At 51.2% G+C, this 69,641-nt stretch overlaps 3 protein-coding genes across 5 annotated transcripts in view; 1 reads left to right on the forward strand and 2 right to left on the reverse strand.

The window, feature by feature from the left end:
• The first annotated feature begins 13,240 nt into the window (after nt 1–13,240).
• ZNF362 (zinc finger protein 362) lies at nt 13,241–41,017 on the forward strand. Its single transcript, XM_025368676.1, has 8 exons — nt 13,241–13,368; nt 18,951–19,014; nt 19,198–19,444; nt 22,963–23,296; nt 24,430–24,654; nt 35,224–35,302; nt 35,431–35,589; nt 39,219–41,017. The coding sequence occupies exons 1-8, from the start codon at nt 13,331–13,333 to the stop codon at nt 39,333–39,335; spliced, it is 1,263 nt and encodes a 420-aa protein (XP_025224461.1). The 5' UTR covers nt 13,241–13,330; the 3' UTR covers nt 39,336–41,017.
• Nucleotides 41,018–47,286: 6,269 nt separating this feature from the next.
• A3GALT2 (alpha 1,3-galactosyltransferase 2) lies at nt 47,287–59,217 on the reverse strand. The gene is made up of 6 exons (XM_025386380.1): nt 59,195–59,217; nt 50,974–51,057; nt 50,673–50,762; nt 50,230–50,367; nt 49,071–49,195; nt 47,287–47,702 (listed from the first exon to the last, which is right to left on the reverse strand). Exons 1-6 carry the CDS (start codon nt 59,215–59,217, stop codon nt 47,287–47,289), a joined length of 876 nt encoding a protein of 291 aa, XP_025242165.1.
• A 2,525-nt stretch (nt 59,218–61,742) lies between these two features.
• Nucleotides 61,743–69,641, reverse strand: part of PHC2 (polyhomeotic homolog 2) — a 115,662-nt gene continuing 107,763 nt past the window's right edge. For 2 of the 3 annotated variants that reach the window (XM_025382939.1, XM_025382959.1), the window contains 3 exons: nt 68,523–68,664; nt 67,326–67,602; nt 61,743–63,142 (listed from right to left, as the gene is read on the reverse strand). In XM_025382939.1, the coding sequence (XP_025238724.1) occupies nt 62,988–63,142; nt 67,326–67,602; nt 68,523–68,664 (574 nt within the window). In that variant the 3' untranslated portion in view covers nt 61,743–62,987. The remainder of the gene's footprint in view (nt 63,143–67,325; nt 67,603–68,522; nt 68,665–69,641) is intronic. The other variant, XM_025382949.1, reaches the window with a different exon arrangement.

Here is a 69,641-nt window from a genome sequence, read left to right on the forward strand (position 1 = left end):
GAATGTGGGAGAGGCGGCTGGAAGCAGAGGGGGCACCCGAAGGGTTGGCTTTTTTCCTTTTCTTTGGAGAGAGCCGCGAGCCTTTCGGGGAGGTGAGACACAATGCAATTGCACTTTAAAGAAAAAAAAAAAGGGAAGCTGCCGGGCGATTTGGGCGGGGGGAGGGCTGGGAATTTAAAGTTAACTCCGAAAGTTTGCTTTGCTTTGCTTCTCTTTCTTTCTTTCTTTTTTTTTGGAAGGCGGTGAAATGCCGCGAAAGGATCTCGAGGCCCATTTCTCCCCCAGCCAGCTGCCTTTGCAGGATTTTTGGGAAAAGTTAACTGCCGGTTTCCTCAGAGCTGCGCGGGATGGGGGGCCGAAGGGGGGGCAGATGTGGAGGGTTGGGGATGGGAGTTTTGGGGGAACTGGGAAACATTTTTTGGAAGGGGCTCTATAAACATGGCATTGTAAGGAGCTAGATCCTCAGATCTGGGGGAGAGGACCGGCAAGAGGGGCTCAGAGTGGGCCCAGGATTTCCAGCAAAGACCCCTAGCATGAGGAAATAATCCTGCTGTCCCACCACCCTGTCCTCGAGCAGTGTGGAACCTTTGGGAGCTGTGTGTGTGGCAGTGGGCCTGTCTCCTTCATGGGTGGCCAGGACCCCCCATGTAGGCTGGAATCCTGCCTAGGCCCTGGGGTGACCCTTGGACCCTGAGGCAAGTGAGCTTGGCCCTTTGCAGTTGGAGAGCCCCCTCCCCAACCTGGTGGTCCTCCTGCCCCCAGAGGTGGCAGCTGGTGGTAATGCTTCCCTAACCCCACCCTATGATGAACTTTTGGTTGGGTGCAGGCCTGCAGCCCAGTGGGTCCTGTCTGAGGGGAGGGGCAGGAAAGGTAATCTGGTTTGCTAGTCCCCCTCGGTGTGAGCCTCACTCCTGTGGTATGCTCTTATTCCTTTCTGCCACTCCTGCCCTACGCCCTGGAGGTAGAAGCACTTTGGACTTCGGTTAAGTTCCTGAAGTATCTTGCTGGACAGGTCAGGGCCTGCTGGCTCCGCAGGCTGCCGAGGGGGATCTGAAGGCCAGGCCCACAAGGTCTGGGGTGAATGACTGGCGCTGTCCAAGGCACTGGGGGCAGTGTTGGGCCTGGCCTCTCATCTGTCCCCTACTCCAGCATTTCTTGGAGGGGAGACCCTTCTAGTCTCACTCCTGGTTTGTGTGCTGGATCCACTAGACAGAGTGAGCTCCCAGAAGACAGAGTTGGGGGTTGAAAGCTGGGGTTAGGGGTTCAGGGCTGTGGAACTTGGCATGCCTTGGCCAGAGGGTACCAAGTCAGGTGATTTTTAGATGGAGGAACTGAGGTCCAGAGAGAGGAAGTGACTTGCCCGAAGTCACGCTACCAGGTAGAAGGAGACTGAACCGGGACCTGGGTGTTAAGGCTTCCACTGCTAGGCTCCCTCCACTGTTCTCCATGGGGGGCCTGGACCCCTGGAAGATCCGTTTTGAACAGAACTGGACTAAAATGGGACAGCATGATCCTTTCACGCCCTCCTACCCCCTGCCATAATAATCCTCCCTGAGAGAATTGAACTTTACAGTTTGCACAGTATGGTGTGGTGGTTATCACATCAGGTTCTCCCAGAAACTCAGTTGGGGTTAAATTGTCCTAGTGGGGATTATGAACCTCATTATAAGGAAAACAAGACTCAGAGAGGTTGAACAGTGGCAGAGGAGGCTTAAACTCAGGCCTGCAGGCTCCTCGTCTGGTCTTTCCCCAGGTGGACTTTGGTGCTTGTGGGAAGGACTCTTCTAGGTTTTGGGCTAATTCTTCTGCTGAATCCAGTGACTGTGTAAAAATCCAGAGGCCCACCCCACCCAAAGAATGTCAGAGCTGAAAAGGCTTAGATGTCAGGAGGTCACCTGGGCCCAGAGAGGGGAAGCTGCTGGCTGGAAGTCAGTGATTTGGGTCTCAGAACCGGACCTTGATCTCCTGCCTCCCTTCCTCTGTGACACTCAGAGGGACAATGAGCCTCTCTTCCCATTCCCAGGCTGCATGGGCTCCGGGATGGCAGGAATTGCTAGTGGGTGGTGGTGCTGGTGATGGTGTCATGGAATAACAGCCAGTGCTCCATGGAGACATGAACTTGTCCCAGGGACTAAGGAATAGGCTATCTGCAGGCTTGGGGACGGAGGCAAGCTGGTCCCACATGGAAAGGAGGAAGCAGATGTGTGGGTGAGGTGGGGACTGGGTCTGAAGCCAGGCTGGCCCTAGCCCTTCCCTGGGCAGACACTTTTCTGCCTTGTCCCTCTGTAAAATGAGGAGCCATTCGTTCCTTCTTCTGCCACGGGCTATTTTATTCATTCATTTGTTGCCAGATCATTCCTTTATTTTTTCATTATCCATTAATTAGTTTATTGGTTAGTCATCTCAGTAATCTACCCATCTGGTCTTCTATGCAGTCCTTAGCTCACCCAGCCCACACTGCACAGACATGTGAGATACAAGTGTAGTCCTCCAGGGCTCTAAAGCCAACAAGGAAGAAGGGGTGAGACTGCAGGTGCATGAAGCCCTAGCCAGGGCAGTGTTCGCTGGGCACCTCCATGAGTCCCCAGGGGAGGGCTCTCAGAGAATGGAAGTCTTGAAAACACCAAAGGAGTCCCATAAACCTTCATAGTGGTAGACCTGGGTCCTGAGATTAGGTCCCATTGTGTCACATGGCTTCTGTGACTTTGAGCACATTCTTTCCCTTTCTGAGCCTCAGTTTCCTCAACCCTAAAATGGGGTACTTTCTGTGAATCTCTCATGGGTTGTTGGGATATCAAGACAGTGTATGACATGTCTCCCCGTCTTGGCCAGGCATGTGGTGGGAGCTCAGTATGTACCCACTGAGTTATAAGGATTGCTGATTACTGTCCTAGGCCCTGCCATGATTTTGAGAATGGCGATGGTGGTTTCAGAATGAGGCACATGACCTGGGCACCCTGCAAGCCCTGGTCTGCTTTGTCATTCCCCTGCTGAAACTCTTCTAATGTTTCCTAGACATTTAGAAGACAAAATATCCAAAGTACTTTCTGGACCTACAAGGCCCTTAATAGTCCAGGCTCTGCCCACCTCTCAACCTTGGCTCCCCGCATCCCATCGCCACCTCCAGCCACACACTAGTTTCGTTCCGCACCTTGAATTCACAAAGCCTGGTGGCAGGGCCTTTGCACATTTCCCCACCAGGACAGCTTTTCCCTGAGTGTTTACATGACTGGCACCTTCTTGTTTCACAGGTTTCTACTTGAATGTTACCTCCTCAGAGGGTCTGCTTGGATCACTTGCTCTAAAATAGCTTCCTACTCTCACTCTCTCACATCAGCCGCTTTTTCTTTTCTCTTGTGGCTCTCACCAGTATCTGAAACCCTCTCATGTATTTATTCACACTTCTTGCCTGTCTACACCACTAGAACATGCTGAAGTGCCATGCGTGTGAGTGAGCAGGTGGTTCTGGTGTGGCGTGGCTGGGGCTTTTGTAGAGGTGAGGAAATGCTAGGAAGTCCAGGTGTGGCAGTGCATTGCCTGGGAGATAAAGTTACACCGAGGGCTGTCTTCTCCTTCTCCCTCCGGGAGACTCAGGGCTGTTGTTAGGAAATAATGAGATGATTAAATCATGGAATCTAAGAATCCAAGTCTCTTCCAATCTCAGAGCTTTAGCATCTGAGAAGCTTTCCAGCTCAGAACCTTTGACACTTGGAATCTTAGCATGATAGCATGATCCAGTCTTAGGTTTAGAATCTTACAAAGTGGACTTTCACTGCCTTATTTAGCATCACAGAGTGCTCAATTTGTGCCACGCCATGTTCTAAAAGCCTTTATAAATATTAACATAGTTACAGGTGAGGAAGCTGAGGCACAGAGATACTTAGGTATCATGGAGCAGTTGCTAGGATTTGAACCTAGCACTCTGGGACTCCTTAGAATCCCTCAACTGTTGAGGGGAAGCCCAACCTCACTTGACCCTTGCACAGAGCAGGAATCCCTTTCCCACACCCTTGTCAAAAGGGCCTCTGGTCTGTGCCTAAACCCCCCTCCAGTGAGCTCCCTCCTAACCAGCCACCTAGCTTCCTGTTGTCAGAAAGTTCTCATCGCTAGTAAGATTTTCTTCTTTACAATGTGTAAAGTGCTGCACCTCCCTTGTGTGTAACGCCTGGGAAGTGATGTTAGTGTCATGGTTTCCCAGTGCCTTTGACCTTGTGGATTCCTGGTTTCAGTAGCCTCTTTCTTCCCACTGGGTTGTAGGAAGAAAGGCAGACAGCCTCAGTGCATTGTTGAATGTAAGAATGAATGAATTGATGCACAAAGACCACATGAACCCTCAGGATTTCTGAGTTCCTCTCTCTCTAGCCTGGTGCTCGGCACTCATCCGGGGTAATTGGTCAGGCTTGGTGTACTCAGGAAAAGGAGACACTGTTATCTCTCCAATAAAGTGTGTATCTGATGACATTTATACGTGCAATTCTTGGAGAATCATGTGAGGTCTAAAATCATGCACTATTAGGAGTGAGGTGGATGTCCCAGATTATCTAGCCAAACTTCGTTCTACCCGTTGGGGAAATTGAAGTAGGAAAGGAGAGGAGCAGGCCTTGTCCAAGGCCATGTGCATCTCTGTCTGCTCCCCAGAGGCCAACAGGCTGCCACAGTATCTGCTTTGGGGTTCAAAGGCAGGGGAAAGCACTCGATGGGACAGCTGCTCCTTCTCTAGTGGAGAAGCAACCCCTGTACAATGGGGGCAACATTTTTGGATGCACAGGGTGCACCTGGCACTTGGGGGGAGATTGAGGAAGCCAGCTGCATTGAGAGTGGGTTGGGGCCATGGTGATGGGGATGGCTTTCTAGAACCGGGGCTGGAACTAGGCTTTGGAGGTGGCTGGAATTTGGGGGAGGTGGCTGAATAGTGTCTTTAGTGGATAAGGTGTGTAGGGAAGGCTGAGGAATTTGACTTTGGGGACTAAGAGGTCCTGCTTTGTTCCCTGCCTCATCCATGTGGCCACAAGGATACCGTTGGTGGGGTCTCCACCATCTGGGTCCCTTTCTGAACTTTGGGCAAAGGCTTTAGGATTCTTTTTTTTTTTTTTTTTTGAGATGAAATCTCGCTCTGTTGCCCAGGCTGGAGTGCAGTAGCGCGATCTCAGCTCACTGTAAGCTCCGCCTCCCGGGTTCATGCCTTTCTCCTGCCTCAACCTCCCGAGTAGCTGGGACTACAGGCGCCCGCCACCACACCCAGCTAATTTTTTTTTGTATTTTTAGTAGAGACGGGGTTTCACCGTAGTTAGCCAGGATGGTCTCGATCTCCTGACCTCGTGATCCGCCTGCCTCGGCCTCCCAAAGTGCTGGGATTACAGGTGTGAGCCACCACGCCCGGCCAGCTTTAGGATTCTTAAGGGAACAGTCTAGGCAGCCATTCCAGGTTCTGCGGCTCTGTGGGGGTGCACCTGCCTGAGAGGGGGCACAACCCTTCAACACACTCAAATACATTCATACATATTCACACTATTGGCTTTTCCATGACCACCTCGACCCTACCTCCTGCACCATCCTTGCCAATGTGGAGCACTCCTCTGCTATTTCAGAAATACCACCACAGATGTCCTAAACTGGACCCCTAGGAGCCAGGAGTTCAGGAAGCATGTCTGCTGGAGTGTGCATGCACACACGGTACACACATCACACAGGAGCACATGCATGCTCTCTTGCCACTGGTAGGACCACATACCAAAGTGCACTCTCCTGGGAAACAGCACTCAGCCACATGCTTGATATCTGCACATTCTCCCACACGCATGGTGTTCATCTGAACACAGCTCTGCTCACTCAGGCCTCCTTGTGCACACGTGTGTTTTTACATGTAGATGAGTCTTGCATGCGCACACTCGTTTACACTTGAGATAAGATAGCCTCAATTTCTAGGCCTTGCGCAGCATGTCTCATACACACCCTTGCACTCACGCCTGCACCCACACCTGGCCTAGATCCGCTGGAAATGGTGGAGCCGGCAGCTCATTTCCATCTCCTGCCTTCATTCACTAGTATTTCTTGAGCATTTACTATATCCAGGCCTTGTGCTAGATGCTGGGGATAGTGGGGAGGAAAACTGATGTATATAGGTCCCTGCCCTAGCGGAGGTAGACAGGCACTGTAAAAAAGATCACACAAATGATGATGATGATTTTTTGTTTTTTTGAGATGGAGTCTCTGTCACCCAGGCTGGACTGCAGTGCACAGTCTTGGCTCACTGCAACCTCCACCTCCCAGGCTTAAGCAATTCTCCTGCCTCAGCCTCCAGAGTAGCTGGGATTATAGGCGTGTGCCACCATACCCGGCTAATTTTTGTATTTTTAGTAGAGATGGGGTTTTGCCATGTTGGTCAAGCTGGTGTCAAACTCCTGACCTCAGGTGATCACCCACCTCAGCCTCCCAAAGTGCTGGGATAACACGCATGAGCCACGGTGCCTGGCCACATGATGATTAAGATTAGAGATTTTGGTCACTGTGATGACTGATGATGGGGGAGAGGCAGAGGGAATGGCCTGGGTGGAGGCCCCAAGGTGAGAAATCCAGGGACAAGGAGAAGGTGGTGGCACTGGGACCTAGGGAAGGTGCAGGGGATGAGGCAGCAGGTGAGGCTGAGTCTGGTGGGGCCTGTAGCCAGTCTTCCCTGGCCTGTTCCCCGAGAGCCATTTGTCCACCCCATACCCTCCCCACTCCTTTCTCTCCCCAGCCCAGCCCAGCCCTCCCTTTGCTGCTGTGGCCCGCTTGGGGCCCGTTCTGTCTGCTGGCCTGCACCCCAGCTGGAGGCCTATTTGGCCTGCCTCACAGGCTGCCTGCCCTGGAGGTCCTGGGATATAGCAGGGAAGCAGGCTTGACTACCTGCCAGGGGTTCCCTGTCCAGGACCCCTGAGACCTGTCTCAGAAGCTCCTGGGGGCCGGGCCAGAGCCAGGGCCCAGCAGTTGGCTTTCTTGTTTTCAGTGAATCTCAGACCTGGATCTTTGCCAGTCAAAAGAATGGTCCCTGTGGGTCCTGAAGGCCGCCCAGAGCTACTGCCACTCCCCACCCCCCAGAAGGCATCACTGGCTGGTCAGATTTCCATGTGGGTCTTTGGAATGTTGGGAAAAACTCCCTTAGGCCTTGGAGAACCTAGCAACAGCAACGGCAGCTGACTGTTCAGGAGTCCTCACTGTGTGTCAGGCAGTGTTCGAAAGATTTTATCCATATTAGCTCACTTAGTCCTCCGTACAACCCATGGAGATACCATGATCATCCCCAGTTTACAGATGAGAAAATTGAGGCTTGGAGATGTTGGTAACAATCCCAAGGGCTTGGGCTGGGACTGTCTGCCTCCAGAATCCAGACTTTTAACCCTCGAGCTGTCACATTCCCCTTTAAGGGTCCAGGAGCCCAGGCTATGATTTGGTTGAACCCCTTCACCTTACAGAGGCAGAAAAAGAGGCCCAGAGAGAAAATGGACTTGCCAGAGTGTTCTGTTACCTCTGCCTGCACCAGATGCATGGCCTTGGGCAGGTTAGTTACCTCTCTGAGCCTCATTCCTGACCCCAAAGAAGTGATGACCAGAGAAGCTTGGAGGACACATGGGGACTGAAATTGAGAAAGGACCCGGGGTGAGGGCTTCTTAAGTCTCCTGATACTTGCTTTATAAGTCATTAAGCTGTTTGTTCATGTTCTAAGCATCTTTCTGAATATATGTTATATTTCAAAACACTCACAGCATCTACCTCATGGGGTCGTTAGGAGCCAGAGTGAGAAATGCTTGTAAAGTATCTTAAGGTGCCTGGCATGGAGGAAGCAACTATTATTATTACCATCATTTCACACCAGCAGAAGGGATAGGAGCTGGGGGTCCCCAGGAGAAACAGAAGTAGGGAGGGGGATGTGTTCCAAGCCTGTAGAACATTCTCTCAGAACTGAGAGGGTGTCATGGCCCCTTCCCTAGATAAGGGCACTGAGGCTACTAGAGAGGGTCAACCACCCTGGGTGTCTCTGGGTAGCTAGAGGTGGGAATGGGGGGCCGAGAGGGTGAGGGTGTTGGGGAGGGGGAGGGACAGTGAGGAGAAGGGGCAGGCTCCCAGCTCCCACTGACCTGGGCACAGACAGCAAACCCTCCCGCTCTGATCAACCCTGCTGTCACAATGAAAACAGCCCTTCCCAGCCCCATGGGGCTGCGGAAACCCAGCCTAATTGGATCCAGGACCCTGGGAGCCTCTTTGCTTCCAGGGAAGGAAGTTCCCAGGAGTGTGTTTCTGGGGCTGGCCAGGCCTAGCCAAGGTCTTGAGGGTGGGGTGGGGTGCAGCATCTGCGGCTCAGGGTTCTAGCTGCATGGAGTGGCAGAGGGCAGAGGGGCCATGGGAGGCAAACTTCGAGCATGTCTCAGGAGCCTGAAAGAGGGGAAGCCTCAGTTTCCCTCTCCTAGACCATCTGCTTACCCCTCCAGGCCATCCTTCTGGCCCCATAACAGCTTGTCCATTGAAGACCTTGGCCATGGCCCTCTCTTGCTCAGGGACCTCCCACGTCCCCCTCCATGTTCTTTCACCAGAGCACCTTAGCCTGGAACTCTAGTCCTTTACGAATGGCTCCAGCCACCCCACCCTTCTTCCCTTGTGAATTCCTGCGCTATACCCCTGACCCACGTGATGCCGTGTGCTTTCCTGCCTCGGGGCCTTTGCACGTGCAGTTCTTGCCACCTGCCATGCTCTCCTCTGGCATCTCCCTCTTGCAATTTCCCCTTCCCCCTTCAGTAAGTCCCACCTGCCTGAAGTCTGTTCTTCCCACAGTGAGATGAGTTCACCCTCCTGAGGATGCTGCCACTACCCTCCCTTCCCTCCCAGCCCGACTGCAGCAGTAGCTGTTGCCCCTCTCTGGGGACAGGGATTATGTTTGAGAAACCTTTGCTGTCCCAGGGAGTTAACAGTTTTCCAGCCTCTGCACACGCTGCCCTTCTGCCGCAGTGGCTCTCCTGGTAAACTCCCACGTCTTTACGGCTCACATGGAAAAACCCCTCCTCATCAATGCCCTCAGTGAACATCTGTTGAATACCCAGTGTATACTAGACACTTGAGGCCCTACTGCATGGCTGGCGCTGGGCTCTGGGGCTGCAGCAGTGATGGCTGATGGGGAGACAGGCCTAAGGCATATTTAGAGGCATGGTATTAATACAAAGGTGGGACAGGGAGAAGGCAGAGGACCATGGGAATGTATACCAGGGTAGCCCAATTCCTATGTGGGAAACATCAAAAGTGACCTTTAAGTTGAGACAGGAGTGGAGACCTGGGTGAGCTGTAGGGCTATGCTGGGGTAGGGGTTGTAACTAAGAACCAGACCAAGCCCTGCTTTTGGGGAGCCCACAGTCTACTTGAGGGACTGGACAAATAACCAGATAACCAGACAGTTCCCCAAGGCAGTGCCAGCTGAGCAGAGTTTTGAAGGCAGGGTTCCAGCTGGGAGGTATGGCCCCCAGGTGGAGGGGCTCAGCCTGTGCAGAGCCGTGGCGCATCAGGTCACCTTGTTCTGGGGGCCCTGATGCTGGAGGGATGGTGCCAAGGGGCACACCTGGTGAGATGAGTGTGGCCAGGGGACCTTCTTGGTGAAAGCCTGAGCATCAGACTGTGGAGTTTGAACTGTACCCCAAAAATGATGGGAATCCAAGAAGGATTTCAAGCGGTAGACTTAGTGCCCTGGGCAGGCTCTCCTTCAGCTTGGTCCTCCCTGCTGGGGCCCCGGATGGGACCAGGAGTCCCTTCGTATCTGCTCTCCCCCACCCACTGCTGTCATGGGTGGGGCTGGAGGCTTTTGCTGTGGGACTTTGAGCAGGCCCCTGTCCCTCCCTGAGCCCCACTCTCCTGGGTAAACTTGCAGGGCCTTAGGCCAGAATCCTATGTGGGGCTGTGGGCTGGAGTTTGGAGTATCTTGCTTTGTCATACCTTGCTTAACTTTTGGTTTTATTAAAAACATTCCCTTAAAAAGTCACATAACAATACTCTTCCAGGCCTATTGTCTCATTAGCTGTGACATGGAGAAAAATTAGAAAACAGGGATATGAAATAAGTAAAAACCCACCTCATCTCTGCCCCTGCTCCAAGCCAGAAACATCACCACTGTTAGCCTTTTGGTGTTTCTTCCCCTCTTTTCTCTCAGCACCCAGTTTTCATATAGATATCCTTGCTCTATCTATACATGCAGTTTTAAAAAAAACTTCCCATTTCCCCCCTATCACAAGTGTTTTTTTAAATGACTGCAGAGTGGTTTCAATCCTTCCTTTTAATGGATCCAGTGTCAGGGTGGAGAGGATGGGCTTTAGGGCCTGATTGTCTGTATTCAAATCCTACACTTAACTGCTTGACTTTGGGCAAATTTGCTGATCTCTCTGTGCCTTCAGTTCCTGACAGGCCAATGTGAGTGTTAAATGAGTCATTACAAGGCCAGTAACATTAGCTGTTATTAACGACCATAGACTGTGTCACCAAGTAACATGACTTACACAGAACCTATTTAAAATTTTGGCTGTTTCAGGTTTTTGCTGTTGTAAAAAACCACTGATGCAAACAGCTTTGTACATATAACTTTTTCTCTATTTTTCTAGGGATGGATGACCAAGAATGGGATCACTAGGCCAGGAAGTTTGGACATTTTTAGAGCTCTTGACAAATTCATGCCAGATTGTTTTCAGAAATGATTGTTACAATTTACACTCCCACCAATAATACATGAGCGTGCCAATTTCACCATACCCTCACCAGTATTGGGTGTTAGCATTTTCTTATTTCTTACTGCTATTTTGATAGGTTAAACTCATTGAATTTTCACTGCTATGGAAGCAGAATCATTTTCTGTGTTTATTAGCTGTTAACATCCTTTTTGGATCGGCTAGTCTTTAGAGAACACACATAGCCCCTTCTGGGGTCAATTAGGAAGACAGGACTTAGATACAGGAAATAGTGAACAGTGTAACAGAGAGGGACAGCACAGTGCCAGAGTGGGTGGAGGGGACTCGGAGGAGGGGGAGGGGGCTTCCTTCTATCCAGGCCACAGCCCTTTCAGTTCCCCCCACCTGATTATTAAGTAATTGATTAATTAATCCAAACCTTTGTCAGATACTGTGCAGGGTTTAAAAGATAAATGATTCAGCCATGATCCCTCCCCAACGGAGCGCATGTCTGGCAGCAGAGATGGATGAGCAAACAGAACATGGGGTGAGAGAGGTTCTGATGATGGAAATGCAGGGTACAAAGGGAGCAGTGAGGAGAGCACGCAGTGCAGCCCGGGCATGGAGGCAGAGTAGTCCCCGATTGCTTCCAGGAAGAGGTGGCCTGTAAGCTGTGGCCTGAGGGATGCATTGGAATTCACTAGTGAAATGGGGAGGGCAGAGAATACCAGGGAGAGGATGCAGCCTGTGGAAGGTGAGAAGGGAAGCAGAGCCCTGGGGGAACTGGGAGATGCTCAGTCTGGCTGTGCAGTGCAAAGTGGAACAGCCAGAGAGATCGGCAGGGGCCGTACACGTAAGGCTTAAGCAATCCAGACATTGTCTGGAGGGAAGTAGGGAGCTATGGAGGGTCCTAAGAAGGGTAGGGTTGGGATCTTTTATTTTATTAAAATTACAGTGACTGCAGTAATGGAGTGGAGGATGGAGGAGGGGGGGAACCTGTGAGGAGGCTCTTACAATAGCTGAGGCCAGAGCTGAAGGGGGCCTGTATCAGGGCAGGGGAGGTGGTGCAGACCCTCTTCTCTCCCCACCCTGTAGGATCCTAATCAGCTTCATGGTGCAGATGGAATGCCACCTCTTCCAGGTAGCCCTTCCTGACACCCACCCTCCAAGTCATGCGTGCTTTGAGGCTGGGGCTGTGCAGGGCCTGGCGTGCAACAGTCAACTGCCTGCCCACCAGCAGCTGACGCTGACCTCCCACTGCCCCATGCCTCTGGACCCTCCATCTGTTCCCCGCACTGGGCTACCAACTACTTTCGTTCATTTTTTAAGAATAAATTTATTGTTTTTGTTAAGAAACGGAACAGCATTACAGAGAATTTGGAAATCAGAGAAACAAAGACAAAGACCAAGATTGGCCCCAGCTGCCTCCTGCCTTGCTCCCAGCCTCCCTCTGGGTGTGGCTCCCTGAAGCTTTCTTTTTCTGACGCAGGTTTTTATTTTTGCCTCCTTTGTAATCATAGTATCCGGACAGTTTTGGGTCCTGCTCTCTCGCATTTGCTTTGTGAGGAGCTAGTTCCCATGTGGCCTTGGGGTCTGGGCAAAGTCTCTTCTTTTTAAAGACAGGTTCTCACTCTGTCACCCAGGCTTGAGTGCAGTGGTGTGATCATGGCTCACTGCAGCCTCAAACTCCTGGGCTTAAGCGATTCTTCTGCCTCAGCCTCCCAAAGTGCTGGGATTATAGGCATGAACCATGCCCAGCCCAGCCAAGCAAATCTCACTTTTTAATGTCTGTGTGTTGGGCTGGGGCAGGAGGTGGGGGGTGGCCATAAGTTGCTTTACTGAACCCCTCTGCCTTGCAGTGGGTGAGTCTCGTGACATTCCCCCTGGGCTGCCTGTCCTCTTTGTGTCCATTTGTCTAGGTCTGAAAGTCTCCAGGTGGCAGGGCCTGGCACCTGATGTACCCCTTCCTCAGTACCCCCTCCCTCAGTTCCCCTCTGTGGAACTTGCTGGGCTGGCCTCAGAGATACCCTTCTGGGACAGGGTGATAAACAGACCCAGTTTCAAGTTCAGACTCAGCTCTGTGACCTAAGGCAACTTGCTTAACCTCTCTGGACCTCAATTTCCTCAGCTGTACAATAGGTCTATTGTGAGAGTAAAATAATGGCTATAAAATATCCTGACACAGTCCCCAGTCCATTGGAAGTGGCCACCTTGGGCTAGAGGCTGGCAGAAATGAATGAGCACCAACCCTACTTGTGAAGAGTTTGAAGTCTGGTGGGGAGGACACCCGGGAAAATATAACTGCCCTGGAGTGCAGTTGGCCCTGTAGTGCTGGCTCAGTGCTGGGCATCCTAACTCCATCACTTACTAGCTGTGTGATTTGGGGCAAGTTGGTCGATCTCTCTGTGCTGCACTTTCTTCTGTTAATTGTGCATCTCACAGAGTCACTGGGAAGATTCAGTGACATGAATCATGACATATTCAACACATAGATGTTAAAATCAATGGTAGCTGGCACTTTATTACTATTATTATTGTTATTATTGTTATTGTTATTCCCATATACAAGGTGCTGTTGGGAACACAGAGGAAGTGACTGGCTGGGGGTTCAGGGAAAGCTCCGTAGAAGAGGGAACACTTGAGCTGGGTCTTGAAGGATGAGTAGAAGTTCACCAAGTGGGAAAGGACACTCTAGGTAAGGAGCTTGTGATTCCAGGTTGCACTCTGTCAATGAGGGTTTGTTCTTTGGGGGATTAAAGCATTGTGTTCTTCCCTGAGTGCTCCTACTGCCCCGCTCTGGGTCTGCCCTGGGGGAGGTGTGTGCTTACCCTCCTGTAGTGGCCTCCTGTGTCGTGGTGGCTGTGGGTTCCTCCTCACGGCAGCTGCTGGGTCCCCATCAGTCCATGTTTGGGGCCACAGGTCTGTATCTGTCATGTGTGTCTGGGTTTGGTGCTGTCTGTCCGCATGTTCCTATGGCTGTGTTTGTCAGCATTGGTATACAGTGGGCCCCCTGGGCTCCACTGTGGGGGGTACTTTGCATGCTTCCTTGGCCTCCAGCTCCAGGCCTCTTAGGCCGCCCTCCTCCCTGGCCCAGGCGCAGCCCCTGCCTCTCTGCTCTGCTCTCCAGGGGCTTCCCGCTGCCTCTTCTCCTGGCCTTTCTAGTCCCCTCTACACTAGGCACTCAGAGGGGCCTTTCTCAACCACAGATTCTGTCCCATCACCTACTGCTTCAAGTCCAGCCTTCAGGCCTAGGAATCAGGGAGCAGCCTTTTAGGTCTGGCCCCAGCTGCTGGTTCCAGCCTGATCTCCCATCTGCCAGGCAACACCGAACATTCGTGGCTCCCCTCACACACTGTTGGGCTCCTCGCCTGGGGGGCCTTTGCTCAAGCTGTTGCTTCTGCTGGGAATGCTCCCACCCCTCCTCTGCCTAGCTAACTCCCACTCATCCTTTAAGACCCAAGGCAGGCATCACCTCCCCTGGGAAGTCCTCCCTGATCCTCTCCAGGCTGGGTCAGGTCCCTGGCTCTGGGCTGCTAATCCCTTCCATAGGGGGTAGGAGCAAGTGCCTTGCCCAAGATCACACAGCTGGTGAGTTGGAGTCAAGATTGGGACCCGGGTATGTTGGGCTGCAAACAGAGCGGGCTGTTCCACAGTCCCGGTGAGGCAACAGTGGCTGGGACTGTTGGAGAAGAGTGGGTGGGCTTGAGAGAGACTTTGGAACTGGAATCCTGAAGACATGGCTGAGATGGGTCTGAGGTGGGTGGGGAGGGAGGGCAAGTGTGGTAGATCACTGTGTGTCTGCAGGAGCACCTGGGCAGGTGTGCGGTAGATCACTGTGTGTCTCCAGGAGCATCTGGGCAGGTGTGCGGTAGATCACTGTGTGTCTGCAGGAGCATCTGGGCAGATGTGTGGTAGATCACTGTGTGTCTGCAGGAGCATCTGGGCAGATGTGTGGTAGATCACTGTGTGTCTGCAGGAGCATCTGGGCAGGTGTGTGGTAGATCACTGTGTGTCTGCAGGAGCATCTGGGCAGATGGGGATGTCCCACTGTGAGGGGGGGATGACCAGACCAGGTGCATGGCATAGGGAAAGACCAAGTCCAGCTCAGGCCCGCAGAGTCTGAGCAGCCCAGGAGTCGGCCAAAGGGACTGTCAGGGAGAGGCCTAGCTGGAGGTGGGGACTTCGGGCTTGGCTGGTCTTTAGATTCTAAAATGGTTGGGCCACCCAGGAACTGAGGCTGGTGGGAGAGAGGGAGCTCCCACTCTATCCTGAGGAGCTGAATTGGTGGGGAAGAGAGGCTAGGGACTATAAAGGAGGCTGAGAAAGTGAGGAGCCAGGTGTCATGGCACACAGGCCTTCTCCGAGGGGCCAGGTGGAAGGGAGGCCATGGAGGACAGGACTGGAATGTGGCCCATAAGCTTTGACCTCAGGGCGGCTACTGTGCTGTGTAGGTGGTCTCATAGGTCGGAGTTCTTTGCAGAAGCTTGTGGGCCACTTGTCTGCTTCCTCCACTTAGCTTGGGGCTCGGGGAGGGCCGAGTTCTTTCCAGTTGGCTAAGGCTCCCCAGCACTGGTCCCAGTTTGGCCCAGAGGATTTGTCCAGTATGAATGGATGGACAGATTGATAGATGGGCCAGCTGCCATCAGCAGGCCGTATTTTGGAAGGGGTGTTTCATTCATCCGTCCATCCGCTGTTTTTCACCTTTTAGAATAAGAGAAACAAAATGACATTTGCTCCCCTGTGAGGATCAGCCCTGTGTCTTGGGGCTGACAGTAGAGAGTCTTGGCTTTTGTCGTGCTTGAGGCCTGGCCACCAGCGTGTTTCCTCTGCCCATTCTAGCATGCACACTCAACCCCCGGGTGGCTGCTCTGTCTCCACCCCCAGCCCTCACCAGGTCCTCAGATAGTCACCTCCGCGTCACTGCTCCCCTGGCCCAGCATGCTTCCTGCCGCCTTCTCACCACCAGCATTCCAACCCAACATCTTAGTGTGGCATTCAGTGCCCTGTGTCTCCCCACCTCTCTGCTCTGCAGCTCTCTTTAGTGCCCGTGGGTGCTGTTCACTATCCCAAGCCTGCCTTGTGCTTTCACATCTCCACGCCTTTGCTCAAGCTGTGACCTCTTCCAAGAATGTCCTTCTGCCTTGTCCCTCTGTCCTGAACACACATCTGACCATATCTCTTTCTGGCTTCAAGCCCCTCCCTTAGGCAAGATCTGAATGGCTTGGCCTGGCCCTGGCTACCTTCCTCCCTCACCTCTCGCCAGGGCCCACCCTCTTGTCCAGGTCCCAGGGCTGCACAGGGGATACCCACCTCAAAGGCATGTTGGGAGTCTCACATGAGATGCAATGCGTGTGACACGCAGGAAGAGCTCAGGAAATGTTTGGCCCCTGCCCTGTCTTCCCTGTGCCTGTCACACAGTAGGTGGACACCAGGACTAGGGTCACTGACTGAATCATTACTTAGAACCAGCCAGAAAATGATGCAGAGAAATCAGGCAGAGGTGGTGTGGATCAGATGAAGTGATCTGGGGCCCAACTAGGGTGAGGGGTGGCCCCTGCCTGACCAGGGGTCTGATAAGTGGCAGAGAGGATGTTCTATGCCAGCTGTGGTACCCTGGGCAAGGCCCCCTCTTCCCATGGCCCCCTGACCAGTGTAGTGGCTCTGAACTTGGCACTGAACTGAACTGAAGAGGAGGAAAAGACGGATCTCCTAGAACTGTCTGAGAAGCAGCGAGGTGCAGTGGGCAGAGTCCTGGGCCAGGGCCGGAGTGAGGCAAGGTAGCCTGTTTCACCCCATTTTACAGAGGAGGAAACCTGAGGCTTAGAGAGCTAGCATCCAGCATCACAGCACCGTGCTGCTTCCTGTTTCTCATGCATGTGGCCTGAGCAAGGTGCCTCCCTCCTGGTGCCCTCGTTTCTTCCTCCGTGAAATGAGAGTGAAAATTCTTCCTTGCTTGCCATCCTCCTGAGGTTCTAATGAGAATGCTGGTGGGCACAGAAGAGCTTTGTAAACTGTGAGCAGTGCTAGATAATTGTATGGGATTGTCTTTAAAATCATTCTGATTATTATTACTTCATTTATTCATTTCATTATGCAACTCACATTATTGATAACCTTTGGGCCTCGGTGCTGGGGATACCCAGATGAACAAGACAGGTGTATCCAATGTCCATGCTCCCTGCCCCTAGCCGTGGAGCCTCTTTACCCTGGCTTTACATCTCAGTCGCCTCCATATTTCTCCCTGTGGACAACAGCAGGGTTGGGACAGGTCCTGAGACTGCTGTGTGAGCAGGTGCTCACCTGTGGGGTCGCAGCCATGTCATCCTAAGGTAGGGCTTATTCACAAGCCTGTGGTCAGGATGCTTTGTCATTCCCCTGAATAGGTAAGGGACTGATGAACTAGACTTTGGAGTCAGGCGGATTAGAGTGGGAATCTCAGCTCTCTGCTTACTTGCTGTGTGACCTTGAATAAGTCACTCCACCTCTCTGAATTCAGTGTCCTGAGTTGTAAAATGGGAATGATAAGAGTACCTACCTGCCTTTCAGTGTCATTGTGCCTGGCACAAGAGAGACACTTGGTAACTTGCAGCCTCCTCACTGTAATTATTGTTTTGAGTTTGTTCTGGGAAAGGAGAAGTCCCAGGGGTCTGGAGCATTCAGGGAGAACTCCAGGCAGGAAGTACTTCTTGTGTTGGGCTGTAAGGGATGGGTGGGCAGAGGGAAGGGCATCTTGGTGCCTGTGGGTGGAGGAGCAGGAGGGCTGATGGAGGGCAGGAGCTGCCCCAGCCGCCTCAGGAGGGTGCTCCGACCCAAACTGGCCCTCAGGCTGGGAGTGAGGGGTAAGGACGTTTGCCTATAGATACTGAGCCATTTGCATATGGGCATTTGCTCTACCAAAGACTAGGGTTTGCAAAGCAAATTCCCCAGAGGAACCAGCTTGAGCAAATCTGATTTCTAGTTTTGACTGTGGCACCTTCGCCTTGTGGCCTTGGACAGGTTTCCTCCTTCCCTTCTCTCTGAGCCTCAGTTTCTTCACTGATAAAATGGTATAATAATACCTCTTGTGCCTACTTTCAAGTAAAGATCACAAGAGATAATTCATCTAAAATTTCTTTCTTAAAATATTGAGATTAGATCGTGTCCTTATCGAGGGTTTTCTCTCGAAACCTTATAGCTACCATTCCAATAGGGGCTTTTCACGCTCATAGGATGAGGAAAAGAGGTTGAAAGTGCTTCATTTTGGTCTTTCCTGTCAAAATAAACAATTTCATTTAAGCAACGATACCAGGTAGGCAAGTGATTTCCATAAGAGAGAGAGAAGAGAAACTTGACAGGGAGCAAGGCTTAATGGAAACCCTCTGTGAGACATGGTCCCTGTAAGTCACTTCTTGACTTACTCTAGGGTCGCAGGAAGACAAACCTTCTGGAAGACTGAGATAGCCCTGAAGGCCCATCCTTCATACTGCCCTGGTTGAAAAGGCCTTCTAACCGCACAGGCCTGCCATGGAACTTGCCAGAGGTGAGGGCCACCAGTCTGTCACACACTTTTACCAAAGAGCCCCAGACTGCCCTAGCTTCAGGCCTCTTCGGCCCCTCCGTGACCACAGCGTTCTCATCCACATCGTCGTGGGCCAGGTGTTGCACGTGGCATTGAACAACCACACGTGGCCTGTTTCTTGAAGATAACCTTCCAGAAGTACAGTTTCTTGAGTCAAAAGGCAATAATCATTTGGGTCACTGTAAATTGTCCTGCCAGACTGCCCCTCAGAAAGGCTATATCTGGTGACCCCATGTTGCCCCCTGATTTTGAGAAGGATGTCTGTACTCAAAGGGACAGGGGGCAGAAGGGCAGGGATCAGGGATGGGCATTTACAAATTTGCTCCAGTCCGCCCCAGTTTGTCTCTGGACTCGGGGGCCCTTCAGTGTGGAACGCATGGGGTTGGCACAGTAGCCTGGGGCCCTCCTGGGGGATGGAGATTGGTTGGCCAGCATTGGGGTGACAGGGGTGGGAGCTGGTCGAGAGTACTCCAGTCTGGATGTGACGTTTGCCCTGTGGGGCCCATTAAGCAGGGGGTGTCACTCAATTCCAGGTTTTTCAGCCTGGAGATGTGACTCCCTGGGCCAGGTGGGAGGCCTGCTGTGCTGTGAAGCGGGGGGACCCATGGGGACATGGATCCCAGACACTGGCCCCGACTTGAGTGGGCGCAGCTAAGGGGTGCTCGCCCCAGTCTGTGGGGAGGGCTCTCTTCCCGGTGACAGTCGCTCTCTTCCCGCAGGATGGCCGAGCCTCGATTTAACAACCCCTACTTCTGGCCCCCTCCTCCCACCATGCCCAGCCAGGTAAGACTGACGTCGCCCCTCCGGATGCCCTACCCTCCTTGGAGCTGCTTCGCTTCGCCCTGGGTTTTGGCTGTGCCTTGTGGGGCGAGGGGTGAGGAGCGAGGGGCGCGGGTGGACCAGCGGGCCTGGGGAAGGCGCGGGACGCGGTCCAGACCTCCTCAGCCCGTCGTCTTACGCCCGCAGCTGGACAACCTGGTCCTGATTAACAAGATCAAGGAGCAGCTGATGGCGGAGAAGATCAGGCCGCCTCACCTGCCGCCCACGTCGGCCTCGTCGCAGCAGCCGCTGCTAGTGCCGCCGGCGCCCGCGGAGAGCAGCCAGGCCGTCATGTCGCTGCCCAAGCTGCAGCAGGTGCCGGGGCTGCATCCGCAGGCGGTGCCGCAGCCCGACGTGGCGCTGCACGCGCGGCCGGCCACCAGCACCGTCACAGGTAGGCGGCGCGGGCGGGGCCGGCGAGTGGGCGGGGCCGGGGAGGACTGGGTGGGAGGGGGCGGGCGTAGAGGGGACTTGGTGAGGATGGGACCCTGCTAGGTGAGAGCAGGGTGGGCTGGGCCTGGGGGTAGGGCGCAAAGCTTGGGGTGGCGGGGATGGCCCCGACGAGCCACAGCACCGGAGTTCCAACGACCCTGTACTGGAAGGACCCTTCTCCCCGCAGTGGACACAACAGGAGCGGGTCACTGTCCCATGGGGCTCACCAGGAAAGTTAGGTTTCCAATATAGAACTTTGGAAATCCTGAGATTCTTTGGGAACCCAGAGAACGACCAGATTTGAGGGGTAAGAGCCGAAACGCAAGGAAAAGTTGGCAGCAAACCAGGGAAATCAGGAAGAGGGAACCGCACATGCGGAGGGAGTATGTGTGTAGGAAGCAAGAGAAGGACAGACCGTCTGGGGTGGGAAGGCCTAGAATATGGTGATGATGATAGTGATGGTGGCAGCTAGCTGCAGTAGAGCGCCCGTGTCTGTTCACCAGTGTTCGTTGTACTCCCAGCAGCCTGTGAGGTGTGTGCTGTTGGTATTAGGTGGAACACTGGACCGTTTTGACTTAGAAAAACAGCAGTTTCATGCAGTTCACCTTAATGTCTCTATTCAACAGATGAGGAAACTGAGGCAGAGAAAGGTAAAGCCATGTGCAACCACGGTTTACAGCTAGTAAGAGGCAGAGGCCAGCAGTGTGGCTCCAGAGCCCGTGTCTTCACTCTGTTTTGATGCTCAGTTCTGCTGAGGCTTCGAGGAAGCAGAGACCAGATTAAGAAGGGCCCTGTAGGCCACAAAGCAGTTTGGACTTGACCCTTGGGCAGTGGGGAACCACTGAAGGTTTTTAAGTGGGGGAGGAAACACTCAGATATGGGTTGAGAAAACGGAGTCTGGCTGCTAGGTGGAGAAGAGGTTGTCAGGAGGTAAGCATGGAAGCAGGGAGATCTTCAGGAGTGTGGTGACCTGGGCAACGCGGTGGTAGTGGGAATAGAGAGAAGTGGACAGATCTGAGATACATTGTGGGAGACGAGAGGATAGGATGTAGGAGTGTGAGGGGAGGCAGGAGGTGAGGGAGACTCCTGGACCACTGCCCTTGTGATGAAATCCCTGGAGAAGGAACAGGGCTGGGGAAAGATGTGAGCTAAGTCTTGGATAGGTTGAGGCTGGGGTGCCAGGGGGACATCCTGGGGTAATGTCAAGGGGCTGGAGCCACTGGAGGCTCTCCCTGGAGCCTGGTGGATAGGCTTTCTTGGGAGACCACAGTGGCTGGGCCTTTGTTCCTCCCCTGTCACCTCTGCTGCCAGCCAGGTGATTCTGCCTCTTTCCTTCTCTCCTGCCTTTTCCCAGAGTCACCCAAGAATTACAGGGCCTGGTAAACCTATCCAGGCCCCAGCCGCACTCTGCATATCCCCTGTTACTATGATTTTATTAAATTTATTTTTTCCATTATAAAAGTAATATTAAAAAAAGTAATATAAGCATATTAAGGGAAATTTGGAAAAAAGAGAAACTAGCAACAAAAAAATCATTCATAATCCCCAGCTCCCAACCCAGCAGCTCAGAGAGGCTCTTGGTCCATTTCCTTCCTTTGCCATATTTTTTGTTTTTCAGTATTCGTGTGTGTTTTGCTGAGCTTGTGGTAGGGCTGTACCCATGGTTTTAACTTGCTTTTCCTACTCACCATTCTGTCATAAACATATATATTACACTTTTTATTATAAAAGTAATACATAGTCATTGTAGAAAATTTGGAAATTGCCAATAAGCTGAAAGGAGAAAAAATAGCCTTAATCCTACTATTGTGAGAATTTTCATGTTTATAATTTATTTTATTTTGTCCTTTAACCACAGATGTTAAAAATGGATAAATTCAGCAGGTAAAAGATTCAAATAATATAGAATCAGATAGACAAAGTAGGAAAATCTCCTTTACCAAAAATTCTTCTCTTTCCCTAGAGAGAACCACAATTAGCAGTTTGATGTGTCTCTTCTCAGATCTATTCCTGTGCGTTTACATATGCACATATATCTTGTCCAAACTACATATGTAGTTTGAGTGTGTGTTCTTTAAAATAGATGACCTCCTATGTCTGTGATTGGCTTTTTTCACCTGACAGCACATTTCGACCTTCTCTCTCTGTCACTGCATCACATCGATCTTGTTTTAGTGGCTGTGCAGTTCTCCCTAATGAGAGTGGACCACAGCTCTTTACAAAGCTCATGCTGAGGACAAACAGGTTGTGTTCAATTTTATCTGATCACAGTTTTGTATGGACTTGTATACACATCTTTGTGCTCATGTGGGAATATTTCTTTATTGTAAATTTCTAGAAGTAGAATTACTCGGCCAAAGTTATGTACATTAAAATTTGTTTAAATTAATTATTATTATTTTTTAAGAGATAGGGTCTTGTCCTGTTACCCAGGCTGGAGTGCAGTGGCGTGATTATGGCTCACTGAAGCCTCCACCTCAGGGGCTCAAGTGATCCTCCCACCCCAGCCTCCCTAGTAGCTGGGACTACAGACACATGCCACCACACCCAGCTAATTTTTGTAATTTTTGTAGAGAGACAGGGTTTTGCCATGTTGCCCAGGCTGGTCTTCAACTTCTGGGCTCAAGCAATCCTCCTACCTCAGCCGCTTTAAGTGTTGGGATTACAAGTGTGAGCCACTGTGCTTGGCCATGTTTAAATTCTAATGACTGTTGCCAGACTACCCTTCATGAAGGCTTTGCAAATGTATGCTCCCACCACCAGTGTGTGATACAAAACATTCTCCTGCTGACTTGACATTATCTTTTTCAATGCACAAATTTTTAGCTTTTTTTTTAAAAAGAAAAAAAAAAACGTAGTTAGAACCACACAATAGATACCATTTTCATCTTTTTATCTGCTTCAGTTGATATTATAAATGTGTCTAGTCCTCTCATTTTTAAAAGAATAACTTTTACTACAGAAGTTTTTAAAGCTCTCATTGTCGAATCAAGTACAGTTAAGCTTCTTTTTTTTAAAAAAAATTACTCCTAGTCTACCATCCATATCCCATTTTGGCACATTCTCTCCTACTTATTTTTTCTGTGCATACATATGTAGTTTGCTTAAACAAACATAACCTCCTTTTCAATGGGCAGCTGAGGCAATTAATCGCTGTTTACCGAACCCCTTCCTAATGTTGCATATTTCAGTTGCCTCTAAAATTTTGCTGTTATAAATAAGACAGCAGTGAACTTCTTTGTGCCTCAGTCTTTTTCTATAGTTTGAATTTTTCCAAAGTGCCTCTGTTATATAACTCAATTTAATCTTAAGGTGCCTAAGGCATCTTACACATGCACAAGGTCTCATTTAGTTACCCCTGGGTAGCAACTTATGAACGTTAAGGGGATGCTTGCCTGCCAAAATCACATAGCTGGGTGGGCAGCCGAGCTGGCCTCTGCAGCTCCCCTCACCCCTACCCCCACCCGCCTGTCTTCGCAGGTCTGGGGCTGTCCACCCGGACCCCGGCTGTGAGCACTTCTGAGTCGAGCGCGGGCACAGGCACGGGCACGGGTACCAGCACCCCGTCCACACCCACCACCACCAGCCAGAGCCGCCTCATCGCCTCGTCCCCCACCCTCATCTCAGGGATCACCAGCCCCCCTCTCCTGGACTCCATCAAGACAATCCAGGGCCATGGCCTGCTTGGCCCCCCCAAGTCCGAACGCGGCCGCAAAAAGATCAAGGCGGAGAACCCGGGGGGTCCGCCTGTCCTTGTAGTCCCCTACCCCATCCTGGCCTCGGGCGAGACTGCCAAGGAGGGCAAGACGTACAGGTGGGGGTCTCGGCGGGATGAGGTCCGAGTGGGCTTGGGGCTGGGGCTTGAACCAGGGCTGCTCCAGGAGCCCAGCAGTGGGGCTCAAACGGACCCTTTGGGCCGAGGGGGCAGGGCTAGGGTCCAGAGGGGCGGGGCCTTCTGGAGAGCCCCACCCACATCCCGGGTCCCGATTCGGGCAGGGCTGCTGGGTAGGGTAATAGAGCTTTGGACCCTTAGGTGTGGCCCGTGCCTGGCAGCCGCCCCTACAGCCTGGGGTTGTGAGAGTCGGTTTCCTCCTCCCTTTAAGCAGTGTTCTCAACCCTGGCCACCTTAGAATCACCTGAAGAGGCCGTGCACGGTGGCTCATGCCTGTAATACCAGCACTTTGGGAGGCCAAGGTGGGTGGATCACCTACGGTCAGGAGTTTGAGACCAGCCTGGCCTGCATGGTGAAACCTCATCTGTACAAAAAATACAAAGTTAGCCGGGCCTGGTGGTGCGCCCCTGTAATCCCAGCTACTCAGGAGGCTGAGGCAAGAGAATAACTTGAACTCCGGAGGCAGAGGCTGCAGTGAGCTGAGATCGGACCACTGCACTCCAACCTGGGCGACAGAGTGAGACTCTGTCTCAAACAACCACCACCACCACCAGAATTTTAAAGAATCACCTGAAGAGCTTTCAGAAAATGCAGATGCCAGGGCTGCATCTCCAGGAATTCTGAGTTAATTTTTTGAGGGCAGAGGGTGTGGAGGGTGGGGCAGGTGTTGGTATTTCTTAGAGGCTCCCCAGATGATTCTAATGAGCAGCCTGGTTGAGAACTACTTCACGTGGTAGAGCCTCCTCCCCAGAACCATGGGATGTAGCCCTGGGCAAAGCCTCACCAGGATCAGGCCTGTCTTCCCTATGAGGTATAACCCTATGCCCCGGGCTCTGTAATGTTCCCCCAGGCAAGAGCTTCCTCCTCCAGATTTAAGGGTGCCCAGGCTGGGAGACTGTCCCCTCCCTGTCTTTTCCAGGTGGGCCTGTGCTTCTTGGGCTCCTCACAGGAAAATACTGTCCCAGGTGCAAGGTCTCTCTGATGTGGAAGAGCTCCCCTGAGATGGACAGGCTGGGAGGGTCTTCCCGCGTGTGAACCTGCCTCTTGCTCCGCAGGTGTAAGGTATGCCCGCTGACCTTTTTCACCAAGTCGGAGATGCAGATCCACTCCAAGTCGCACACAGAGGCCAAGCCCCACAAGTGCCCGCACTGCTCCAAGTCCTTTGCCAACGCCTCCTACCTGGCCCAGCACCTGCGCATCCACCTGGGCGTCAAGCCCTACCACTGCTCCTACTGTGATAAGTCCTTCCGGCAGCTCTCCCACCTCCAGCAGCACACCAGGTGAGTGACCTGCCTGCTGCCCCGCTGCAGCCCAACTCAGCACCTGTGGCCTGGCACATGGAGCCAGTGCAAGGAGGGGCAAGGACCTTCTCCAGGTGCCCATTGCCCTCAGGGTCACGGCCCTTGAGGACCTCACTGGCCTCAGCTGTTGTTACTGCACCCCATCCCCACTGTTTCTCATCTCTATGTCTTTGTACATGCTGTGTCCTTTACCAGAGACACCCTCCTCCTGCTTTTCCCTGTTTCTCTGGCCATCCCCTTGTCATCGCTCAGTCTAGCTTCCTCCGGGAAGCCCTCCCTGATTGCTCTAGCTAGGTAAGGGACCCGACCTCTGTGTCCCCACAGGGCTCTGTGCATGTCCATCATAGCAGTGGTAGGCTGTCACGCCCACATCTGTTTATCTGCCCACCTCACTCAGTCTCCTGGGAGTTCTTGAAGGCAAGAGCTCAGTCTCCTCCATTTCCACATCCCCAGTTTGTGGCATAAAATAAGCAATTATTAAATATTTTGGAATAAATATAACTGGTTTTTACAGAGCATATGATTCATCTGTTTAACAAATACTTACAGAAACTTTTACTCTATGCCAGATACTATTCTAGATGTTGAGGATACAGCAAGGAACAAAACGGATGAAAATCTCTGCCTTCATGGGGCATACAGTCTAGTTGAGTGTGTGAAAGGGAGATTCAAAGCTATAAATGCTTTAAGAAAAGTTTGTGGCTGGGCGCGGTGGCTCACGCCTATAATCCCAGCACTTTAGGAGGCTGAGGCGGGCGGATCCCCTGAGGTCAGGAGTTCGTGACCAGCCTGGCCAATGTGGCGAAACCCTGTCTCTACTAAAAATACAAAAATTAGCTGGGTGTGGTGGTGGGCACCTGTAATCCCAGCTACTTAGGAGGCTTAGGTGGGAAACGCGCTTGAACCCAGGAGGTGGAGGCTGCAGTGAGCCGAGATTGCGCCATTGCACTCCAGCCTGGATGACAAGAGTGAAACTCTGTCTCAAGAAAATAAAAAAAAAAAAAAAGTTTGTGCAGGAGGGTATAGCCATCAGAAAGACTGGCTCACAAAATAAAAATACCATTGGTATTTTTAAAAACGAGCCAAAGATTACCAAGATTGCAGTTCGTCTGCTCAGAGGGGAAGCAACACCATTTTCTCACATGTGAGAGATCATCTGTGTGAGCATTGTCACGTGTTTGCTAATATCAGCATTGTAAAAGTCAGGGATAAAACTGTTTTCTGTTGTGGAGTTTGTGGAGTTTGTAATTTACAGAAAGAACTCAAGGTTTTTTCTGTTTTGAGGACCAATACTATACAGAAGGGCCCTTTTTTCTTTTTTTGGGGGGGGTGGGGGGACAGAGTCTCACTGTATTGCCCAGGCTGGAGTGCAGTGTCGTGATCTCGGATCACTGCAACCTCTGCCTCCTCAGCTTCCCAGGTAACTGGGATTACAGGCATGTGCCACCATGAGAAGGGCTCTATCTTTTATTTGCTTTTTTTGTTTTTGTCATTTGTTCGTTTATCTCCATTGTCTTTGAATCCTTTATCCCTGGGTGCAAGATGTGTTACCTTGTCTATTTCTCTGACTTTGGGACATGATGTGTGAGTATGATAGTAAGAATCAAGTGGCAGGCTGGGCTCAGGGGCTCATGCCTATAATTCTAGCACTTTGGGAGGTTGAGGTGGGTTGATCACTTGAGCTCAGGAGTTCGAGACCAGCAACATGGCAAAACCCCATCTCTACAGAAAAATACAAAATTAGCTGGGAGTAATGGTGCATGCCTGTAGTCCCGGCTACTTGGGAGGCTGAGGTGGGAGGATCGATTGCTTGAATCCAGGAGGTCGAGGCTTCAGTGAGCCCGAGTTGCACCACTGCACTCCAGCCTGGGTGACAGAGTGAGACCCTGTCTCAAAAGAAAAAATAAAAGAATGAAATGGTACAGTGGCAGCAGGGCCAGGTGTCAGTCTGTTTTCTCGTTGCCGTGCTTCCCAAGGCACAAATCTGACCACGTAAGTTTGTTTCAGAAATTTTCTGATTTTGTTGTTACTTTGATTTTTAAAAAATGTGGCCAGGTTTATGTACAGAGATGTATGTAACAAGGTGTTGATTGATAAAGTCCTCCCAGTTGTATGGTTCTTAAAATTAGAGCATGCGATAGAAAAGCTTGAGAGTTAACTCTGTTAGGAGACTTTGTAAGGCCCCCAGGCCAGAATTGCGTGTGTGTGTGTGTGTGTGTGTGTGTGTCGGTGTGAAAAAATTTTATATTATTAGAGATCAGGAACCTAGAACCATCCAATTCACCTCTGCCAGATTGTGCCTATTCAACGTGTAATGTGGGGGATACCCTGTTTTTGGAGAATCTTCGTTTGTCAGTGTTTCTGGACGTGCAGAGATTGATGTCTTTTCATAACCTTAAAGGCTGAAATTCCACAAGCCATAGAGCAGGTCCAGTCCGGTTTCCTGGAGGCCCGGGGAGGCCTCATTCCCACTTTTGAAGTGCAGACCTTGTTTCTTACTCTCAGACTTGTCATGCCTAATTAAATGAAATTCGTCTTTAAATGTGACATTTCTGGCACAGCCATGGTTACAAATTTGATTTACCCAATTATATCCTGTTAGGAAGGAGGACGGATTCTTACAGATCCTGTTTACAGAACTAATGATCGTAAAAGAAAAGGGTCTCAGCAAAGATACTTTGAAGAGTTTTTAGCAATTATTCCAAGTAGGTTTGTAGATAAGGCCAATTACATTTGTTGTTTTCAGTAGAATGATTATTTCAACATTTCCTTGATGATTTATTATTTCATATCTGTTAGGTTTTTATAGTCCCCCTCCCACCCTCACCCCCAGAATTCTGAAGAGTTAGTTGGAAGAAGGCACCATTTTAGGAATATTTTATTCCAGTTTATTGAATACAGCCTCCTAAATTGAGGATTAGAGACAGATTAAAGAAAAAAAAAAAGACTTGGAAAGTTAGAACATTAGTAGAACATGAAGGGTAAAAGCAGTTTCATCCAGTCCTGGGGAATAATCCCTGTTCCTCTGATCGTGGGTTAGTTAGCCCGCTTTCAAAGTTATCTACTTCTGGACCAAGGACTCTTGGAGTCCACCTTGGCCTCTGGCAGTGTCTGGTCAAGAAGAAGATGTCAGCGTGGCAGCCTGTATGCATTTGTCTATTCTAGCTCGAAGCAGAGGCCTTTAAGCAAGTGTGAGGGTCAAAATCAGACCTGTTGATTAGACCAAAGGATTCCGGTTAGTTAACTGTAATAATCAACAATATCACAATGCAGGACAATAGAGTCCTCTATGAAGGTATAATGCATGATCGATTTTTCATGTTAACAACATATTAGGCTGGCGCGGTGGCTCACGCCTGTAATCCCAACACTTTGGGAGGCCGAGACAGGTGGATCACTTGAGGTCAGGAGTTTGAGACCACCTGGCCAACATGGTCAAACCCTGTCTCTACTGAAAGTACAAAAATTAGCCGAGTATGGTGGTGCACGCCTGTGGTCCTATCTAATCGGTAGGCTGAGGCAGAAGAATCACTTGACCTTGGAGGCAGAGGTTGCAGTGAGCCAAGATTGTGCCACTGCACTCCAGAGTGGGTGACAGAGCAAGACCGCATCTCACCAACAAAAAAAACATGTCATCGGCAGCAAGCACATTGGCCCATCTTCAGGGTCTTTTAATCCCATAAAGCATTATCACTAATTGTTAAGGGCATTTTAAATCTAGAGACAAAATCTTTTTAAAGAAATGTCTTTGTTGATGCTTATTATGCCACCCTCTGTGCATTAGATTAGGTTTTTTTGGTCCATCTTAAAAAGTGCACAAGAACATATATTACACATATTATATGTTTATGTATGTATAAAATTAACCCAGGGAGGTTGAGTTTCTCTTTTTGTCAACTTTCTTATGCTACAGACTTCATAGGGCAGCTATCACTCTAGTGTTTGGCTAATTAAAAACATAAGCCAGGTGCCGTGGCTCACGCCTGTTATCCTAGCACTTTGGGAGGCCAAGGTGGATGGATCACTTGAGGTCAGGAGTTTGAGACCAGCCTGGTCAACATGGTGAAACCCTGTCTCTACTAAAAATACAAAAATTAGCCAGGTGTGGTGGCGGCTGCCTATAATTCCAGCTACTTAGGAGGCCAAGGCAGGAGAATCACTTGAACTTGGGAGGCGGAGGTTACAGTGAGCTGAGATTGCACCACTGCACTCCAGCCTGGGTGACAGAGCAAGACTGTGTCTCAAAAAACAAACAAACAAAAAACAACAAAAGAAGAGTACAAAACCCAATCATTGTAAGCATCCCTCCTTTTGTAAAGCAAGGAAGCAAGTCTTTGGTGTTGCCCAGCAGCCATCTGGAAACGCCAAGAGCATTTGCATTTGCATTTGCACCTTGGCAGTTTTATCTTTCTGAATCGGGGACCTGGATCTGAGAAAGGCGACAGCACAAAGTTGAGGGAACAGGCAAGCGAATAAACACAGGAGCAAGTGATAATAATGATGAAGAATTCTGTTTTGTTTTTTTTCTTCAAGTAGACTTTGTTTAAAAATATTATTTAAGAACATGACCAAAAAAAAGCAACAAAAAATTAACAGGCCTTTGAAGGAGAGGAGAGTATTTTGCCAGAATGTTCTTTGACTCAGGGATTATTCTCCATTCCTGAGGGCACAATTTTTTCCCTCTCCTCTCTCTCTTTTGGACTAATTTGAGTTCATAATGGCAGGAAACCAAACAAACAACAAAAGAGGATTCTATCAGCGTTTGGAAGATAGTTTATAAGTCACTAGGCGCTGGCACATATAATTAAACTGATGTGTCCTAACTCAGTGGCAAAGAGGCGAGTGTCCCACATGCCCAGAACTCCCAGGATTCTCTAGACAAACAAACAAAGCCAAAGCTGAAGAAGCAACCAGATTCCAGATTCCTTGTCCTCTATTTGAAAGAGGCCCTTTCCTACTTGTTTGTCCCTTGGCAGAGAATCAGGCATCAGATCATATAATCAAATCCATCTTCCCAATGTTACAGCCACTGTTGAAGGGCATAAAAGAAGGTCATGTCCAAAACAGAGCCAGCCCCGGTCAAGCAATAGAGGTAGAGTTAGTAAGAGGGCAAGCAAGATACACCCTAGGAGTTGAGAAGGATGTACTTGGGAGCACGGTCGGAGTGAGGCGGCTGAGTGGCACTGGAGCATCTTAATGGGCCTGCAGCGTGAAAGGAAGGCACAAGCAAAGTGAGGGACTTGCGAAGTATTGCGCAAGTCCAGGCTTCAGAAGGATCAGCCCTCTACATAATAAACACCACATGGATTTTTAGAGAAAATAGAACATTTTCTGTTCTTGTTAGTCCGATCATGGTAGAAAACCAGCATTGTCTCGTGCAGTTAGTGTATGTGTAAGGGTTGTCCGTGCTGGCAGATATCACAGTGCGGGAGTCAGGGATAACATTGTTTTGGGCTTGAGGCCAGGAGTCTGAGGCTGGCCTGGGCAACATGTTGAGACCTCCATCTCTACAAAAAATTAAAAAGTTAGCCGAGTGTGGTAGCATGTGTTGTAGTTCCAGCTACTCAGGAGGCTGAGGTGGGAGGATTGCTTGAACCCAGGAGGTAGAGGCTGCAGTGAGCTGAGATCGCGCCACCGCACTGCAGCCAGGGAGACAGAGATCCTATCTAAACAAACAAACAAACAAACAAACAAACCATTGTTCTGGGAGGAAGTTAGTCAGTTATAGGAAATGGCTGAAAGTTCTATCTATTTGTGAACTAGAGCTAGACAGAGTGACTCTGGATTTGTCTGTTTGTTTATTCAGGGTGCAAAGTGGTTTTGTTTTTATTTTTCTTTTTCTGGCAGGGCAATGTTATGTACGTGCCTAATGATCATTGCAGCAGAGGAAAGTGTCATTTTAGTTTTTTCAAGTCTGATAATAATGCTAATAACAATGACAACTATTCCTTGTTAAAGAACTTGTGTGTGCCAGGTCCTGCTTAAGGTGTTTTCATATACAGGATGTCCATAAAATCCCTGTGCAGTGTGAATTTGTTATTTCTTCATAAGAGAGAATGAATTTGAAAAATGCCACAGAGGGGGAATCCTCTCAAGGAATATTTAACTTTCATATATCTATGGCCATTGTTTTAGTTAAAGAACATGGCATGCCCAAAGCCATCTCATGGCTGAGAAATAAAAGTGATAATTCATGAATCCTTAATAATTTTATTGAAGCATTGAATATATTTCCTCTTTGTTTTCATAAGTTGCTTAACTTAAATAGAAATTAATGTATCAAAAACTAACACTGCAAAAATATTTATGAACACCCTTTAAATTCTGAAATTTCTTTATTATTATCCCCATTTTAGAGAGGGGGAAACTGAGGCTCAGGGAGGCAGAGTCACCTGCCCAAGGTCACCCAGCTAAGAGGGGGCAGAAGCAAGATTTGAGTGCAGTGCACCAAGGAGCAGCCCAGTTCAGAAAGAAGGAAGGGGCTGGGGCATCAGGCAGAAGAAGCACATGGGGGTGGCGGTGCCAGGCAAGACAGCAGAGCAAGTCTTTAGAGCCCCTGGGTGGGACTAGGACAGTGGAGGGTGGAGGGGCGTAGTCCAGGGCCACTAGCTTCAGCTCAGCTTCCTTGTGCTGCCTAAAGAGGAGTGACCACCAACCGGGCACTGTGGCTCATGCCTGTAATCCCAGCACTTTGGGAGGCTGAGGTGAGCACATTATTGAGGTCAGGAGTTCGAGACTAGCCTGGCTGACATGGTCTTGAACCATAGTGGTCTACTAAAAATACAAAAAAATTAGCTGAGCATGGTGGCACGGGCCTGTAGTCCCAGCTACTTGGGAGGCTGAGGCAGGATAATTGCTTGAACTGGGGAGGCAGAGCTTGCAGTGAGTGGAGATTGTACCACTGCACTCCAGCCTTGGCGACAGAGCGAGACTCCATCTCAAAAGAAAAGAAGAGTGACCACCTAGAGTCAGGGTGGACTTCCTATCACCACAGATGTGGGCGCTGGGGCTGGGTGCTCCCCTGTGGGAAGATGCCTTACAAAGAGAGGATTCTGATGTTAGAATTGAGGGCTTAGGCTTGACTTGAAGTTCAGGGACTGAAGACAAGAGGTTTGTGGCCAAAAGAACAGGCAGCATGGTCCTTCCTTATCCAACAGTTGCTCCCTGAAGCTTTTTCTGAGCCAGCCCCATGCTGGGTGCCATGCACAGGGACACAGGAGTGGGCAGAGGCAGGCCCCTGCCACTGTGGCCCGGGAGGATGGCAGATGTGGAAACTTCCTTGAGAGAGGGAAGTAGGAGGTGGAGGTTGGGGGGGATCATCTGGGTTGAGTACGGAGGGGTCCGCAGCCCTCCCCAGTTGGAGAAAGAATGGCATGAGCAAAGAGGCTCGAGGCCTGCTGGGGGGCTGCATCTGCATGTGTGTTGGGGGAGGTTGGTAAGATGCTCCTCTGGGGAGCACAGTGGCAAGAGAAGGAGGCCTTAGAAACCAAGGCCAGAATGTGAAGGGCCTTGCAAGCTGGGGAAGGGGATATGGACTCTGTCCTGGAGAGAGGGAGGGAGACCGTGGAGGCTGCCAGACTGGGCTGTGAACAGGTCAGAGCCCTGCAGCTTCAGCCGTGCCGAGGCCTGGCGGGGGGAGGCTGAGGCTGGGAGTCCCGGGGGAGGCTGGGCACTTGTTGCACTTGCATGGGAGGAGGCCAGAGAGGCAGCTTGCTGGTCGAGAGGGCTTGCCTGGTTCCTGAGGAAGGACCCAAATCCGCTGGAGGACTGTTGGTCAGTCAGTCAGTCAGTCAGCAAACCCTCACGAAATACACTCCGGGCACGGAAGTCGCTGATGATGTGGAACCTATTTCTCTTGTCAATGATTGACTTCAGAGAGAAAGAACTTGCTTGCCTTCATTCAGTCTGTGTCTATTTATGGAATCCCCTCTGTGCTGAGCCCATGGCAGGCGCTGGGGTGATGGTAGGGAATGAGCCCAAGGGAGTTCCTCTGAAGGAACACAGTGACCAGACATGGAGAAAATAAGTACCCATGCAGAGACTTCTGGGAAGCCGATGTCTTTGTTGCCTGTGAGGTGGGCCGCAGGGAGCCTGACCTGGTCTAGGGGGTCAGGGAAGGCTGCCCTGATGAAGGGACTTTTATGCTGAGAACAGGAGTTGGGTTTTAGCCAGGTGTTAGCTGAGGAACAGGTGTTTCTGGTAGAGGGAACAGCTTGGATGAAGGATTGGAGGTGGGAAAGGCCTCAGTGCTGGAGGAGCTAGTGCAAGGCCACTGTGGCTGGGTTTCAGGGCAAGGGGAGAAGGGGTTGTGGGGTTTAAGACAAAGGCAGCGTGAGTCCTGGGGACCCTTAGGGGTTAGGTGACGGGGAGCCTAACTAAACGAATTCCCCAGCTCTAGAGGGAATGAGGCTGGGGTGAAGTGAAGAGGATGCTGGCCTCAGGCAGAGTTGGTCCAGATGACCCTTAAGGTCCTTCCACTGTAGAGACAGGGTGCAGCGGCCTGGGGTGGGATCCTGAAACGTGACACCCAGAAATGTGCAGGTAGAACAGGGGTGCTCAGAACTGCGTCAGCTCAGCTTCTGTTGGCACAGCTATTGTGGAAGGCCAGACCCTGGGCCTTGATCCTGAGACTGGGGCCCGTCCCTGCCCTCGGGATTCCCCAGCTAGCAGAGAAGTGTGGGCGGCCTCGAGGGTCCAGTGGGGTTGGCTCTGTGGTGAGGAATGTGCTCTGGAAGCCTGTGGGTACGCAGGAAGTACGCTCGGGAGATTCCGCAGAGCCCCACTCACCAACATATCTAGAAGGATGAGCTGACATTTACCGGGCCAAAGAGCCGGGGAGGTCCCAGTGCTGAGGATGCAGACATAGAGGTGTGTGGAGACTTCTCAGACACGGCTGGCAGGGAAGAGTCATTCTCTGACCAGGACATAGGGTGCGTACGAGCAGGGAGGGGACGCTGGACCACCTGGTGAAGGCTTGAATGACATATAAGGAATTTGGACTTTGTCAATGTTTATAATGGCAGCCAATGGGCTTATTGGTAGCAGGGAATGTTTCTTACTCAACCCTGTGTCCCTGAGTCTAGCACTGGGCCTGGCCAGAGGGGCTTTAGTTTCTTTGATGAATTTGTTGATGGGCTGATGGCAAACCCAGTCAGTGAGAGGGGCTGGGGCCTTGGAAGGAAGGAGTGGACACCCTTTTGGTAAAATCTGGATATTCCCCTCCACTTTTGTTCCTCAACAAATTAGGCAAACAAGGTTCAGGCCCAGCTGGCATTTCATTGCCCACCTGCTTGGTACAGCGGATTTGCCCAAATAGATGCTTGAAGACACGCCCAGGGAGATGGTGCAAAGGCATGAGTGCAGAAAGCAGGGAAGTCCACTATTAGTGCATGCCAGGCTGCTGAGCTCCATTTGTGGACATCATCGCCCAGTCCACAGCCCCATCCTCACCTGGGCTGTTGGGCAGGTATAGGGTCGTCAGCTCTCAAGTCACTGCCCCAGTGTCACCTTCCCCATGAGGCCCTTACCCCCATTTAAAACTGTACCCCTTCTTCCCGGCATTCATGTTCCCCCCATCTTGTTGTTTTCCCCACAGAACTTACTACTTTCTACATGTGATTTACTTGTTTATTTCACACTTGTTGCTTATTTCCTCCAGGCAGTAGCTTTTGTCTGTTTTGTTCATGATACATTCCAAATACCTAGCACAGTGCCTGGGGCATGGGTACCCAATGTGATGAATGTGAATGAATGAGTAATGATAACTGGCAAACGTTGAGTGCTTACTTTGTAGCAACACTAGGCTAAACCCTTTACATGCATTATCTGATGTTATCTTCACAAAGCCCGATGAGGTAGGGACTGTATTTTTATACCCATTTTGCAGATGAGGAAACTGATGCTCAGTGGTTTGTCCAAGGTCACCCAGTTGGTAAACAGCCAGGATGAGAATCCAGGAGTGGCAGGGACAGAAGGAACTCCCAGGAAGGACACAGAGGGGCTGAGCTTCAGGGTTGTGCTGTCCCACATTCTCCCATTTACTGGGGTGACCATGTAGCTGTCACGCACATGTGCCTGACATAGGGTAGGGACAGGAAATAAGTGTCTGGGACCAATTAGAGGGAGATGTCTCCTTCTTCTTAGGGAAGGAGGCTGGGTGGGCAGGGAAGGTCCCGACAAAGCCGTGCATCTGTGTTCTTTGCATTGTGTGGTCTGTAGTGTGGGGTTTTTGAAAGAGAGGGGCAGTCAAATCAGGCCCCCTCCAACGCCTGCACTGGGTTGCTACCAGGGCTTTAGTGGTGGGCTGGGGACAGCAGGGACCTATGGGAAGCGGGAGGCTCTAGTCAGACTGGCAGTGGAGGGCAGAGAATGAAGGAGGAGCCATAGCCGCTGAAGTCTCCAGCTCTTGCCTGGGCTCACTCTTGGTCCTTGGGGAGCATGGGCAGTGTAGGGACTGAGAGGCTTAGGGGCCAGAGTAAGGACTTGGGGACTGGAACGGTCTTGGGGTGTGTGTCAGGGACTTTGACCTTACTGGGCTGCCCATTGCAGAATCCACACAGGCGACAGACCCTACAAGTGCCCACATCCTGGCTGTGAGAAGGCTTTCACTCAGCTCTCCAACCTCCAGGTGAGTGCCTGCCTGCCTCCTGCCCACCAGGTGGCTTGGTGCCCCCGCCACCCCCACAAGGGAGCGTGGGAAGGGGGTGGGGCAGGGGAGCCCTGTTCCTCTCCTGACCCCCTGCTGTGCCCCCACAGTCTCACCAGCGCCAGCACAACAAGGACAAGCCCTACAAGTGTCCCAACTGCTACCGGGCCTACTCGGACTCCGCCTCCCTGCAGATCCACCTCTCGGCCCATGCCATCAAGCACGCCAAGGCCTACTGCTGCAGCATGTGTGGGCGGGCCTACACCTCGGTGAGTGCTAGTCAGCCTGTGCCCTGCCCCAGGGGAGCCACTTCCTCTTCCAGGCCTCAGCTGCTTCCCCCTCTTTAGATCTGTGCCGACTCTTCCCATTTTCCAGACAAAGAAATTGAGACCTAGAGAAGGGAAGTGACTCCCTGAGATCACAGGGAAGAGTAGAACCAGGGCTTTTGCTTCCCACTTCTGGTTTCAGCTACCCCAGGCCAAGCCCCTAGCCTTCTGCTCACCTTTAGTCTGAGTCTCCAAGGCCCTGGAACACTCACGGCAGTGGCAGGAGGCTTTTCACCTGTTCTGCAGAGCTACAGAGAGAGAAGGGCCTTCCTGTCACCCAGGAAGCTGCAACCACCATTACGGCCACAAGGTGGCGCAGTGACGTCCACAGCCACCCTCATCTCAGGAAAGGCCTGAGCCGCCCAGAAAGCTCAGAGCATTCAGCCCCCATCCCTGGGTGGGAATTTCCCCAAACGAGGGCCTTTCGGCACCCAGAACTACCATTCACCCCCAGGCGAGTCGCTTGAGTGTGGGCTTCTGGTCGATTTAATATTCTAGTTAACAGACCCCATATCCCCAACATAGAGGTCACTGAGCCTCAGTTTCCTCATCTGTCAAATGGATGAACTCACAGGGCTGTTGGCTGGCACAGTGGTGCCAAATCAACCTGAGCTAGTACCATTATTTATTCACTCAGTCTTTACTAAACACTTCTGCCTGGTGCTTGGGCATTGGGATGATGAGCCAGACAGACCTATTTTTTGCCCCTGGGGAAGTTAAGAACTACTGTTGGAGACAAGTATTAAACAAGTGCACACGTAATTGTTTGATGGGAAATTGTGTAACTGCTGTAAAGCAGAGCCTCTCGGCCCTAGTCCAGATGGACATTTGGGCCGGACCTTTCCACTGTAGGCGCTGGCCTGCGCGTGGCAGGGCTCTGAGCAGCATTCCAGGCCTCCACCCACTAGATGCCAGTAGCAACCCCTCCCCAAGTGGTGACAGCCACAGAATGTCTCCAGGGAGGACACAGAAGGGCTGAGCTGCAGGGCCATGCTGTCCTGCATTCTGGAGTGCTGCATCCTGGGGGACAGCATGGCCCTGAAACTCTGCCCCTCTGTGTCCTCCCTGAGAACTCCTTCTGTCCCTGCCACTCCTGTGTTCTCATCCTGGCTCTTTGTCCCTGGGGGGGAAAATCGCCTCAATTGAGAACCACTGTGATAAAAGTGTGTTTTGAAAGACAGCAGGGAGGACTCAATGGAGCTGGGAAGGGGGGTGAGTCCAGATTGACCACCTGGGGGAGTACCACTTAGATGAAGCCTTGAAGGATAATTGGATGAGGAGGAGAAAGAGGGGAAAGAAGCTTCCATGCCCTCAGAGGGGAACACTGAGTGCAAACCCCCTGAGGTGGAACGAACTTGGCATGTTACAAGAACTCAAAGGAAATTAGGTCAGTTGGGGCCTTGGGGCTCTGTTAGGAAAGTCTGGATATTTTTTGAGGTGAAATGGGAAGCCACAGGGAGGGGACTGTCAGGGAGGTTTGTTTGTTTGTTTGTTTTTTGGTATATTTTAGAGACGGGGTCTTGCTATGTTGCCCAGTCTGGAATCAAAATCCTGGGCTCAAGGAATCTTCCTGCTTCAACCTCCAGAATAACTGGGGCTACAGGTTGTGCCACTGTGCCTGGCAGGGAAGGTATTTTTGCAAGGTCACTCTGGCTGGAGGGAGTTCATGGATTGTAGGTGGGGTCGTTGGCAGTACTTGTCAGGTGCCAGTTAGGGCTGCCACTTGCTAAGTGCTGAGTCTGTAACATGTGTTCTTCCCTGAAGTTCAAAGGGCAGAGGAGGATCAAGAGGCAAAGAGGACAGAATCTGCAGGGAAAAGGGCTCCAAAGGGGTGAGCGGGAGCCCCTGCTTGGCTAGCTGATCTCCAGTCAGTCCCTGCCTCTCTCCAATGCTCAAGTTTTCCATAACCTCCTGTACCATCAACCAATCCTGCCTCATCCATACTCCTATTTTTTGAAGTACAATCCAGACATCATACTATTTATAAAAATTTCACTTTGTCTCTAATGATAAAGTCTCCTTTTTTGAGCATATCCACAATACCTTTGGAATACCAAAAAGTAATTAACCAAAGTCCTTATCATCAAATACTCAAACACCCATTCAGCACTGACATTTTCATTTGTCTCATGAATGCCATGATTGGGTATATTTACATTATTCTTATTTTTTTAAATCGAGATGGAGTCTTGCTCCATCCCCAGGCTGGAGTACAGTGGCGCAGTCTCGGCTCACTGCAACATCTGCCTCTCAGGTTCAAGCGATTCTCCTGCCTCAGCCTCCCGAGTAGCTAGGAATATAGGCGCATGCTACCACGCCCGGCTATGCTTTTGTATTTTTAGTAGAGACAGGATTTCACCATGTTGGCCAGGCTGGTCTCGAACTCCTGACCTCAGATGATCCACCCGCCTTGGTCTCCCAAAGTGCTGGGATTATAAGCATGAGCCACCGCGCCCGGCCTACATTATTCTTTTTAGATCAAGATCCAAATAAGATTCCTACATCATAGTGGGCCAGTATATCTTTTAATCTCTAGGTCCCCTTACCCCCACTTTTTTTGTTATTCAACTGAAGAATAGTTTCCTAGCTAGGAATTTGCGGGTTGCTTCCCTCTGGTATTGGATAGCGTGTTGCTACCACATTTGAGGGTTTCCTCTGCTGGGTTCTGAGCATATTGAGGTCTGAAGTCAAGGAGCGGCAGGTGGGAGTACCGCCTCTGCTTCTGGCAAAGGCAGTTGGAAGGACGTGGCTTAGTGTGAGAGCTTCTGGGCCTGCAGTGAGCCCTGGGTCACAGCCTCACCTGCCCAGTCCTGGTGCCTTAGGTCAGATCCAGCAGAGCCAGTGGAGGACATGATAGTACCCACCTGTAGTCCCAGCTACTCGGAGCGCTGAGGTGGGAGAACTGCTTGAGCCCAGGAGGTTGAGGCTGCAGTGAGCTGTGATTGTGCCACAGCATTCCAGCCTGGGCGACACAGTGAGACCTTAAAAAAAGAAAAAGAAGGAAAGGAAATGTAGAGACTAGGGCAGGAGTGGACCTTCAACCCTTACTCCATGCTAAGGGCTTGATCTCTGTCACCAGAGCAACCTGTTGAGGTTGTTCCTCCCCCATGCCTGCTTACAGAGGAGGAAACAGGCTCAGAGAGACACGATGACTTGTCCAAGTTCTCACCACTAAGAAACAGCAGAGCTAGGCTCATGCCCAGTCCTGCTGCCTGACTGTCACTGGGATCACCAGCCAGATGCAGGCACTGTGCTCCACTGGGCCGACAGGGCTGAGGTTCAGCCAGTATACCCAGCTACAGCCCGGTGGCAAGGGGCTGGGGACCTGGCCCTGGGGAGCCACAGGTGGGCACTGCTGAGGGGCGAACTCTCCAGCCAGCACTCACCCTTGGCAGCAGTGCAGTGTCTCTAGAACCAATGGCCGATGCCCGACTGACCCTGCGAAGCTGTGGCTGTCCTCCACCCTCTGGACCGCCTACCAAGAGCCCTCCAGTGGCTGCTGGTGGGAACTGCAGCCTCTTCTCCCTCCCTTGCTGGTGGTTCCCTGTTCTGAATCTCACCCCTGCCCACAGGAGACCTACCTGATGAAGCACATGTCCAAACACACGGTGGTGGAGCACCTGGTGAGCCATCACTCACCCCAGAGGACGGAGTCCCCCGGCATCCCGGTGCGAATCTCTCTCATCTGAGCCCACTGGAGGCGCCGCCCCACCCGGCCCACTGGCAGACACAGACCCAGGCAGCACCAGGCCCCAGCTCCCTCCAGGGGCCCTCCAGGAACCACCAGGCTCTCTCACCACCTTCCCAACCTTCCAGAAAGCTTGGTCCGCAGAAGTCCTGCCTGGTCCAGTCCAGGGGCGGCCAGGCCAACTGCAAGATTCTGGACTGTTTTGGTGGCATCCAAAGACGATCTCAGAGCACTTTGAACCTCTCTGTTGAGTTTTCTTTTTGTTCCCCACCCTTCACTTGCTTCACTGTTTTTTTTTTTTTTTTTTTTTTTTTTTCGTTTTTTTAAGTTTGTTTTGGAAATAACAGAAAAGATATTTATTGGCCAGGAAGTTGGTGCTGCTAAGACCGAGAAATTTAAAGAATCGGACAGATGGACGCAGAGAACCAGACGGCAGTGTGGGACCTTCTCTTGCCATGGCCTCAGGTCTTGAGGGAAGGCTCAGGCCTGGGTTTCTGGACTGCAAAGGGGACCCCCAGGTGGGAGGGGCAGGAAGCAGCCGGAGTGAGCCCTTCGCCCCTGAGTGCCTGGCTCGCACCTCGAGCTGTGCCCCAGGCATCACTGAGCAGAGGGGTGCGGCAGCTTCAGGAGGCAGAAATGAGAGGGGCGGGAGATCCACAGGACCAAAGGGTGCAGTGATGGGCTGGGTGGCGGGCCCAGGGAAACGGGGTGGGGATGGGCTGGGTAAGACCTGGCCCTCCCCTGCTGCCCTGAAGACCACCCCAGTCTACCTCGGTGCTGGCCAGGAAACCTTTCGGCTACCTCTCCCACCATGCCAGACTGTGGGCAGGGGGATGGGGAGGGAGTGGGCCCGGGGCTGGGACCTCCCTCCAGAATTTCCTCCAGATGGGGGCAGTGCCCAGGGAGGGGTTATTTGTCTTCCCTGCCATGGAGTGGGAATCCCCAGCCGAGGCCCTAGGCCCCTCAGCAGGGAAGGGATCCTCGGGGAGGCAGGTCCCAGGAGCAGACCCTGCCCCCAGCCCCCACAGACACACCCCAATCTGAAAGCCATGCGTGTCCGTGTATATAGGAACCATGTACAGAGCCCAGAGAAGCCCCCTACATCCCCCCGGGAAAAAAAAAGAAAACTAGACAGAAACTCATCTATATATTCTGTATCTGGAGTTCCGTTTTGAATATTAACTGTGTTATTTTTATACACTTTTTAAGCCTTAACTCGCCATTGATTTACCAGTTTAACGTTTCCTGGGGTTTCTTTTCCCATGGGGTTCTCTGCCCCCACCCCCAGCCCTTTGTTTGACTTGCGTCGTCTGATACTCAGTATTGTAGCTTTTTGTCCGCATGTTACTCCCTGTAAATACGCTGTTATACATACTGTTAACACCCCTTTGCTTTTTCTATGGGACCTCCAGGCCACCATATTTAGAACTAGTTACCTTATTAAAAAAGAAAAAACAGTCTGTTGGCTTCTCAGTCTGCATCTTGGAGGCAGGGAGGTGAGGGCAGGTGCCCCTCAGATACTTCAGGAAGGTAGTTTGCATTCTATTTAAAAAAGGGGGTGGGGAGCAAATGAAAATCAAATGTAGGGGGAAAACACTAAAGGGGGCAAGAAACAAAGGAATTACAAACCCTCTGCTCTTTGTATTTCTCTGTTGTGAAGAATAAACTGTACCTGCACCCGGGTGGCAGTGGTGTTTGGCGTGCTCTGTGCGAGGGCAGGGCTGGGGGGCACCTTTCCATTGCTCCTCTCCCCCCCCCCGCCCCCCCAGACTTGGAGAAGGAAGGAAGTGGCCTCCCTGTGGGCTGACCTCACTCCAGGTGCTGAACTGAGTGCTTTATGTTGATTGCCTCACAACTCCCTAAGAAGTGGGCAGCAAACCAAGAGAGGCTCTTTGCTAAGGATCATGCTCCAGTATAGTGGCAGTGATATAAATTGACCCAGCATTACCTAGTTCTGGAGCCTTTTTGGATGTATTAGGTCTACCAGTAAGTCTCACTTCCACTGCTCCCTGAGGGGCACCCCACCCATCTATGGGGGTCCATCATGAGTGCCTGATTTGTGGAAGTGATTCTAGGGATTGGAGGGGGAGTCCAAGATGTCCTTGTCATATATTTTTTTTCCCATGGGGGTCAATGTTTTGACTGCCTAGGAAGGAAATTTAGTAATTAATTCCCCAAAAGTTTATCAAGTCTGGCCCTGTGGAAGCACTGTGAGGGAGAGAGAAGTGACTACCATGGAGGTCATCATCGGGAACTAATTTCCCTGAGTCCTCACAGTCCCCATGTGTCCAGACTTGGCTGCAAAATGATAGAAAGTCCAATCCAAACAAGGATGTATTGGTTTATGTAACAGGACAGTGGTCAGGCCACCTTCAGGACTCAAAGGATGTGTCTCTAGCTCTCCACTCTGTTCTGAGTCAGCTTCAGCCTGAGGCTCCTGTGGGGTCAGCAGTTCTAGTCTTACAGTCCCCAGGTTTCCAGCAATCAAGCCTCTGTCTCTCTGACAAAAGCCTCAGTGTCTTCATCCATTTTATGCTGCTATAACAGTATATCACGAACTCAGTAATTTATAATGAAAAGAAATTTCATTCTGTTCATGATAAATTCCAGTCTCATAGTTCTGGAGGTTGGGAAGTCCAAGAGCATGGTGCCAGCATCTGGTGAGGGCCTTCATGCCATGTCATCTCATGCCAGAAGGCAGAAGAGCAAGAGAGGGTGAGGCCAGGCTTGGTGGCTCATGCTTGTAATCTCAGCGCTTTGGGAAGTCAAAGCAGGAGGATCACTTGAGTCCAGGAGTTTGAGGCCAGCCTGGGCAACATAGGGAGACCTTGTCTCTACAAAAAAACCAAAACCAAACAAACAAAAAAACAAAGCCAGGTATGGTGCTGCATGCGCCTGTAGTCCCAGCTACTTCAGAGGCTGAGGTGAGAGGATTGCTTGAGCCTGGAAGGTCAGGGCTGCGGGGAGCCGTGATTGCACCATTTGCACTCCAGACTGGGAGACAGAACAAGATCCATCTCAAAAAGAGGTTGAGAGTGAGAAAAATGGAACTCGAAGCCTCATATCCTTTTATAATCAGCATTAATCCATTCATGAGGGTGGAGTCCTCATGACCCAACACCTCCCACTAGGCTCCAGCTCCCAGCACTGTTGCACTGGGGGTTGTTTCCAACACGTGTTTTTTTTGGGGGGCCACATTCAAACCATAGCGCCCAGCAAGTCTAATTGGGTCTTCCTGGTTCTAACTGGATCATGTTGTGTGCTTGTTTTGCTTGGGTCTAGGGCCCATGCTCTCAGCCTGGAGTACAGGGTGAAGCCCTCACGTGCTTCACTTTCTGAAGCACAAGAGGTTCCACTAAGAGGAAAGCAGAGTGTGTTACTAGCAGAAGAGGAAATGAATGTGTTGTAGCCAAGAACCAGCATATTTTCAGTAATGTCAGGGGCCTCATCTCTTTCTCTGAAATTGACCTCCCATAGCCTGCTTTGCCATGAAAGGATGGGCTCTGGCAGCCATATTTGTGTCACATGACCCCATTGTAGCCACAGCCGATTGGCCAGGGTGGACACCTGACTCAGAGACTTGATACATAGGTGCAGTCAGTGGTGCATAATGGCTGTCCTGATTCATGTGAGAAAATTGTGCACACCTCTTCCAAGCTCTGCATTCAGTGAGTATGGGTAGCTTGAAATCAGCCACGGTGGGATTTACACCATGGATATTGGCAAACACTATAAATCAGGGCTTTCTTTTTCCCCAGTCAACTGCTAGACATATACCAGCACACCACTGGATGGAGCTGACTCTCCTTGTCAGATTCTCTATTCCATGAATTAGGAACAAGTTAGGAGATGGTGGGTACCTTAACTGGAAAACCCTATAGACTGCGGTTTGGGGTGACTGTGTTGAGCTGGATACAAGCAGAAGAACAAAGCCAGCAGATCACGAGGTCAGGAGATCGAGACCATCCTGGCTAACACGGTGAAACCCCGTCTCTACTAAAAAATACAAAAAACTAGCCGGGCGAGGCGGCGGGCGCCTGTAGCCCCAGCTAGTCGGGAGGCTGAGGCAGGAGAATGGCGTGAACCCGGGAGGCGGAGCTTGCAGTGAGCTGAGATCCGGCCACTGCACTCCAGCCCGGGCGACAGAGCGAGACTCCGTCTCAAAAAAAAAAAAAAAAAGAAAGAGCAGAAATGGACCAAGGAGACCAAGAGCTAGTGGTAACCTCTGTTCCTGTCAGAACCTTCATCCTCTGGCTATGTTTAATTTCCTGTTTGTTCTCACTTCAGTGAATTTAAGTTGCTAGTGGTATGACATTGCATTAGTTACTAAATCTGTGCCTGATTTCCTCATATGTAAAATGAGGTAAACAGTAGTAACCAACTTACAGTGTGGATGTGAGTATTAAATGAATCAATACCTGTCTAATGTTTAGAACTGGCACATTGTGAGACCCAATATATGTCCATATCCTTATTGCTGTTATTTGCCTTCGCCCTAAGCGATCTATGATCCTTAGGATCAATGATCCCTGACTAAGAGAGCTGAAGATGTTTGGGAATTCCTAGGGGTGGCATTTGAGCTTGCATGGCAAGGTGGGGTGGCTGGGACAGGTGGAGACTTTGCATGTAACAGTGATGCTCAGGGGACTGAGTCTGATTTTCACCTGCTCATGTGGGGAGTGTGTGAGTGCCACCGTCCCTGGGGGAGCCTCAGGATAGGTGCTGAGGACAGTGTTGATGGTAATGGAGACAGCTGCAGAAGGAGCTTTAGCCCTCTTGTTATTCCTGCTTCAGATCCAAGTCCCTCCGTGCCCACCCCCGCAACCCCTCCTTAGGTCTCTGGGTGCACTAGGAGGGGAGCCATTCCCAAGGGTTGCCTGCCCTGCAGCTTCCCGGAACCCCTCCCTCCTCAAGAAGATCTCCAACAGCGCAAGGCTGCCTCCAGCCCACGCCTTGGAAGCTCCTGAGCACTCCATTTATTCCCCCTTTAAAACAGAAATGACTGGCTGGGTGCAGTGGCTCATGCCTGGAATCCCAGCACTTCGGGAGGCCAAGGCAAGTGGATCCCTTGAGCCCAGGAGTTTGAGACAGCCTGGGCAACATGGTGAAACCCTGCCTCTACAAAAAACAAACAAAAAGCCTGGTGTGGTGGTGCATGCCTGTAGTCCCAGCTACTTGGGAGGCTGAGGTGGGAGGATCACCGGAGCCCAGGGATGTTGAGGCTGCAGTGAGCCATGATCACATCCACTGCACTCCAGCCTGGGCAACAGAGTGAGATGCTGTCTCAAAAACAAACAAAAAACAGGAAATGACTGTTCTTTGGCAAATCCTTGGCACTCTCTGAACATGCTGGAGAAGGGGGAGGCAGGGAGAGGAAGGCAAGTTACGTTTTCTAGAGCACCACCACAACCCCTGCAGGGAGGGAGACGGCATCCACATTTCACACATGAGAAGACTGAGGCCGGCAAAGGTAAGGAACTTGTCTACCCACACACAGTTAGAAGAAGAGCCGGTTCACATCATCTCTTACTGGCTCATGCTCAGGTATTGAATGGCCCAGCAATTGTTAGGGTCTGCAGCAATTGTCAGGGTCTGCAGCAATCGTTAGGGTCTGCATGTGTGGCCCTGAGTGAATGTTGCAGGGTAAGGTGAAGGACACACATCTTCCCCAGCTCACAGTCAGAAAATAGCCTTTTTTTTTTGAGATGGAGTCTCGCACTGTTGTCCGGGCTGGATGGAGTGCAGTGGCATGATCTTGGCTCACTGCAACTTCCGCCTCCTGCGTTCAAGTGATTTTCATGCCTCAGCCTCCCGAGTAGCTGGGATTACAGGTGCCCACCGCCACACCTGGCTAATTTTTGTATTTTTAGTAGAGACAGGGTTTCATCATGCTGGCCAGGCTGGTCTTGAACTCCTGACTTCGTGATCCACCCGCCTTGGCCTCCCAAAGTGCTGCGATTACAGGTGTGAGCCACTGCGCCCGGCCAAATTGCCTGTTCTGACACACCTGGCCCATTCTCATCTCTAGTCCTGAGTCCAGAAGGCCTTCTGGGTTTTGCTAATCTAGTTTATATCAGAGACATTTTGAACTGCTTTTGAGAGGACAGATCTCTCTTACCATCAATGGCTGGGCCTGGTAAATAGCAAGAATTGCTGCCCTACCTGGGAGTGGAGGCTATTAAAATGATAATGCTACATAAAAGATTCAGGAGAGCCAGGGTGAACTCCCAGTCTCCCAGGGCCCCAGTTTTCCCAAATGTCAGACAAAATCTCAGGGACTTCAGCAGCTACCTTCCCTATCTCCTTGGCTCTGTGACCACCTTCCTGGGAGGGTCTGACGCCTTCACACTCCTATTCAGAGCCTGTGTTTCCCCACTGGGGATCAGAAGTCTAGACAGCTGCCGTGGATGTGGAAACTTCCCTCCCAGATACTGTGGCTGAATGTCGCCCTGTTACAGCCCCGAGGCCAGAAAATGTCATTTTGGACTTCAACTGTCTAGGAGAAAAGGCCACAATAACAATTTGGGAATGTCAACTAAAGAATAAAAGCAAGTTTTTAAATAATTAAAGTTAGTGTTATTTAGAAGTCTTATTGAGGACCATCGATCAAGGCCTAAGGCTCAGGAGGAGCTCTTTAGAGAGGTTCTATCAGACGCTTTGAATGTAGTATTTTATTTATTTTATGGTGACAAAGTCTTGCTCTGTTGCTCAGGCTGGAGGGCAGTGGTGCGATCTTGGCTCACTGCAACCTTCGCCTCCCGGGTTCGAGCGATTCTCGTGCCTCAGCCTCCCGAGTAGCTGGGATTACAGGTGTGCGCCACCAACCCTGCTAATTTTTGTATTTTTAGTAGAGATGGGGTTTCATCATGTTGGCCACGCTGGTCTCAGACTCCGGACCTCAAGTGATCTGTGTGTGTCAGCCTCCTAAAGTGCTGGGATTACAGGCATAAGCCACTATGCCCAGCCTGAATGTGGTATTTTAGTTTAGATATAGGTGGTGAAGCTTTAGTATGCGTAAAATTGTATCTAAGTTTGTGTGTAAGAGTGTATCTGGTTATAGTTTATAGAAGCATGATCACTAATTGATCATTGACATTATCTTATATGGAGATATATCTAGAGTCACTTATTTTTTCAGGGAATATAGTGACTCCGGCAAGGGACGTGGGGAGCTGTGTTTTTTGTTTTGACATCTATATGCTGTCCCAGTCAGGGTTTTGTGAAATTATGCTGGCAAAGAAAAGGAGCAAACATGGCTTCTTATGTTTGCTACTTTGTCTCACAGTACAGGAATAATTTATCATAATATTACTGAAATATGTACAAACCATGCTTATGGGCAGGGGAGGTAAAAGGGCAGAGCCAATGATGGGGTGCCACCTGTATTTCTTCCTGTGGCTCCTGCCCAGAGACAGCCCGAGGGGCCAGCCACGCCTCTCCAGCCGCTGACATCACAGGGACTCAGACCCTCTGTGTCCTTGGGCAGTTATGTTTCCTCTTTGTGTCTCAGTCTCCTCATTTAAAAAGTGGGGGTGCAGATGGGACTAAAACATCTCCAGAGGCACCAGCTGCATTCTGCAGGCTCAGGGGTGAAAGGTCTACAGGCTGATCGCTCGAGGCATTACTGCAGTTGTGCCTTGCTCACTGCTAAGCTAAGGGAAGGGGATTTTTCTCTTGAACCGAGGAGCTCCCCAAAGGCGAGGAGCTCCTCCTCCTACTCCCACTCCCACGGACGGGCACACACGAAGCGGGTAGGGCTTTTGCATCCAGTATCTCTCTGCCCTCCAGAGCGCCATCAGCGTCCAGAAGGGCCCCGCCCGGTTTCAGGATCTCTTCCTCTCGGGACTCCCACTCCATACCCTCCCCAGGCCAAAGACGCCCGGAGCGAGAGCTGGGCCGGGCCGGCTGGGCCCGCGGAGGAGTCGGAGGGCCAGGAGCCGGCGGCGGCGGCACTAGTCCCGCAGCAGCCGGTACTCCTTGGGCGCCCAGAGCAGTCGTGGGCGGCGGATCTCGGCCCGCCGGCTGAGGTCCGGGCTCCAGCAGAACTCGGGCGACAGCACCTTGGCGGGCTTGTGCAGCCAGAAGAACTTGTTGAGGTGGCTCTCGTCGTGCCAGCGCGCCTCCAGGCCGCGCGCGCGGTCCCAGGCCAGGCCCCGCGCACAGTGCGCCGTCAGGTCGCGCAGCGCCGCCACGCTGCCGCCGAACACCGCCGCGTGGTAGTAGAAGTCGCCCTCGCCCCGCGCCATCGCGGCGGCCGAATGCGCGTCGCGCTCGAAGGGCAGCAGCCACCGCGGCCAGTGGTAGTGCCAGGAGTGCAGNGAGCCTGCCAGCCCGCCAGCCAGCTGATGTCCTGGGGCTCCGACACCAGCTGGTCAGCCCCCCCCCCCCCCCCCCCCCCCCCCCCCCCCCGCCCCACCCAGCCCTCACCCTCTTCTCACCCCACCCAACCCTCACCCCACCTCACTCCCACCCCAACCTCACTTCACCTCACCCCTACTGCACCCCAACCTCACCCACCTCACCCCCTCCCCAACCTTACCCCCACCCCACCAGTGCTGCCTGGTCCTCCCCACACCCGGCCTTGGAACTCCAGACCCTCCAGTACTAGCATCTTTCAACTTAGATGGGGCAGGGCGGGTTGGACTGAAGATGCTTGCAAATTGTCTGCCAATCCTGCCTCATACTGGCCCTTTGGAGGACTGGCAGCATTTCTCTCTTTAGAGCTCTGAGCCTCCATTTAAAAGTCCCAGAACTTGGGTGCTGCCGTGAGTGAGGAAGCCCAAGCTGGCCCCATCAGTCTTCAGCAGTTGGTCTCCCAGCTGAGACCCAGGTATTTGGGAGCATGAGAAGACGAGCCCTTCCTGCTGAGGCCTGTCTGAATTACTGACACACAGAACTATTATTATTATTGAGAGAGAGTTTTGCTCCTGTTGCCCAGGCTGGAGTGCAGTGGCGCCATCTCAGCCCACTACAACCTCTGCCTCCCGGCTTCAAATGATTCTCCTGCCTCAGGCTCCCAAGTAGCTGGGATTACAAGTGGCCACCACCATGTCCGGCTGATTTTTTGTATTTTTAGTAGAAGTGGGGTTTCACCATGTTGGCCAGGCTGGTCTCGAACTCCTGACCTCAGGTGATCCACCTGCTTCGGCCTTCCAAAGTACTGGGATTACAGACATAAGCTACTGTGCCTGGCCTTCCAAAGAATTATTTTATGAGCTATAATAATAAGCTGTTTTAAGTCACTGTCTTTCACTGTATAGATAATGAGGCCGCCTGGAATACCGTATGAACAGACCTTGGGATCCTAGCATTTTAAAATAATAGTAATAGTGCCTAATAATACTTTGAACTTTTATCGTGTGGCAGCCACTGCTTTCTAAGTCAATGTGCATTGTCTCATCTAAAGAGCTTTAGAAACTTGTATATGCCATTGGTAAGTGCTTGAGCCAGGATTTGAACCCAGCGTGGCCTTAGAACCTGTACTTTTACTTGCACTTGCTCTATTCCTGGTGACTGTGGGAAATGGGAATCAGAGACTTAGGCAATCTCAGCATCTAGGAGTGTTGGACTCAGTCTTGGAGCTCAGGACCTCAGTATCCCAGAATTTTCTGTACCTTGAGATTGTCTGACCCCTAGGGCTGGGGCAGGAATGCCCTAGTCAGCATGGGTGATGGAAGTGGGAGCACCAAGGCCCTGGGAGAGGTCAAGGCCCAAGTAGCCCAGCAGTTCTGCCCACCTGGTCCACGGATCAGCCCTTGGTCCTTTTCAGCCCCTTGCCTGTCAGTGGCACTCCTCGCTTTCTCTCCCTTGTAGGGTGTAGGGGACAGAGTTCGAGGAGCCTTGAACAGTTGTATGGGGTATCTGGTGACAAAATTCCTTCCCCATCCTTTTGAGTATCTCTTCCTGAATGGGAGGTTCTCACCACCTTCCCAAAGCAACTAGTTCCATTTTTAGAAATGCTTCTTTTAGTTGCCTGAAACTAGGTTATGGGATCTGACTGCCACTGTCAGCCAAGAGTCCCCTTCGTGTCACTTGAGGAAGGTGGACACCCAGCTTAGACACTCCCTGTCATCCGTAGTGGGGAGGTCAGTGTTCCTGCCATTTCTTCTCTTGACCTCCTTTCCTGTAGTGATTCTGTCCTGTGCCCTCCACAGTCACCTGTTCCCTCCAGTCACCTGTTCCCATGGCTACTCCCTGGACTTGGTCTTCACCAATGTCTGTCCCACTCTGTAGGGACCTCGTTCTTCTAGCTCACTTACTGTGATTACCATCCCCAACCCAAAACAGTCCTACCTCACTGAATCCTCTAATCTGGTGACCCTGCCACTTTCTCAGTATTTGTCACCCCCCTTCCTCTCTTCACTTCCCTCTGCCCAGTTCAGATTCACTCCCTTGCAATCCTTCAGCTCCCCAGCCCCTCTCCCTTCATCAGACTTGCTTGGCACCTGCCCCCCCCTCCAAATCCTGTGTACGTGCACCTGAGCTGCTGACCTCCAATGGGCCCCTACTGCAGTGAATCATCCCTCTACTTACCCAGTCACACTCCCCTCCTCTCACCACTCTCACCTGAAAGACACCATCATTTTCTCACTACAAAACCAGTGTCTCCAGATGGATCAGCCCCAGCCCCTAGGCAGGTCCCTTCCAGATGTGGTTCTAGAACAGCCCTGGCTGCCTGTGTTGGGTGGGCTCTATGGTGTTGGTGTCCAGGGAGGAGGAGAAGGGTGGTCGGTCCTGTGCTCACCTGGGGGTGTGGGGCAAGAAGTGCTGTCTTTGCTTCTCGCTTCACTTTGGGATCCCATGGCACAGGGGAGCAGGGTCCCCGCCCCCTCCATCACATGCACACCCTTCCCACTCACAGCCTTGACAGCACTGCTCCCCTTCCCAGGCCTTACCTGCCTACAGCAAAGACAGTCAGCCCAATGGTGAGGTTCTGCTGTGTAGCCTCTTGCTTGGCCACATCTGGGTCGAAAGTGCCATCCCAAATAATGGGAGCCCCCCAGGGGGTACAGGTCAGAACTTCAGGCCGGGCCCTGGCCAGGGCAGGGATGGGAAATAGCTCCATTCATCCACCCACTTGGTGCATGTTCACTGCCACCTCCCCAGTGCTGAGCCCTAGGGACCCATAGACCGATGAGACCTAGTTGCTGCCCCTGGAAGCCTCCAGCTCAGAGCAACACAGAGGACTGGGAGACGTGTGGCCCGATGAGGCTGCTGGGCTTGGTGGCAGAGTGCCTGGCTCTGCTGGGGTGGGAGATGTGTGGAGGGCAGGGACATGGGGCAGAGCTCTGTAGGGTTTGGGGGTGCCCTTGGAGTAGGAGGGATGGGAGCTTCTTACCAGGGACGCAGGGCACCTGTGAAGTTGTCTCTCAGCAGGGACATTGTGGCGGAAGGGCAGACGCCCATGGGGATGAGGGCTTCCAGATGCCTGTGGTGGTGGCGGGAGGGGGGCGCCGTGAGAAGCATGTCAGCCTGGCCAGGAGCCCTGTGGCTTTGCTTCTTACAAGGAGAGAGAGCTCACCAGGACACTTGAGGTGAGCTAGCTTCTGCCCTCTATCCCTCAAGGAGGCCGTTAGACAGATCCCCTTTAAACGTGACTCTGTGGTCCCACCTCAAGTGCTGGGGAAAGGGGCTTGTACCTGAATTTAGGGAGGCCATACAGAAACAGGCCTAAGAGGCCAAGTGCAAGTAGGATCTGCCGCCAGAAGATTCTCTTCCAGGCCCTGGGGGCGGGAAGGGGGCATCAGTAACTCATTTGTATTATAGACAAATGTTTATATGCACACATACATGAAAAGTCTTTCCTACTTCTGGGGCCACCCAGTTCCTCTGCATGAAGGTAGCCAGTGTTACCAGTTTCTTGTGCAGGGGCATGAACTTGGGCAGGTTGGGGGGATAATAACATTAGGGGTTGGGGTACTTCTCCTGGGTGGAAGGTGGGACTGATCTTGGACAGGAGAGGCCAGGAGAGGATGCACAGGTGTTTGTGGCTCTGTGACGGGGAGTGGTTGGTTTGTTTGTTTGTTTTGTTTTTTTTAAGAGACAGCCTCACTCTGTCACCCAGGCTGGAGTGTTGTGGTGTGATCACAGCTCACTGCAGCCTTGAACTCCTGGGCTCAAGCTCTCCTCCCGCCTCAGCCTCCTGTGTAGCTGGGACTATAGACACCTAATTTTTTTGTTTTTTTTTTAAGAGATGGGGTCTTGCTATGTTGCCCAGGCTTGTCTCCACCATGGCTCAAGGAATCTTCCCGTGTCAGTCACTGGGAGTTAAGAGCTGTCTGGGACTTAGAGAAGAGTTACTGGGCTGGCTGTGGTCAGAGACCAGGTGTCTGTGGTGGCTGCAGTCACCAGGCCAGGTGAACTCCTCCAAGCAGAGCTCAGCAGCCCACTTCCTGGCTCAAAAGAGGTGGCCTTTGGGATTTGTCCACAGTTCATTGTTTTCGGGGAAGGGCCCCAAATGCTGAGAATCTTAATAAGCTCCTTCTGGGGAGCTCGCTCCTCTGTCCTCCCACCTTCCTGAGTACTCACATATCTAGAGCAACTGCAGCCACACAGTAAGGAGCACAGACACAGGGGCCAGAGCCCTGGGTTCGAATCCCAGCTCCACCACTCATTAGCTGTCTGACCCTGGGGCAAGGTCTGGTCCTCTGCACATTAGTCTCATCTATAGGATGGGGTAATAACACCTGCCTTAGGGCTGTCATTGCCTTCACACAAGCTAATTGATGAGAACAAGGTCTCTCATGTTGGGATAGTTCACTCAGCTTTAGTTAGTGATGACCATTCTTCCTGAACACACCCTGATCATCCCCTGGGCAGCCTCCTCACTCCACTCCCATCCATCCTTCCTTCCTCCCTTCCTTTTTTTTTTTTTTTTCTCCTGAGACGGAGTCTCACTCTGTAGCCCAGGCTAGCGTGCAATGGCGCAATCTCAGCTCACTGCAACCTCTGCCTCCTGGGTTCAAGTGATTCTCCTTCCTCAGCCTCCCGAATAGCTGGGATTACAGGTGCCCACCACCTTGCCTGGCTAATTTTTGTATTTTTAGTAGAGATGTGGCTTCGCCATGTTGGCCAGGCTGGTCTCCTGACCTCAGGTGATCCACCCACCTCGGCCTCCCAAAGTGCTAGGATTACAGGCATGAGCCACCGTGCCTGGCCTACAAATCCTTTCAAAACCTGGCTCCCCTGGTCTGTTTCAAGAAGCCTGCCAACCTCAGACCCTCCTGCCCCTGCCTCTCCTGCTGCCCCACGTAACTGTTCCTTAGCAGATGTGTCTAGTAAAGAGTGCCGCGAACTGCCTTGCAGGTGTGTGGATCCACCTGGGCACTGTCTCCGAGCACAGCCCCTCCTCCAGTTCACTGCGCCAAGCCAGAAACCTGGGTGCACCCTGACCCCTCCTGCTCTGCACCTGCTGTCTGCTTTCAGTCCCAGGTTGACCTGGTCTCCTTGATCTCTGCTCCTCCTGCTTTTCCCCGTGCCCCACAGTGACCCTGGCCTGCTCCTCTGTCTCGGGATCATTGCAGCAGCACTCTTCATGCTCCTGGTCACTTCCTCCACAGCCCCAGAGTCATCTCATAACAAGTCAACCTGCCTTAACAGTTTCCACGTCACACAAACAGGTAAATCCTCAAAGAAGAAGTGCATTTAGTAGGCAAATATATGGAAAAATGTTCACCCTCACTGGTAATCAAAGATATACAAATTAGAACAAGGTGGTATGTTTTGCCTAAAAAATGAGCACTTTAAAAAAAAGACATAATGGGGCTGGGAGGGGCTTGTGCATGTAATCCCAGTGTTTTGGGAGGTCAAGGCAGGAGAATTGCTTGAGGCCAGGAGTTCGAGATCAGCCTGGGCAACAGAGCAAGACCTTGCCTCTGCAAAAAATTAAAAAATTAGCCAGGGTTGGGCGCAGTGGCTCATGCCTGTAATCCCAGCACTTGGGGAGGCCAAGCGAGTGGATCACGAGGTCAAGCGATGGAGACCATCCTGGCCAACATGGGGAAACCCCGTCCCTACTAAAAATACAAAAATTAACTGGCCGTGGTGGCACGCATCTGTAGTCCCACCTACTCGGGTGGCTGAGGCAGGAGAATCACTTGAACTTGGGAGGCGGAGGTTGCAGTGAGCTGAGATTGCGCCACTGCAGTCCAGCCTGGCGACAGAGCAAGACCCTGTCTCAAAAAAAAAAAAAAAAAAAAAAAAAAAAAAAAAATTAGCCAGATGGTATGCACCTGTAGTTCCAGCTCTTCAGGAGGCTGAGGCAGGAAGATCACTTGAGCCCAGGAGTTACAGGTTACAGTGAACTATGATCATGCCACTGGACTCCAGCCTGGGTGACAGAGGTAGACTCTGTCTTGATTTAAAAAATAAAAGGCATAATGAGAATAGCCAAGCTGCAAGAATGCAGTGAGATTGGCACTGTTACACTTGCTGGTGGGAGTGTAAATTGCTACAGCCTTTTGGAAAGCTACTTAGCTATGGGAATTGAAAGTGTTCAATATTCATCCACTTTCATTCAGTAATTCCCAGCTTCTGGGAATCTGTTCAAAGGAGATAATCTTCAGAATGAGAAAAGTTTATGTATCAAGATGTTCATCAGTTTCTGTTAAGTCGTGCATTCACCATCTATTTGTTGGACACAAGCTCAGCATTGAGCACTGTGCTAAGTCAGGGATTCAGAGGGGAATGGGACACAGACCCTGTCTTCAGGGTGCGGAGGCAGGAAGATGTGGGTGTAGTGGGTGAGGGAGTGGGTCACATGACAGACTGAAAACAGATGTGTGGAACACGGCACAATGAATGCTGTGATTGGGAGCAATGCCGGGTGCTGTGAGGCAAATTGGAGGGTAGCACCTGAGCCTTGGTAGAGGAAGAGGTCGTTGGGGCCTCCTGGAGGGGGAGTTACTTCTAAGCTAGGACCTAGAAAATTATTAATAGAAGTTCTTCAGGTGAAGAAGGCATAGAGGGGGAAGAGAGGTCCGTGGAAAAGAAACAACAGTGTGCAAAAGTGAGGAAGCCTCACTCCTGGAACGTCTGTGGAACTGCAGGGTGGAGGGTAGTAGCAGATGAGGAGGGAGGGATGAGGCTGTAGAGGTGAGCTGGGGCCAAGTCACCCGGGGCCCGCATTTTAGGCCCGGGGAATTGGACTTCATCTTGAGGGTCATGGGGAGCCCTGAAAGGTATTTCCTCTGGGGAGTGAGTCAGTCAGATTTTTATTTGAAAACAAAAACAAAAACAAAAACAAAACCCACAAACCCTGAAGTAGTCCAGCTGAAATCTGGAGCCTGGCCATGGTGGGGTGGCAGGGAGGAGACTGCTGGAGGCAGGAAGATGAGTCAGGTGCCAGCCCCTGGGAGGTATTAGGGGCAACACCATGGAGTTGGCAGCTGGATGGAGAGGAATAGGTGGTGAGGGGCTGTCAGGGAGGGCACGTGGGCAAGACTTGGCTGTGGATTAGAGGGACGGGGCTGGGGGACCAGAAAGGAGAAGATGCCTGGTTGTCTGGTTGGAGGAAGGGGGCTGGAGCCCAGAAGGCAGGCAGGCTCAGGAGAAAGTTCTGGGATTTACCAGGAGGACAGGGATGTCATGGGGGAGAGGAAGAGAGTACAGAGGGAGAGGAGGCCAGGGACCAGGTGGGAGTGGGAGGAAGACTGAGCAGGTAGAGGACTTAAGGACAGGCACATGGGTTGGGTGGGAGTGGGGCTGTCTTTCCAGAAGTCGGGCTGTACGGAGGAAAGAGATGGGGTGGCAACTGGAGGGGACAGGGTGGTTGTATGGATGGGTGCGTGCTTGCTTCCCTTACACAAGCAAGACCTGAGCTTGGTCGAATACTGCCTGGAAAGCACCCATGGAGAAGGCGTTTTGGGTCACAGGGAGAGGCATTATCTGAGCTGCTCAAATATAACTGAAGAAGGCTCTAAGTGTCCAGCCGAAGGGACTGGCTAAATAAATGTATTAGGAGGACTCTGCAGTCACATAGAAAAATTCTCACACAGGGACATTAAAGGAAGAAAGCAGGATCTAAAATTGACGTGCAGTCTGATTACAATTAGCAAGAATAAAAACATGCACCAGAAAATAAGACTAAAAGGAAGAATGTGCAATAAAATTAGTTTCTTATTTTCTCTCTGATTGTCTTTAATGTATTTACAGTATGTTGCTTCTTTAATGAAGGAAAAATTCAAAGTTAGCAATTTACACACAAAAAAAATTTAAGTTATTTTGTGGCTTCTTGCTGACTGCAGTACACCGTCCACATCTCTTAACCATGCCTGAGAAGCCTTCCAAGTCCAGCCCCTTCGCTGTAACACTCAGTGCCCACAGCCCCTGGCCAGCTTGCCTGCAGTTAGGAATGGAGACTCTACGGTGACTAGTCCCAGGATGTTCCTGTAGCCTTCTCTGAAAAAGCAAACTAATGCAACAACCTCAGGGTTCGTTAGTAGGGAACTGGACGAATGAATTAGGCATATCTGTACAGGTTGGTTATCCTTTATCCAAAAGTTTGTACCAAAAAGTGTTTTGGATTTTGGACTTTTTTGGAGTTTTGAATATTTGCATTGTATTTACTGACTAAGTATCCCTGATCTGGAAATCTGAAATTCTGAATGCTCCAGTGGGAGCATTTCCTTTGAATGTCCTGTCGGTGCTCAAAAAGTTTCGGATTTTAGAGCGTTTGGGATTTCAGATTTTTGGATGAGGGGTACTCAACTTGTGTAATGGAGATCAGCATGGCTATTGAAAAGGGTGAGGTAGATTTATATGTACTCTAGAAAAGAGACCCTAACGTGTTAAGGTGAAAAGAAAGGAACAACGAATATGGAGAGGCAGACCTTGCTTCTGGCAGGGGGTAGCACCTGTGCCTGTGCACCCGAGCCTTTGCAGTCATGTATGGCCGCATCTTTCATGATGTGTAGGAAGAGATCTGGAATAGCATCATCCAGTGGAAGTATAATGTGAGCCACATATGTAATTTAAACATTTCTAGTAGCCACATTAAAACAGTGAAACAGGTGTAAATTTGGATGTGCTGGGTTAAATAAAAGTATTGTTACAAATAATTTAATTCCCTGCATGCAGTCCATCGGCAAACCCTGTGGGTGCTCCCACTCACTGTCCTCCGTACCCCCACTCACTCTTCCCGCATCCTCCCATTCACTCTCCCCATTGTGTGTTCTCAGCGATTGATCCCAGTGAGCCAAGTGGGACCCTTGCTTTCTCTCCTGACAGCCAAGTTGTTGCTTTTGCCTCCTTCCTAGTGCCCAAAACTCCCCTCCTGGCCTCCCTCACTGTCCTATTCATGCCTCCTTGTTTCTAATCTGGATTCCTATAACAGTCTCCTGACCCTGCTTCCCAGTCTCCCATCTTTTACTGTTCACCATGACGTCTCCTAGGCGTCCCCACCTCTGTATTCCGCTCTGATTGCTCTCTTCCTCCCATCAGCCAACAAGCTCCACGTCATTCCTCAGCACCCAGCTTCCTCCTGCCTGAAGCTGCCCTCGACATCTCCTCCTCTTAGGTCCCTCCCCCAGGTTGCGCCTCTGTCGCTTTCCCAGACCTCTCCTCTAGTACCTGCCAAGCAATGCTAGGGACTGTCTGCCCCACTAGGCTCCAAGTTTCTCTGTTTTGCCAGCCTTTGTATTCCTGGTGCCAAATTCCAGAGCCTGCCTCATAATTCATGCTATTGATAAGTATTTGTTCAGCAAATGAATGAAACAATGAATGAGTTATTTGTATTCATTCTGTCTTCCAAGTGAACTGGTACTCCTTTGCTGAAAACTCCATTTTTTTCAGGGTTAAGTCTGCACTCCTTATGCATAATGCCAGACACTTACTGAGATAGATACTTGGCCAAATGTATTTTGTGCCCGTCCTGTTAAAGGCACACCACAGCCCCTTGAAGGAGATGCTGTACTTATCTCTACTTTACACATGAGGAAACTGAGGCTTAGAAAGGTTAATTCACTGGCTTAGGGTTGCAGTTGCTCAGGAGAGAAAGCAGGGGTCCATTTGGGTCACTGGGACCAACCGCTGAGAACATAGAAGGAAAGATCAAGGAAATGCAAACTGTAGCTTGAGAAGCACTGAGTCGGGACAGCCAGATAAACACCGATGTCCAGGGGACACACAATACCTGAGGGAAGCACTTAGCAAGGGGGCTGGGCCAGGGTCACTGTGTGAGAGAGGATGTGCAGAGGCCTGGAGCGGATCTCAGTGACATCTCACCTCTGCAAGGCTGGGTGGCCTCATTGGTGTGAATCAGATGCACCACATCTTCTTTTAGGAGTAGGTTTGGTTCTCTCCCTCTTTGCTACACACATAACTGATTCAGGTGGGGCCTGGTTTTCATTTTCTTCCATAAAGGGAAAATTAAGGTCCAGAAAGTGAAAAGAACAGCCCAGAGTCCTGTAGGCCAGTGGTGCGCCTGCACTCCAGCAGCAGGAGAGGAGGCAGCACATGGGGCGTTCGTTCTTGCCTGGGGGCTCCCCAGGGCTCACTCCCCAATCTCAGCATCCTTCTCCTCCCCTGTCAGCTCAGGGTCCTGCCAGCCATTCCCTGCCTTCTGGGACACCAGGCTTTCCAGTCCCTAGTTCTACCCCCTGGGGATCAACTAATCAGTTTGTTTCTCCTCCAATAAGTATCCATGTTCTTTAGGTGAAAAGCCTACTGCAAGTTTTCAGGGCACACCTTCAATAGGCATTTGCCGTTTCTGTTGTTTATACTTTTCACCAAGGCATTTGCACAGGGGGTAAGGTGTAGGCTTGGCTTTGAGTAGGACTGTCGGATTCCCCAGCCAGAGCCTCCAGCATGGCGTTTGGGCTCTATTTGACCTGGGCCTAGCTCAACCCTGAGGCTCATCTCACAAGGTTCTCGGCCCTGTTATTTCTTCCTGTGGGCTTGGCTGCTTCCCTTCCCACTCTATTCAGCTCCTGTCTGCGCTCCTGGATGGTTGGCTGCAGCTGGGCTCCTCTGACTCCTAGAAGCCTGGTCAAACCCTGTACTGGGAGCTGGCAAGGCTGCCTCTGGAGGTGCACTGTGGGAGGTATGCGAGGTACTGTGTAAAGTACTACAGGAGAAGGAAAAGGCTGGAGGGCTTTCTCCCCCTCTGTGGCTGTCCCACCCTCTTTACCAGCCTCCTCCCAACCAGGGTAGGGCAAACCGATGCTTATTCTGGGCTCTGGGCCTCAGCCAGGGCACACAGGCAGAGATGGTCTTGTGAACTCCTGTGGTCAGGCCTGGGAGGGTGCTGAGACCCAGGACTGGGTGGGACCCCAGCTCCTCCTGCCCCTCCTATGCCCCAGCCTGGGAACCCATAGTCTGTGGAGGCCCCTGACCAGCCCACTCCTCCATATTTCTTGTTCAGATTCTACCTGCAGAAGGTAGTCCCTCAAGCTCCACCCTGTGCCCTGTTCCCCACTCTCCTTGGCTTCAAGAAAGGGTTAAAGATCAGCCATTAGGTCTTAAGGGGGCACAGGTTCCTAGTCCTGGACCATCAGTCCCAGTGGGGATAGAGGGAGCTCTCAGTTACAGTCGGGGAGGGAATGTAGCCGGGTCTCTGCTTTCCAGCTCGCCAAGGGGGTTTGGAGTTAAGGGAAGCAAGGGGAGTCCAGCTTTTCGTTGGCTACAAAATCTTGTGGAATACAGCCTTCCCCACCCCGGTGTCCATGCACATGGATTGTCTTTCTTCTCCTGGGGCAATGTCCCCTCTTGGAGTCACCTTTCCCCAGGATTGGAGGCCCCAGCTGGTACTCCCGGGCTGACTCTGGTGCCTCTCCTTGGTACTGTTTTAGCCATCAGACTGGATCCCTCTTAGCTCAGCTGAACCCAAGCTTTCTTCCTCTCCACACCATTGTCCCCACTCACCTGAGTCCCTCCTTGAGAGCCATATGGGGAAGTAGGTAGGATGGCCTGGAGCAGACTTTCCCAGCTCAGAGCCGGGGAAGAAATGGCCTGTTCCTGGAGACCTGGACCAAGCAGCTCCTCCCCCTTTACCTCAGGAGCTGCACCCACAGGAACAGTCAGGATGGACTGCCTGGGCGGGACCTGCCGGGGCTGCGACCTTTTGGGGGAAGCTGGCCCCAAGGTGGAGTGGGGCTGGCAACCCTTTTGGGGCCAATCACCTGGAAGAGGGTGGGGCTGAGGCGGCCAGTTCTGGTTGGCTGGAGGCTCTGTCATTTTGTAGAGACTCCTCTTCCCTCTACAGGGGAAGTGGCTTTGGTTCTTGGGAATGGCTGGGGATCAAGGTATGGTGTTTGCCACCCAGGAAAAGCCCTGTTCTGCACGGAACCTCAGCCAGATCTGAAGAGCACTCGGCACCTGTGACTTTGGACAGTTCACCTAGTGGAGCCCTTTACCTTCTCAGTAGAATGGTGTATGTACACCAGTCACCCAGGAGAGAGAACCACGTAAGATCCTGGGTGTCGAACCGTTGTGGTTTACTCTGGGCAGTGCTTTTTAAAGTTCAAGTTGTGACCTATCTGAAGGTCGTGTAATGAGTTCAGTGGGTCATGACCAAGATTTTAAAAATATGAACAGGAATACAATGGAAAAGAAAATATTCTGTATTGTACCTAAGGGTAGGTTTTGTTTCATGAAATGTTTGTTTCAGTTGATAAGATATTGAAGTGTGTATATGAGGTTGGGAAATACTTCTTTAAATTGTGGATCATGATGGAAATAGGTTTGTGAAATTCAGTGTAAAGTGTAAACAACAGGAATAGCAAATGCCTATGGCAGGTATGTCCTGCAAACTTGCAGTAGGTTGGAGCTTTTCATCTAAAGAAGATGGATACTTACTGGTGTGAATCAAATTCACCGCATCTTTAAGGAGTAGGTTTGGTTCCCTTCCTCTTTGCTACACACATAACTAACTCAGGTGGGGCCTGGTTTCCATTTTCTTCCATAAATGGAAAATTAAGGTCCAGAAAGTGAAAAGAACTGCCCAGAGTCCTGTAGGCCAGTGGTGCACCTGCACACGTGACCTGCACTCCAGCAGCAAGAGAGGAGGCAGCACATGGGGTGTTCGTTCTTGCCTGGGGGCTCCCCAGGGCTGACTCCCCAATCTTAGCATCTTCCTCCTCCCCTGTCAGCTCAGAGTCCTGCCAGCCATTCCCTGCCTTCTGGGACACCAGGCTTTCCAGTCCCTAGTTCTACCCCCTGGGGATCAACTAATCAGTGTGTTTCTCCTCCAAGAAAGTTACATTTTCATAGGCTTTCCAGAGGAGTTATTAAGATGTGAGTGTTGGTTCTTGAAAGTTACTTTCAAGTAAGTAATCATCCTTTGGAGATTGTGATTCAGTAGGTTGTGGCCTGACCCTCAAACCACCCCCATCTCTGCTTTTTTTTAAAAGTAAGGTTTTGTCTGTCACCTCGGTTGGGGGTACAGTGGTGCAATCATAGCTCACTGCAGCCTTGAACTCTTGGGCTCAAGCGATCCTCTGACCTCAGCCTCCAGAATAGCTGGGATTACAGGTACACACCACCTTGCCTATTTTTTAATGTTTTTTTGTAGATATGAGGTCTCCCTGTGTTGCCCAGGTTGGTCTCAAACTCTTGGCCTCAAGCAATCTTCCCACCGCAGCCTCCCCAGAGTGCTGGGTTTGCAGATGTGAGCAGCCATAACCTAAATTTTTAACAGGTGGAAATGGTTCCTTAAGGAAAAACCTGATGAAGGGGGAGGAGCAGTGAGGCCAAGCTGCCCTTTTTCCCTTCCCCCCATAGACGTGGGGTAGATTTCACTCCATGCAAGAGGGCACATGGTTATTCTGTGCTTCACCCCCGTCTCACTGCTAGCACAGTGCCTGGTTCAGAGGCATGTGGTCAACATAGGCTAACATAGTTAGCAGCACACACGTCTAGTCCAGCCAGCTCACCTGCCCCTCATTTGCATTTCCACATTCATGCTTGTGCCTTTGCACTTACTGCCTTGGTCTGGAATGCCCTCTTTCTTTATTCAAGGCTTAGATGCCTCCTCTCTGCCCTAATCATTTTCTATTTGAGCATGCAAAAGTGCTTAGTGAACCAAAGCCATCCTAAGGCTATTCTGGATGCTGTGCAGCTCTATCCACAGGTGTGTGCTGGAAGATGGGAGAGTCTGGGTTGTGTCCCAGGTGTCTAGAGGTTGCTAGCCCAACAGTCATCTCCCAAGTGGGAATGGCAGGTATAGGGACACAGAGCAGAAAGGGCTTCTGGATCCTCTCCAAGGGACACCGTGTGAAGAAAGCTGGTATCTACCCGTGTGAACTGCAGCTGAGGACACCCTCAAATGACCCAGCCCCAGAAAAGTGTGGAGGATATGCTGTCCACTTAAGGTCCCTTCCCCAGCCCAGGGACCCACCTGTCTCCATATGGGTGAAAAGTAGCCATTTGGGCCCAGAGACAGGCATTCCTAGGGGAGAAAGGCACCAAAGAGACAGATTTTACAGATTTATTTTTAAAAAACAAAAACAAAGGTTAAAAAAGTCCTTCATTTCCAACCCTGCCTGGGGGTGTGGGTGGGGAATAGAATAAGCTCAGAAAGGTGCCTACCTCCTTCCTGCAAAGGACACGGCAGGTCAGAGGCAGGCCCTCGCCCTTCCTGCCCTGCCTCCTTCTCAGGTAGCTCAAATTGCTGCTAGGAAGTTTTATGGGCAAAGAAGTGTGGGAGTGGGAGGCCAAGAGCTGCCTTCCTCACATCAACAGAAACTCCAGCTGTTCTCTCCCCTTAGAAGTTCTCCAGGCCCCACCACTGGGACTCCCAGGGTGGGCGGGCAGACAGGCAGGCCAGGAGGCTCAGCCCTCTGAGCTATGTTGCTCAGACCACCGCAGCTTTCTTAATGCTCTTTGTGAACCAGGAGGGCAGTCAGCGGAACTTCACAGTGCGGGGAGGGGTGTCTGGAAAGGAAACTCTGAAGCGCCATCTCTTTCTGACCTTGCCTCTGCACTGAGGCTGCCCTTCTTGGCTATTCCCCATCCTGAGGCTGAGTGGAGTCCAGGACAAAGCACTAAGTGGCTGTTTGCTACAAAACACCTGGAGATGCCAGAGAGTAGCCCTTGGCCTATCTGTCAGTCCAGGCTCCCACACAGTCACACAGTCATACACACAGCGTTAAGGCGTCTGTGCCAGCAGGCACGGCCCGGCTGGGCCCAGCTTCTCTCTCTCCACCTGCAGAGGGTGTAGCGGGGAGAACCCTGGCTGCTGCAGAAACAGGCTGAAGGGGGAGAAGCTGACAACGGAAGAGTTAACCAGGCCTGGAGAAAGAAGTGGGAGGAAGGAAGGCAAGGGCTTTCTAGGCCTCCATCCAGGCCTGCTGGCTGCCCTTGAAGTAACCCAACTCAGGTTGGGGAGCCCTGACCATATACCCCCTGGAAAATGGGGGACAGAAAGAGGGGAAGAGAGCGGGGCTAGAGTATTGGGACTTTGGAGGAAGCCAGTGCTATCAATATTTACAAGCATAAAGCCCCATCTTCTGTGCCACCTACCTCTCTGCCCCTCCCACAGAAATGAAAGGCCCCTGAGAGCCATGGAGGAGGTGCCCAGACCTCCTCACCAGCTACGCCCCTAGGGAGAGCCCCTGCCCTCCAACTGGCCCCATTTCTGGGCCCCTCAGGAATGTCTGTCTGGCTCTGCTCAGTTGGGAGGAGGCGCCCTGGGCCAGCATCCTGGCTGCCGCCGGCCCTAGGAGTCCTTGAGCATGCTGATGCGGGCGTAGATCTTCAGGGCAGGCCCCAGCTTGATGTTCATGGCGCTCATCAGGTGGTCCTCCTTGAGCAGCAGCAGGGCTTGCCCGTCAATTTCCTGGGCACGGAATTCCTCTGCTATCTCCTGGCAGCCTGAGGGGGTACCACCAAAGACAGTGTCAATCCAAGCTGCCAGTGTTCACCTCTGACAGCCACTGCCTAGTTATCTAGATCTAGTTATCTGCATCCATTATCTCCTTTAGTCCTCATAACCACACGTTGAGGAAGGCACTGCTGTTTTTATTTTGCAGCTTGAGAGAGGCTGGGCAACTCACCCACAGCAGCCACGATCTGGGCCTCCTCCTATGTGCCCGTGTTCAGACCCCTGCTCTGTGAACTGGGCGGACCCATGTCCACTAAGGTGCTGAGGAAGTGACAGCATGTGATTTCTGAGGCTAGATCATAAAGGGCACAGCAGTTCTTACCTCACTCTTCTGTCTGGTTTACTGCAGAGTAAGCCAGCTACCAGTAAGCCACCCCAGCAACTCTCTGGAGAGGCACGCATGGAGAGCAGCCAAGGCCCTGGTGGTCCTCGGCCACCTCGCCGTGTGAGTGAACCATGCTGGAAGTCGGTTTTCTGGCTCCAGACCTCAGACACTGCAGCCCTGTATGGCATCTTCCCTGAGACCTCATATGACCTCAAACTCATACACTGGGTTTGTGGAAGGGAGCAGATAACCTCTCTCTCTTTAGTTTCCAGGTCTTCAGACTAAGATAAACTGGACACCAGGAGCCTCATACTGGGACTGCCCAGCTGAGCCACTCAATTCCTGACCCACAGGGCCACTGAGATGACAAGTGATTGCTGCTTAAAGCCACTGAGTTCTGGAGTAATTTATACCACGGCAATAGGTAACAAATGCAGATTCTGGTACCTGGAAAAGGAGTGCTGCCATAAAACAGCTCTATAGATGTGGGTGTGGCCTTGGAACTGGCCACAGGCAGGAGCCGGAAGGACTTTGTGGAAAGCGTGAGTGTCTAAGGTGCTTTGAGAGACTGTATGTAGAAGTCTCATGGCCTTTGGGGAAGCTGCTGGGAGGCCTAAAGGAAAGTGAGGAAACTCTTAGTGGAGATTAGAAGAAACAGGGTCTCTATTATGAAATAAAAGAACATTTTGTAAAAACGTGGTTGGTGGCAGAAATGTAAGTTGAATGTACCTCCTGAAGTGGGTGGTCTAGCTAAGGAGATTTTCAGACAGAATGTGGAAGGTATTGCTTGGCTTCTTACTGCTGCTCACAGTAAAACAGGAGAGAGAGAAGGTAAAAACAAACAAAACTGTTCAACAGAAAGGAACCAGGATCTGCCGGTTTAAAAATGCCCAGTCTCTCCAGATGGCACATGACGCTAAAATTAAGAAATGGTTTCTAGGCAAAGATCAAATTCGGGGCACAGTCAAGAAAACATGGTCTACAGATTAAACTTAGGATGTGACTTAAATCTTTTTGTTAAAGACTTCAGAAAGATCTAAAATGATGCCTCAAAATGCTATTCAATCCAAAGGCTCTTTATGGATTTTCTAGGCACGCCTCACAGATCCTCTTTTCAACAGCACGGTTTCTAAGAATGTGAAGGGCACTGTCCGTGCTGCCCCTCAGCTTCAGAAGAATCCCAATGCAGACAACAGCTTATCCTTGAAGATAATTCTGGGTGTGTTTTTTGTCTAATGGAATGGACCCCAACAAGATTCCCAGAAAACTGACAATCATTTTAAGACATACTGAATTACTGGCCAGGTGCGGTGGCTCACGCCTATAATCCCAGCACTTTGGGAGGCCGAGGCAGGCGGATCATGAGGTCAGGAGCTCGAGACCATCCTGGCAAACACGGTGAAACCCTGTCTCTACTAAAAATAGAAAAAAATTAGCCGGGCGTGGTGGTGGGCGCCTGTAGTCCCAGCTACTCAGGAGGCTGAGGCGGGAGAATGGCATGAACCCGGGAGGCAGAGCTTGCAGTGAGCCGAGATGGTGCCACTGCACTCCAGCCTGGGCGACAGAGTAAGGTTCTGTCTCAAAACAAACAAAAAAGAAATACTGAATTACTGATTTTAAGAGTCAAAGGTAGGCCGGGTGCAGTGGCTCACGCCTGTAATCCCAGCACTTTAGTAGGCTGAGGTAGGTGGATTGCCTGAGGTAAGGAGTTTGAGACCAGCCTGGCCAACATGGTGAAACCCCATGTCTACTAAAAATACAAAAATTAGCTGTGCATGGTGGTGCGTGCCTGTAATCCCAGCCACTCGAGAGGCTGAGGCACAAGAATTGCTTGAACCCAGGAGGCGGAGGTTGCAGTGAGCCGAGCTTGCGCCATTGCACTCTAGCCTGGGTGACAGAGCAAGACTCCGTCTCAAAAAAAAAAAAAAAAGAGTCAAAGGTAATATAACATAAAAGCAGGAAGCAGGCTGAGAAAACGACTACACTGAAAATACAGGTTACTTTTCACAGAAAAGGAAGGAGAACTCAGAGGGCTGAGCCAAGAGAGAAATCACTCCCAGGCTTTGAGTCCCAATTGAGGAAATGCCACCATAAACCCTAGCGGATTTCGGAACTGGAATGGATCAGTGACTCTTGTACGCTCCCTCTTTCTTCCCTTTTTGGATGGGCATGTCTGTAATGGTTATCCTATGTTTGTCCCACTGTGCATTCATTGGCTTTGTGGAAGTAAGCAGATAGCCTCTCTCTGTAGTTCTCAGATCTTCAGACTGAGAGGACCTATACTTGAAGAACTGGACCCCAGCAGCCTCATTTATGCCTGGACCTAGGTTCAATGATGAGAGCCTGGACTTCAAACTGATGCTGCCATGGGACCAAACTGTTGGGGATTTGGTGGGGTGAGGGTATTCTGCATGAGGAAGGAACACAAATTTCTGGGGGCCATGGTGAACTACATGGCCTGTCTCTAAATGGCGCCCAATAATCCCTGCTTTCCAGTTCATGCCCTTGTGAGTCTTCTCACACAATGAATAAGACTGACCTGTGTGACCAATAAGATATTGTGAAAAGAAATTTAAAAATATATATATTGTGAAAATGCCAGTACATGGCTTCGGAGGCTAGATCATAAAGGGCACAGTGGCTTCTACCTTGCTCTCTTGGATCCCTACCTGTGGGGAAAACCCACTGCCATGCATATCATGAGAACACTCGAGCAGCCCTCTGGAGAGGCCCATGTAGACAGGAACCAAGGCCTCTTGCCAACAGCCAGCCCGTAGGGCAAATCACGTGAGTGAGGCACCTTGGAAGAGATCCCACAGCTCTTCAGTATTCACATGACCTCAGCCTTGGCTGATATCTTAATTGCAACCTCATAAGAGACCTGAGGCAGAACTGCCCAGGAAGCCACTCCTGAATTCCTTACCCACAGCAACTGTGTAATAAAAATTTTGGGGATGAGGAGATAACATACTAGGTTAAGTGACAGAGCCAGAATTTGAACCCAGTTCTGTGTGACTCAGAAGTCTGTGCTCTTACCACACTGCAGTCTCTGAGAAAGAGGCTTGTGGTTGCCATGAATACCTGACCTGGTTGGTGTATGAGTGAGAGTGGCAGAAAAACAGTCATGCATCCAGGCCCCACTGAAGGCATTTGTGAATGATGTAAGGCTTGCCTCTTACAGCTGGCTCCTAGATCCTGGGCCTTACCACCACGCAGGGCTCCACCATGCAGGCCTCTGTGCCATGTCTGGCCATGCCATAGACTTCCCTATCTTCATGCCTCTGCATGTGCGCCCTCCTGCAGTCTTTCCATCCAACAAAGGCATACTTGTCTACTGTCATTTAGTTTACATTTTCTTAATTAAATTTTTTTTTTTTTGGTAGAGACATGTCTCACCATGTTGCCCAGGCTGGTCTTGAACTCCTGACCTCAAGCAATCCTCCCACCTCAGCCTCCCAAAGTCTGGGACTATGGATGTGAGCCACCACATCTGGCTATTTTCTTAATTTTGATGTTCTTGACACATATCCTACACTCTACCTGGTTCCCGTCCTAATCTCTCCCAGGAGAGAGACAGAGTTAATTATATTATCATGTCTGTATTTCACACAGACCACTTCCCATGCCAGAAAATATACAGAATTACAGCTATGGGATATTTATAGTTTGCATTCTATGCTGAATATAAGCAAGTTCTTATAGGCAGGGAGCTCATCTCACTCATCTCTGCACCCCAGTTCCTGAACCTGAGTCATTAACTGAACTACCTAATCCTCCTGGTGGTGGGAGGGTCTCATTTTCTCTTTCCTTGCTATTCCAGGGAGACATGGAATTTCCAAGGGTCTTACCTGGCAGAGAGCGGATGAATTCGTAGACGTCTTCTACGTTCCACTTGGTGGGCTCACTTGGTAGGAAGTGGTGTCCCATGCCCACCAGGTCCCGCATGTGCATGTCCGGGAGCTCCAGGTCCCGCTGGCCTTGTCGCCGGCGGGAAGTAGATGAGCTAGCTGAGATGGGTGACAAGGGTTCCTCATAGCTTGAGTTATCTGAGCAACGGCTGGAGTCTTCCTGGCTGTGTGTTAGCTGCAAAGCAGCAGTAACCGAAAGGGGCACAGTGCCTGTTGGCTGGGAGCAGAGAGTTTTCTTCAGGATGGGGGAACAAACCATCTCTAGCAGCAGTGATGGACAAAGGAGGTATTTCTCCTTTTTCTGCTTGGCCTACTACGCTTCTGAGTTCCCAGATCTAACAGCATCTTCCATGCTGTCCTGTCTCCTACCCTAGGCAGGAGTTAGTCCCTCTCAGTACTGTAGTGTGTACCACACAGCACTGCAATTATCTTTTCTAGACATGGGTTTTAAAGTAGGGCTCTGTGAGTTCTAGGAGGTGATCATAGAGCCACTTGAAATGGCATGTAAAGTTTCTTCTGTAGGTACATTTTGGACCATAGCTTTGGACCATTTTTAAGGAGGTTTAAGACAAAAACAACAGGCCAAATTATAGATAAGGTTATGAAACATCACAGCATGCTGTGGAGTTCCTTTAGGGCGAGACTGTGTCCTTACAGCCTGGTGCCTAACAGAGTTTCTGGCATACAGCCGGTGCTAAAAAATGTTTAACAACCCACGTTCCTGGTACGGATCTTCAAGAACTCTGTGCCCTCATGTTTGGGGAGGCAAAAAGGTGGCAAAACAAAGGGTGGAGGCTGCCTTCTCACCCAGCCCTCCACGTAAGGCAGGAGGTTACCTGAGCAGCCCAGGGGAGACCCCATTTCCGTGGCCCCAGAAGCCAAGGACGGAGGCAAACTGGAAGGTGGGGTGATGTTGGGGCAAGGCCAAGGAAGGCGCAGGGAACCCTGTAAGCACCGTGGGTCTAAATGAAGGGACCTACTGGGGTGCAGAAGGCTCAACTGGACAGGTCTCCAAGGAATGAGAGCACAGCAGAGTGCGCTGAAGTCAGCAGCTGGAGGGGACTGTGATGTCGAGGGCCATGAAAGGGAACTGTGGGGACTTCGGGGATGGAGCTTCAGGCTCTGCCGACCTCTTACCTGCTTCTTGGTATCCTTAGTAAGTGGTGGCAGACTGGCTTTGCTGGCCCGACGGCGGTTGTGGGTCGCAGCTCCTGCCTTCTGCAGCTTGCTCCGGTCTGAGTGGAAAAGTCCCACCCGTTTGGTGCATCCCACGTTGTACCTTCAGGGACAGGGGAACAGGGGATGTCAGAGCAGTTGTCATGCTTATGGGCCGTAGGCACGATGAGCACAGCCAAGCTGTCTGACAAATCTGAGTCCATCTATTGGTTCAGATCCTAACTCCATCACCAACTACTAGCTGTGTGACTTTGGATTTAAGTCACTTAAGCCCTGATCCTCCATTTCCTTATCTGGAGGTGGGGGTAATACCACTCACTCTCTAGGACTGGTTTTACAACATGAGATAATGTCTGTAAAATGTTTGAGATGACACCTGGACTTGGACCAGGGTGAGAGCTCACACCTGACTTATTCCACTATAAATGTTATCCTGTGCCAGGAAACTACCGTCCACTGTCCTGCTGGGGAGTGGCCTGGCTGCCCCGACAACCTGAGGGGATGAGGGCTGAAGATAGCTGAACTCTAGCTTGGCATGCAGAGCACCTCTGCCTGGGACCTAGAGATTTCTTCTCTTCTGGGATTTCAGGGCTTCAAGGTCAGCTGCTGCTTCCATTGTGGTACAAAGACCACATAGGGCTTTAGAACTGGACAAGCCTAAATCCCCAAGCCCATGGCTTATTAGCTATGTCATTTGAGGCACTACTACTCCTTTGTGCTTTGGCTTCATAACCTGTATAAAGGGACAATAGTAATACCTGGCTTGGGAGGTATTTTGAAAATGAGATAATCGTATCAATTGACTGGCACAGTGACTAGCACACAGCAGGTTCTTGGGAAATGACAGTGGTTTTTATGATGACCATTAGTGCTCTATGCTGGGTGAGAGCTCACCAAGGGAACGCTGTAGCTGTGGTTCTGGGCAAGGCTTACCCTAACAAGGCAGGGGCTGTCAAGGCTAGGAAAGGCGAATGGATGTCAGTGGGGCCCAGCACTGCGGCTTTTCCTTGGACTCCCTGCTGCTCTCTCCCACCTGCTCTTAGGGGTTCTGGCTTCTCATGCTTGTTGAATTAGGGATGC

This window comes from Theropithecus gelada, chromosome 1 (genome assembly GCF_003255815.1).
Source record: "Theropithecus gelada isolate Dixy chromosome 1, Tgel_1.0, whole genome shotgun sequence".
In the NCBI taxonomy this organism is placed as follows: Eukaryota; Metazoa; Chordata; class Mammalia; order Primates; family Cercopithecidae; genus Theropithecus; species Theropithecus gelada.

What these genes read in the sequence shown, in the direction of transcription:
- ZNF362 (XM_025368676.1), top strand. Translation starts at nt 13,331, where the DNA reads ATGAGTAGAAGTTCACCAAGTGGGAAAGGACACTCTAG. An exon ending in CACCTCCAGCAGCACACCAG is followed by an intron (nt 24,655 to 35,223) that starts GTGAGTGACCTG and finishes TGCCCATTGCAG; the next exon opens with AATCCACACAGGCGACAGAC. An exon ending in CTCAGCTCTCCAACCTCCAG is followed by an intron (nt 35,303 to 35,430) that starts GTGAGTGCCTGC and finishes GTGCCCCCACAG; the next exon opens with TCTCACCAGCGCCAGCACAA.